The following is a 72,089-nucleotide window of genomic DNA, read 5'->3' as shown; positions in this document are numbered from 1 at the left end:
AAATTTTGGGGTAAAGTTAAAAACTAGGTTATCTTTCTTATCTTTCCCTGAACTAGGTGGCTTGAAACAGCAGGTTTTCATCTCTCACAGTTCTGCAGGGCAATGACAGTTGGAAATCAAGGGATCGGCAGGGCCAGGCTCCTTCTGAAAACTCTGGGCGAGAAGCCTTGTCTCTTCCAGCCTCAGGCGGCTGCGGCTTCCTTGGCTGGTGGCTGCGTCACTCCCGTCTCTGCCTCTGTCCCCACGTGGCTGTCTTCTCTGTGTCTTTCTCCTGGCCGTGATATGGTACTCCATCAGGCAAGATGCTCCCGTCCGGGACACTGGGTGGAAGGTATAGGAGATCTTTCTGTAGTATTTCTTACAGCTGTATTGGAACGTACAGTTACCTCAAAGTAAAAAGGTTGTTTTCTTTGTGAAGTCGGCGGAGGCAGAGAGCCTGAGGGAGGAGGAGTCCGTGGATCTTGGTGTTTGATTAGCTGCGGGCAGAATGACAGGCTGGAGGTGGCGTCACGGTTTCATGCAGGGATGATGCGAGATACTAGAACCAGAACAAAACCAAGGACAGGAAAAGGAGGAGCAAAACCCAGGGCCAAGCTAGGGGAAGCGAGGTCAGTAGGATGGGCTTCGGGGACTGGAAGCGCTTGTTTCTTCTGGATGCAAGGAACATCAGCCCGCTGGAACCTGCTGAAGCAGAAATGGGCCAGTGCATCTAAGGCTGGAAGGCAGACCCATTGAAGCCAAAGCAGAAATGCAGCTGGGCCCGAGGCAGAGCCAGGGCCAGGACGAGGGTAGACACACTCTGCATCTTGTACCTTTGTTTTAGTCTTTTCCCTTAACAGACTGGCTTTCTCTGTGCCTTTGTCTACACACTGTGTTCAAAATGGTTGTCCCCAGCTCCCAGTTCGTGTGTGATAATTCCAGCCTGTGGGAGAAACTGACCTCTTGCTATTGGCCTTGCTCCCAAATCCTCGGGCGGGGGTGGGGGGGAAGTTCTGACTGGGTCTCCTGGGGCCGGGTGCCCTCGCCACCGTGGCCAGCATGCAGGGTCACTTTTCACAGGCCTGGCCAGTGCCCCGCAGAATGCCGCAGTCTGAGGGGCTCCCTGTGAGCTGGGCGGGCATCTCCCAGTGTATCAGTCACAGAAGTCCTTAAAGCGCCTTATGCTCAGTCCGATGAACTTATGAGAGCCATAGAGTTAACCACGTTTTCTTTTTCTCTGTTTTCCAACATTATGTTTTAGAAAAACTATCGGCAGGGGCGCCTGGGTGGCTCAGTTGGTTAAGCAACTGCCTTCGGCTCAGGTCATGATCCTGGAGTCCCGGGATCGAGTCCCACATCGGGCTCCCTGCTCGGCAGGGAGTCTGCTTCTCCCTCTGACCCTCTCATGCTCTCTCTGTCTCATTCTCTCTCTCAAATAAATAAATAAAATCTTTAAAAAAAAAAAAGAAAAACTATCGGCAAAAGGAGCTGAAAGCAAACATTTAGATTGGCTTTGATGCAACCAGAAAATTAAATGAACCAGAGCATCCAATACCCACGTCCTCTGAGAATCAGAGTTTTATTTTAGTATGAAATTCTGATCTAGACAAATAAAAGTCATTCTTTTGTGGATTTATAGTGATTGCTCCCTTACAATCCCTTAAACTTTCTAAAACCATTGCCGATTATTCTGGTAAAACTTATCTGGCAGCAGTTTGCGGGAGAATAGCTTTTCAGTGCGAGGCCATTTTTCTTTAATGGAGAAATATGGCTTCCTCTCGGGGACGGACGCAGACATAAGCAGCCGGTGGTCATTCTCCGGAAGTCTGCTGGGACCAGTTGGGCTGTCAGCTGCAGGTCACGTGGCACCAGCACGTGGGGCTGGGGACCGGTGGTAAGCATCAAAGGAACGCCTACGAAGCCGGGGCAGGAAAGTAGACTTTTCTTTCCTTCTCTTGTTTGAAAGTACAAGCAAACCTTCTGGGAGAAGGATTTCCCCTCCCGTGTTGGTGTTTATGGAACCAAGTCCCAAACACCACACGTCTGAATAAATAAATAGGTCTGCTTCCTAGATTTGGGATTTGTTGGTTTAATCCCACAGTTCTGCCTCCTGGTGATTCTTCATTAATTACACACTCTAGAAACAAAAGACCTTTGTATTCTTTAATCATGGAATTTCCAAAACATCAAAGTGAACAAAGAAGTTTAGCACTGCTCTTTGATTCCATCCATCTTCCTCCCCCTCCGGGGTTCTACCAGTGAAGGGGGCTAAAGGTCAACCCCAGAGGAGGGGGCTCCCCGTGAGCAGGGAGGACAGTCTAGTGCTTTTGGGGACGTTGGCTCCGGCAAATGTGGTTGAAAGGGGTTTTTTGTTTTGTTTTGTTTTTTGTTTTTTTTAAATAAGAGCTTTGAGCAGCCCCGAGAGCTATCTCTGCCAGGGCTGGCAGCTGGGGATATGGATGATACAAAACGAAATCACATTCCAAACATGCCGTTTCTGGTGGGGAGTAAATACATTCAGTAAAACCAGCTTCAAAGAAGGGTCTGCTTAGTATCTGCATGAAATATTGTTAAAGAGCAGGGGACACTCTAAAAGTTGACTGGGAGGTCTTCACAAATATGTGAGCAGAAGTTTCTCTCAGAAATCATGTAAGAATTGAACTAAAAACAATCCCAATGCAATGCAACGGGAAAGAGTGTGTAGGACAGGTGTGTGGGAGCAGAATTCGAAGGTGGTCCCCAAGATTCCAGCCCCCTCCATGTGGGTGCTGTGTGTAGTCCCCTCCTGGGAAACGCAGGGGACTATGAACCGCAGGGGCTATTCGCTCTTAGGATGAGGTTACATCACGTGACCAGGGGATTGGCATAGTCCCTCCTGTGAGTACGGGACCTTATGCAGGACTCCATCACTCTGAGGGGCCTTGAAGAAGCAGACAGTTGTGGGGAGAGCTGCCATGTCTGTCTTATGAAGGCCACACCTCTAGCACCCCTAGGAGGCTAAGAGTGACCCCGGCAGGCAGCCAGCAACAGACGGGGGCCTCCAGGCTGCAGCACCTGCTTCTGCACACTGCCATCAACCCGGTGAAGTTGGAAGCGGACCCGGAGCCTTTGATGAGAACCACAGGTTTTTCAGCCGCACCTTGAGTTCAGCCCATGGAGACCGCAGGTGGAGAACCCCGTTAACCCATCCAGGGACTCTTGACGCACAGAAACTATGAGATAAAAGATGCGTGTTGCTTTAAGCTGCAGAGTTTGGGCCAATTTGTGACACCGCATGGAGAACTAATATAGATCATATCAGAAAGTCAGTCTAATTTATCTTAGGAAGAACTTTAAGCAAGAATTTTACCCATCTATCATAGAAGAGAGGATTACTGGCGCTTGATTAAAAACTTGATAAACCTCAGTGCATCCCTTAAAGCAAAGAGCACAGTGTTGAGCGTCAAAAAATGTGATTCTGGCCCTGTCTTTACTGGCAGGTTAACTTCATTACGGCAAGGGTTCTGTTTAGACCTTGTTAAATGATGAAATGTATCAAAAGTGCTCCCTAAGTTTCCTTTTGGCTTGAAGACACCATGCCAGTCATTCCCAAGTCTGTCTCTTTCAATTATTAAAATACGTATAGGAGCATTTATTTACCTGCTTAAACCCCCATAGCAGTTGGCCTCCCTGGTACATTGTAAAAGTCCACGTTGTGTGGCCTCATCAGTGTTTCCAGCTTGTATTTTGTCCCTCCCTTGCCCCCTAACATGCCAGCTCAGCCAACAGCCTTTGGAGGGTCCCCCTTCTAATACAGGTGTGTGCACCTATACACACCTGTGCATCCACCACCCGGCCCTGGCCAGGGCAAGCTACCTAACCTCTTTGGGTCCCACGTTTCTTSTCTATGAAATGCAGGTGATAATACTGTCTTGTCTTCCTTATAGGTTGTTCATTGATTCAACAATGATCGATTGAGGACCTACACTGTGCCCTTCCCTCGTTAGGTGCCCGGGTTATAACAATGAACAACCCATACAAAACCCCCTGCCCTTTGGAGCTTATGTTCTGTAAAGGATGGTCCACGAAGGCCTCTCTGATAAGACGAAATTGGGGCAAGTCCTGAATGAAGTGAGCTCACAGCTGTGCAAGTATCTGGGGTGAGGGCATCAGGCACAGGGAGCGGTGAGGATGGAGGCTGGGATGTGCGTGCTGGAGCAGTGGGAGGCTGGGCTGGGGTAGGTGAGAAGCCTCTGTGATTTGTAGGAACCAGGATGGCTCTGGCAGGCCTGAGCACTGGGGGGACTGTTCCTGGGGAGAGCGCCATCACCCGAAAGGAAAGAAGTAATGAATAGCTCATCCTGTTGAGAGAGGTAAAGAAGGTTTACTCTTCCAAGGGGGGGGGGGGGGTGGGGGGGTGTGGTAGATCACGGGGGGGGGGGGGTTGGGGGATGACAGTCCTAGCCTATTCTTGGTGAGCTGTGGCCATTACCACTGGCTTGCTGGGCAACCCTGAGGAAGCTACGTTGCGTCCTTCATGCGAGGAAGGAGTTGGATTCAGCCAGTGATTTCCAACCCGGGCACCTGGAGCTCTGAGGGCCACAAACCGAACAGGGCAGGAAAGAGAGCCACATCCTGAGGAGCTGTGTTGCTCCAAGCATTTGCCTGAGCCCCGGGTACAGCAAGGTCCTTTCAGAGTTTCACGGCACTTTGTGTAATTGAGGGGGGTGATCGGGGTGAGGCCAGCATTGACCCCTGGCGCACAGGTAGCTGCCCCGCGGCCCCTGCGGGGTCTGAGGCCTGAGGAAGAGAAAGGTCGATCAGTTCTGCATAATGACACGGAGCACTGCCTCTGTGGGGGGAGATACTCAGCATTCCTTCTGCCTTTAGAAGAGTATTCCTCTTCTTTTTTTTACTTTTTTTAACTTTTTTATTGTTATGTTAATCCCCATACATTACATCATTAGTTTTAGATGTAGTGTTCCATGATTCATTGTTTGTGCATAACACCCAGTGCTCCATGCAGAACATGCCCTCTTTAATACCCATCACCAGGCTAACCCATCCTCCCATCCCCCTCCCCTCTAGAACCCTCAGTTTGTTTTTCAGAGTCCATCACCTCTCATGCTTCGTCTCCCCCTCCGATTCCCCCCCTTCATTCTTCCCCTCCTGCTATCTTCTTTTTTTTTCTTAACATATAATGTATTATTTGTTTCAGAGGTACAGATCTGAGATTCAACAGTCTTGCACAATTCACAGCACTTACCAGAGCACATACCCTCCCCAGTGTCTATCACCCAGTCACCCCATCTCTCCCACCCCACCCCCCACTCCAGCAACCCTCAGTTTGTTTCCTGAGATTAAGAATTCTTCATATCAGTGAGGTCATATGATACATGTCTTTCTCTGTTTGACTTATTTCGCTCAGCATAATACCCTCCAGTTCCATCCATGTTGTTGCAAATGGCAAGATCTCATTCCTTTTGATGGCTGCATAATATTCCATTGTGTATATATACCACATCTTCTTTATCCATTCATCTGTCAATGGACATCTTGGCTCTTTCCACAGTTTGGCTATTGTGGACATTGCAAGAGCATTCCTCTTCTTAAATGGAACTGGAGACTGCCCTGTCTCTGAGAGTTAGGGCTCTTCTGAGATGTGTGTGTGCACACACGTCCATGAATGCACACGTGGGTATATGTGTGTAAGTATTGTATGCATGGATATGGACCTATGCATGTATGTGCATACATGTGTGAGTGCATGAGTGTGTGTGCTATATGTGCACATCTGTGTATGTAATTATATGTACATGCGTGTGCGTGGGTGTATGTGTGGCATTGTGGTGTGCGCAAGTGTGCAATTGTGGGTACATGTGTGGTGTGTATATGTGTGGTCTGTGTGCATGTGTTATATGTAATTGTGTGTACATGTGTGTGTTGTGTGTACATGTGTGGTATGTGTGCATGTGTGTGTGTACGTGTTTGAGTGTGTGTTCCTACAGTTGCCCACAGAAGACAAGGAAACCAGAGGAAGAGGAGGGGGCTTGGTAAAACTCACAGGACATAGGCATGGAGGGCCCGGCCCCTGGGAAGGTCTGCAGTAGGAAGATGCCTTATTAAAATGTTACATGTCACTAATGAACTGCTGAACTCTGCATCTGAAACTAGGGATGTACTATATGTTGGCTAATTGAATTTAAATAAAATTTTAAAAAGAAAAAAAGTTAAAAAAAAATAAAATGTTACATGTCAAATGTTAAAATGTCCACACTACCCAAGGCAATCTACAGATTTAATGCAATCCTTATCAAAATACAAACAACATTTTTCACAGAGCTAGAATAAACAATTCTAAAATTTGTATGGACCCATAGAAGACCCCGGATAGCCAAAACAATCTTGAAAAAGAAAAACAAAGCTGGAAAAAAAAAAAAATAAACAAAGCTGGAGGTATCAGAATTCCAGATATCAAGTTATACTGCAAAGCTGTAGTAATTAAAACAGTATGGTATTGGCACAAAAATAGGCACACAGGTCAATGGGATAAAATAGAAAGCCGAGAAATAAACCCACATTTATGTGGTCAATTAATCTTTGACAAAGGAGGCGAGAATATGCAATGGGAAAGACAGTCTCTTCAATAAATGGTGTTGGGAAAACTGAACAGCTACAAGCAAAAGAATGAAACTGGACCACTCTCTTACACCGTATACAAATATAAATTCAAAATAGATTAAGGACCTAAATGTGAGACCAGAAACTATAAAAATCTTAGAAGAGAGCACAGACAATAATTTCTCTGACATCAGCTGTAGCAACATTTTTCTAGAGATGTCTCCCGAGGCACGGGGAACAAAAGGAATAAACTATCGGGACTACATCAAAACAGAAAGCTTCTGCACAGCAAAGGAAACAATCAATACAACTAAAAGACAACCGACAGAATGGGAGAAGATGTTTGCAAATGACATCTCTGATAAAGGGTTAGTACTGAAAACATGTAAAGAATTTATACAACTCAATACCCAAAAAACAAATAATCCAATTTAAAAAAGGGGAGAAGACACGAACAGCTATTTCTCCAAAAAAGCAATACGGATAGCCAACAGACCCATGAAAAGATGCTCAACATCATTCTTCATCAGGGAAATGCAAATCAAAACCACAGGAGATTTCACCTCACACCTGTCAGAATGGCTAAAATCAACATCACAAGAAACAACAGGTGTTGGCGAGGATGTGGAGAAAGGGGAACCCTCTTAGACTGTTGGTGGGAATGCAAGCTGGTGTGGCCACCGTGGAAAACAGTATGGAGGTTCCTCAAAAAGTTAAAAATAGAGCTACCCTATGATCCAGCAATTGCACTACTAGGTATTTACCCAAAGAATACAAAATATTTACCCAAAGAATACAAAATATTAATTGGAAGGGGCATATGCACCCTGATGTTTATAGCAGCATTATTTACAATAGCCAAACTATGGACACAGCCCAAGTGTCCACTGACTGATGAACAGTTAAAGAAGATGTGGTATGTGTGTGTATGTGTGTGTGTATGTGTGTGTGTGTATGTGTGTATGTGTGTTTACAGTGGAATATTATTCATCCATAAAAAAGAATGATATCTTGCCATTTGCAACAACATGGATGGAACTAGAGAGTATTATGCTAAGTGAAATAAATCAGAGAAAGACAAATATACAATTTCATTCATATGTGGAATTTAAGAAACAAAACAAACAAACAAAGGAAACAAAAGAGAGAGACAAACCAAGAAACAGACTCTTCACTCTAGAGAGCACATTGATGGTTACTAGTAGGGAGGTGGGGGAGGGGGGGGAAACCAGTGATGGGGATTCAGGAGCACACCTGTGATCAGCACCAGTGCATGTAAGGAAGTGTTGAATCACTCGGAGCTGGAGGACCCACCTCTGTCCTTGGAGGCTCTGCTGCCTGAATTCATGCTCCCCAAGGACGCCCAGGACTCAGTCCTTCTGCGCCCTCCTGTGATGTTTCATGGGGCAATTTTCCGGCTGTCATTACTCTGGAACAGGCCTCACACCAGCCTGCTCTCTGGCTTTCTCTTGTCTTTATTTTGTCCTACTCTGACCGATAAACAGGAGAAGAAGATCTACTCAGGGCATTTGAAGTTACTTGAAATAGTCACCTAAATATGGGCCATGTATCATTCAGCTCTTTCCTTGGCCCTCAACAATGGGCGATCAGGTTTAAGCCAATATTCGCTGAAGTTTGGGCAAAGAAAAGTGTTTTCTATTTAAAGGACAGGGATGTAGATGATACCAACTCATACGGATGGGAAAGGAAAATTGTGTCCTGGGAGAACTCACTTCAGAGCGAGCAACCCATGTGCCTGGCTGCCCTGGGCCGCTGTGGGGAGGCCGGGCCATAGGATGCTGGCCCGCGGCCCGGAGGATGGCTCGCTACTGACCCACTGCCCCGGCCCTTCTGACGGGTCACCCAACACCGCGCCTGCTCCACGGAGCCTCTGGGCTCTTAGGATTTCTGTGGTTGAATGATCACCATCAACTATGGTCACTCTACTTTCTCCCTCTCTTCCCTTCTTACTAATTGTTTTTCCAAAGGCATTTTTCTTCAATGAACCCCTGGCTGATAATTCTACTACTGCAGCCTGTCTTGGGCACAGAAGTGAGCCAGGTCTGCAAGTCGGATTTATCCCTGGGCTGCAAGGTTGGTTCAACATCCGCAAATCAATCAACGCGATACAATACATTAACAAAAGAAAAAACAAGAATCACATGATCCTCTCAATAGATGCAGAAAAAGCATTTGACAAAGTACAGCATCCTTTCTTGATCAAAACTCTTCAGAGTATAGGGATAGAGGGTACATACCTCAATATCATAAAAGCCATCTATGAAAAACCTACAGCGAATATCATTCTCAATGGGGAAAAACTGAGAGCTTTCCCCCTAAGGTCAGGAACGCGGCAGGGATGTCCACTATCACCACTGCTATTCAACATAGTATTGGAAGTCCTAGCCACAGCAATCAGACAACAAAAAGAAATCAAAGGCATCCAAATTGGCAAAGAAGAAGTCAAACTCTCACTCTTTGCAGATGATATGATACTTTATGTGGAAAATCCCAAAGACTCCACCCCAAAACTGCTAGAACTCATACAGGAATTCAGTCAAGTGGCAGGATATAAAATCAATGCACACAAATCAGTGGCATTCCTATACACCAACAACAAGTCAGAAGAAAGAGAACTTAAGGAGTCGATCCCATTTACAATTGCACCCAAAACCATAAGATACCTAGGAATAAATCTAACCAAAGAGGCAAAGGATCTGTACTCAGAAAACTATAAAATACTCATGAAAGAAATTGAGGAAGACACAAAGAAATGGAAAAACGTTCCATGCTCATGGATTGGAAGAACAAATATTGTGAAGATGTCAATCCTACCTAGAGCAATCTACACATTCAATGCAATCCCCATCAAAATACCATCCACTTTCTTCAAAGAAATGGAACAAATAATCCTAAAATTTGTATGGAACCAGAAAAGACCCCGCATAGCCAGAGGAATGTTGAAAAAGAAAAGCAAAGCTGGCGGCATCACAATTCCAGACTTCCAGCTCTACTACAAAGCTGTCATCATCAAGACAGTATGGTACTGGCACAAAAACAGACACATAGATCAATGGAACAGAATAGAGAGCCCAGAAATGGACCCTCAACTCTATGGTCAACTAATCTTCGACAAAGCAGGAAAGAATGTCCAATGGAAAAAAGACAGTCTCTTCAACAAATGGTGTTGGGAAAATTGGACAGCCACATGCAGAAGAATGAAACTGGACCATTTCCTTACACCACACACAAAAATAGACTCCAAATGGTTGAAAGACCTCAATGTGAGACAGGAGTCCATCAAAATCCTAAAGGAGAACACAGGCAGCAACCTCTTCGACCTCAGCCGCAGCAACTTCTTCCTAGAAACATCGCCAAAGGCAAGGGAAGCAAGGGCAAAAATGAACTATTGGGACTTCATCAAGATAAAAAGCTTTTGCAAAGCAAAGGAAACAGTCAACAAAACCAAAAGACAACTGACAGAATGGGAGAAGATATTTGCAAATGACATATCAGATAAAGGGCTAGTATCCAAAATCTATAAAGAACTCATCAAACTCAACACCAAAAGAACAAAGAATCCAATCAAGAAATGGGCAGAAGACATGAACAGACATTTTTCCAAAGAAGACATCCAAATGGCCAACAGACACATGAAAAAGTGTTCAATATCGCTCGGCATCAGGGAAATCCAAATCAAAACCTCAATGAGATACCACCTCACACCAGTCAGAATGGCTAAAATTAACAAGTCAGGAAATGACAGATGTTGGCGGGGATGCGGAGAAAGGGGAACCCTCCTACACTGTTGGTGGGAATGCAAGCTGGTGCAGCCACTCTGGAAAACAGTATGGAGGTTCCTCAAAAAGTTGAAAATAGAACTACCATATGATCCAGCAATTGCACTACTGGGTATTTACCCCAAAGATACAAAAGTAGGGACCCGAAAGGCTACGTGCACCCCGATGTTTATAGCAGCAATGTCCACAATAGCCAAACTGTGGAAAGAGCCAAGATGTCCATCGACAGATGAATGGATAAAGAAGATGTGGTATATATATATACAATGGAATATTATGCAGCCATCAAAAGGAATAAGATCTTGCCATTTGCAACGACGTGGATGGAACTGGAGGGTATTATGCTGAGCGAAATAAGTCAAACAGAGAAAGACATGTATCATATGACCTCACTGATATGAGGAATTCTTAATCTCAGGAAACAAACTGAGGGTTGCTGGAGTGGGGGGTGGGGTGGGAGGGATGGGGTGACTGGGTGATGGACATGGGGAGGGTATGTGTTCTGGTAAGCGCTGTGAATTGTGCAAGACTGTTGAATCTCAGATCTGTACCTCTGAAACAAATAATGCAATATATGTTAAGAAAGAAAAAAAGAAGAAGAAGAATGTAGCAGGAGGGGAAGAATGAAGGGGGGGAAATCGGAGGGGGAGAAGAACCATGAGAGACGATGGACTCTGAAAAACAAACTGAGGGTTCTAGAGGGGAGGGGGTTGGGAGGATGGGTTAGCCTGGTGATGGGTATTGAGGAGGGCACGTTCTGCATGGAGCACTGGGTGTTATGCACAAACAATGAATCATGGAACACTATATCTAAAACTAATGATGTAATGTATGGGGATCAACATAACAATAAAAAAATTAAAAAAAAAAAAAAAAAAAGAAGTGAGCCAGGTCTGGTGTGGCCCCTCACAATATACTGCTGGGAATCTCACGAGTGTGGTGACAGCCTCTGGGAATCCAGCAAAGATTCACACTAGTCAATCATTTGGATGGTGCCCCCCTCCCCTTCCCATTAAGAAGGCTGCCCCTCTGTGCTCCTCGGTTCAGGGCGCAGAGCGGGCGCCACCTGCCGGCCCTGGAAACTCATTTTTTTTTTTTTTTCAGTCAGTCTCTGCTTAAGGACCCGAGTCCTAAGATCCCGCCCCTCTGGTTCTCTAGCAAAGTTCCTGATGGATTCTGCCTCTGATGGAGGTAAAGGGAGCGGGTCCTTGGACCCCCAGCTATAGAGGGCCGCAATTATTACAAACACTCCTCCCGACCCAGGAAATATAGTAAAGAACACACAGGCTCCCCTTTCGTTCAGACACTGGCGCTCGGCTCTGGCACAAAGAGACCCTAAGCCCTAAACATCTCTTCTTGTGAATAGTGCCATCCAGGTCCCAGGGAATTGCTTCTCTGTAGGTCTTTGGCCTCGAGACCAAAGATGACTTTATCCCAAAGTGATGAAGGTTTGTAGGTTGTGCAGATAAGCTGTCACAGACGGTGAGTGCAGGGAGCCCTGTGAGCAGTGAGGAGAGAAAATACAAGATAAATCCCCTGTCACGTTCTCCCCTGTAGAAGCAGGGATCCAAGCGCCTCTTGCATAACCAAGTATCATTTCCAACCGTACGAACATCCGTTTTCTTACTTCCCTGTGTTCCTGTTGGTGCTTCTGGGAATATTCCTGGATAAGCAGGTGCTCAGAGCGCTTAGAGATGGCAGCAGGGGAACAATTTTCAATACCAAACCATTTGTTTCACTTTTCATTTGCCCACACGAGTCCTTGATGGAACACATGCGAAGCTAAAACCACTTCTTTATCTTTCTCTATGAAGCTTGATAGTGCTTGAAGTGGTGGTGGAAATAATATGATTGACATGATAATTTATATGATCAGATTAAAACATTTTACAATGTTTTATGCTACCTGATGATCTATTTTATAAAGCCCTGTTACAATGTCTGAACAAAACATGTAAATTCCCGGTACATTCCTGAAGTGAAGTATTGTTTTAAGACTTTTATTGACATTCCAGTTGCTACACTTTAGCGATGGAAGTTTCCTAAAAATCAAACTAATAAAAAAAGATCTGAGAACCCCAGTGACTCAAGAACATTTGTCTACTTTGTCATTACTATCAATAAAATGCAGAATATATGAAAATATTGATTATAACGGCAAAATTAGTGTGTTTTGCTGAACTGAAAAGATAGAAATGTATGAACAATATATGACTCATGAATTGTGTATGTTGTTACTTAATTACTTATTCCAACAGCATAACCTAGCTACAGGACATTCAGACACACAATACTCAGATGTCCCATACTTCACCAGGTTTCAGTCATTTTTTTAAAAAATTTTATTTATTTGACAGATAGAGAGAGAGAGTGTGTGCACACAAGCAGAGGGAGAAGCAGGCAGAGGGAGAAGGAGAAGCAGGCTCCCCACTGAGCAAGGAGCCCAATGCAGGGCTCGATCCCAGGACCCCGGGATCATGACCTGAGCCGAAGGCAGACGCTTAACTGACTGAGCCACCCAGGCGCCCCAGCTTTCAGTCATTTCAAATCACAGCTTTACACATGTGCTCAGGAGGTCAGGGGAGACTGGCAAGACAGTGCAACCTGGCTAACAACTTCAAGAGAAAGGAGGCTGGCTCAGTCAGCGAGGAGTCCTTGAGAAGAGGCTCTGTTTGGGTGTGATGCAGAGATGACACGAGCTTTGCTGTGGAAGCTTGATTGACTCCAGGGATTCCCGAATGAGCTTCTGGAAAGCCTCCTCTTCTCCTAGCAGAAATGTGGAAACCATGGTTGACAATGACAACCGTCCTGCGTCACACTCCAAGGCTACAAGAGATGGGGGCTTTGTCCTCCCGGTGAAGGACTCTTAGGGTCCAGCTTTACAGAGGAACGCCCCTTCACGGGATAGTTTTAGTTCAAAGCCACCAGCCACAAACAGTATGGAGGTGCCTCAAAAAATTAAAAATAGAATTATCACATGACCCAGCCTCTCCACCTTTAGGCATATACCCAAACGAACTGAACGCAGGGCCTTGAAGAGATATTTGTACAATCGTGTTCACAGCAGCATTATTCACAGTAGCCAAAACGGGGGAAATAACTGAAGTATTCATCAGATGATGAGTGGATAAACCAAGTGTGGTATATACATACAACAGAATATTATCCAGTCTTTAAAAAAGAAGGAAATTCTAACACCCGCTATAACACAGAAACTTGGAGACATTACCTTAAGTGAAATAAGCCAGACATAAAAGAACAATACTCTGATGCCATTTCCATGAGGCGCCTAGAGAAATCAGATTTGCAGATGCGGATGTTGCAGGGCAAGGGGTGGTGGTGGGGGGCACTGTGATACAGAGTTTCAGTTTTGCAAGATGAAAAATTCTGGAGATGGATGGTGGTGACGGTTGCACAACAGTGTGAATGTACTTCGTGCTTGTGAATTGCACACTTAAAAATGGTGAAGTCGGTACGTTTTCTGGAAGGTCACATAGTTGGAATCATAGAGCATGTAGCCTTTTCGGACTGGCTTCTTTCACTCAGCAACATGCATGGAAGTTTCCTCCGGGTCTTTTCATGCCTTGATGCTCCATTTCTTTTGAGGGTTGAGTAATATCCATTCACCTCCTGAAGGACATCTTGGTTGCTTCCAAGTTTTTGTAGCTGTGAATAAGGCTCCTGGCTACTATAAACATCAGTGTGCATGTGTTTGTGTGGACGTAAGTTTTCAAGTCCTTTGAGTAAACACTAAGGAGTGCCATTGCTGAATCATACAGTAAAAGTATGTGTAGTAGTTTTGTAAGAAACCCTCAAACTGTCTTCCAAAGCAGCTGTGCCATTTTGCTTTCCCACCTAGTGTGGGGGTGTTCCCCCTTGCTCCACATCCTCGTCAACATTTGACGTTGTCACTGTTCTAGATTTTGGCTATTTTAAGAGGTACGTAGTAGTAGTTTTTATATTTTTCTGTAAAGCTTTCCTTCCTATGTTGTGGTCGATGTGCTTGTCGGTGGAGAAGTAAACATCATCCTGTGGAATGTCCAGTGAAATGAGGTCTCCCGATTTCTCGGGAAGAGCTCTAGCCGGCAGGAGGGGGAACGATGTGCAGTGATAACCCAGGGCTGGCCGACCCACTCGCTTCTTGGACACAAAGCCCTGCAGAGAGTGCTCAGATGCTGAAACTCTGTTAATTACACAGCAGCCTTTCTCTCGCGAGTCCCATTTCCAGCTCTGTAGCAGAAAGCCATTTCACGGTGAAGCTACCATTTTAGCCTAGACTGCCAGCATAGATTTGTGATCTTAATAAAACCAAGACTGGCCTTTTATTCTCTGGAGGTGGCGGAGCTTTTATGGTATGCAGGATAAAAATGCAAATGGATCCTTTATATCCTTTTGAACTAGAAATCTGGGAAACATACCAGCAGGCCATAGCTGGGGGCAGGCTCATCTTAAAGTGCCCTGACCTTCCTGGTCCTTTCCAAAATTCTTTACTCGTGTCCTCCCAAAGTGAAAGCTGTGAACATTCAGACAGGGAATATGTGACTCACTAGATTAAAAAGTACCCAAAAGTGACTGGCTTGGTGTGATGGTTAATTCCATGTGTCAACTTGGCTCGGTTATGGTACCCAGGTGTTTGGTCAAACACTAATCTGAATGTTGTTCTGAAGGTACTTCTTAGATTCGATTGATATTTAAATCAGCAGACTTTGAGTAAAGCAGATTCCTCTCCATAACGTGGGTGGGCCTCATCCAATCAGCTGAAGGCCTTAAGCAAAAACATGGAGATCCCCTGAAGACGAAGGAATTCTGCCTCCAGACGGCCTTTGGGCTTGAGCTGCAACGTCTACTCTTGCCAGAACTTCCAGCCTGCTGGCCCCTCCTGAGAATTTCAGACCTGCCAGCCCCCAGCATTGTGTGAGGCAATTCCTTAAAATAAATATCTGTTAATTTCAGTCAGTCTTAGAGCCGGGATATCTCTGGGCAGGGAGCTGTGGGAAGGCTGGCCCGGCACCCTCCTGGCCCATCCCCGGTCCCACTGCAGGCAGGGAATGATGGTGACAAGAGGTGAGGATTCTGCCTCAGGCACTCAGTTCTCCCTGCTGGCTGGCCCTTCTCTTGGTTCCCCAACCTGGGCAGAGCCCACACCTCCACCCAGCCCCCCGTGTTGTGGGTCATCGTTGGGATCAGATTCCAGATTTCTTTAGGCTTTGTCCAGCCCATCCTCACCTGTTTCCACCACCCCCTTCATGCTGCCAAGGCAAAGCCGTCTATGCAGTGCTCTTTTGGTATTCAAATTATGTGAAGCAAAAACAAAGGATATAGAAAGGAGGGATAAAATCCCGCTCTAAGTAAGAGCGATCCTCCCCAAATGTAAAAAAAATAAAATAAAATTTAAATTAAAAAAAAAATCACTGAGAATTGCACTCTGTAATTCCAAAGCTGGCAAGCAGAGTGAATTCTAGCTTGTCTTCAGGCTGTTGTCATACAGTAGGGACACTTTAACTGTCAACAGCAATCCTATCCCTCCTTTTAAAAAATTGCATGGACCGCATTGCTGTTCATTTGCATCTGGACCTCCGTGACTTTCATGTTGTTGTTATTTCCTGCTGGAATGCTGTCTGAGCCTTCCAGTGGTGACAGCAGTGCTGAAAGGTACAGGAGAAAATCCATGCCCTTAAAACAAGACACGGGGATACCGGCAATTAAGGAAGCTAAAACATTACTGTATGCCTTGCTACTATTTTAGGAGAGGCCACTGCAAAGATTAGGGATGGTGCTGGGAAAATAAAAGTAGTGTTGAGATAGGTGATGCTTTACATTTAAAATATATAATCCAGGAAGGGCAGTGAAAAATATGAATAGCGTCAGCTGCAGGGCAGATGCCGTGCTTGCCTTGAGCCAGATCCAAGGTCCCATCAGTGGTGAAGAAGCTGGTGATGCTCACAGAGGGAAGCTAAGAGAAAGCAGGAAGACCAAGCTGAGTCTTAAAGAGCTGAAGAATGCAGGAGAGAAGAGCAGAAAGGCGGATGGGGTGGGTGTTTGAGAAGTTTTGGGGTTTGTAGAGAGGGAGAGCACACAGAAAAGAAGAAAGGAAGTTCTGGAGTGGGTGAGATTTATGACCTCGCATGCTCTTTCCCTGACACACCGTGGTTGGAGTCCTTGGAGGACACCACAGGTGGCCGGACTGGGCCACGTGGGCGCTAAGACATACTGGGGTTTCACAAGGCAGAGAAAGTCAGCTGAACAAGCATTCATGACCTGTCCGTTGTTGAGACTTATATAAGTGAGGTCTTTTTGACTCAATCAGATGTGAGCATGAGAAATTGTTGACTGAGCCTGGCTCTCTGGGTGAGACTCAGAAACATTGTGCACAGTCCTAGCCCACCCACACCCCTGCAGAACCCTACTTTTTCCCAGCCACATCTGGCCACATCCTTCGTCCTTGGCCTAGCCTTCAAAGTCATCCATATCCGCACCCACCTCCCCAGCCCTGCTCCCTACAGTGAAACCGTGGTCCTGCCCGAGGCTTGCATCCTCCATTCTGGCTCACCACTCCCCCAGGCCTGCCCCTCACCGCCCCCCTGCTTGCAGCCGCTCCCGTTTCTGATTTCCCTGGTGATCGGCCCAGGCTCTGGAGCTTCCATGAATCTGTCTCCCACATTTGGGAGCTTTATTGTCTCATCCCTTAGATCCCCTGTACCACTAACTAGCTCAGCCTTCTGTGTGGTGCCTTATGGACCAGAGCTTGGTAAATTTTAAATTGTTTAAATTAGTTTGTAAAATCCACTATTATTATCATTCCACTCTTGTAACAGGTCAGTTAGCCTTGATCAAAGTTGTCATTGATGTTATTGGAAAGGATATATATAAGCGAATAATAGAATGGTGAGGTTTAGATCAATACATACATTTTTTTTCAAAATCATAGTATGTCTTTTTCTGAAGAAACAGGACAAATTTTATCAAATCTCTCCACAGGAGTTTCCCTAATCCTTATCATGTGGCACAAGAATGAAGCATGAAAGGCCCATCCACTTAGTCTTACAATTACTCTCTCCCTACATTCTCTTAGCAAAACCAGCAAACATGACATTCTGAGTCCTAGCTATTTCATGACCCTGCTTGGTAAATTATGTTACTTTATCTACAATACTATACTTCCCCCTGGTGGAAATAAGCCAGCCATAACAACTGTAATCTTCCTTTTCCTGGATCTGTGGGCATATTACAAAAGGACCAGGGAGCAAAATCTAGTCTATTTCTAGACTTTTCACCCCAATACTAATCATTTCATCTCCTTCAGTCCCATGTTTGAAATATGCTCTTGTGCTTTATTTTCCTCCCTACTTATGATGTTGTAGATAGTCTTGCAATTTATCTATTTAAATTAATTTATCTTCCTATTAGAGTAGATATACAATATTATATTAGCTTCGGGTGACAACACCGTGATTTAGCATTTATATACATTATAAAATGCTCACCAGCATAAGTCTGGTTACCGTCTTTCCCTTATACAACGTTATTACAATATGATTAACTAGATTTCCTCCACTGTACTTCACATACTCGTGTATGGTCTTGCAATTCTTTCACAGTGTTATACAAATGGAAAGGTATATATTTTGAAAGATATTTTTATCTCCCCAAATTTCATGTAATAATTAATCATGTTTTTACCTTTGGAGGCAAATATATATATTTTTTTATATGGCAAACATTAACCAAAAAAGTTAGTTGTTTATATTATATGAGACATAGAACATTTAAGGCAAGAAGTATTATTAGAGAAAAAGAGGAATATTTCATACTGATGAAAGGGTCCCTTGTCCAGGAAGACATAAGGATTTTAAATGTATAGACGTCTTACTAATTAATAAAGCCTCAGGTATATGAAGCAAAAGTAGACCAGATTAAAAGGAGAAATAAATAAATCCATGGTAATAGAGGTTTTCCCTGCCTCTTTTAATAAAAAATAGCAAAGGCAGACTAAAAATTTACAAAGGATATAGAGGAAGTGAACAATGCAATTAACAAATGAACCTAATTTATGTATGAAAATTAATAAATCGGGTTGTTTGTTAATACGTATATCACTCCAACCACGCTGCCGAATATTCATTTTCTCAAGTGCAAGGGAACATTTATCTAAACTGACCACATGCTGAGCCACAAAACATATCTCAACCCATTTCAATGGATTGGATTAGATAGGAATATTCTCTGGCTATAGTGGATTTCAGCCAAAAACTGCAAACAAAAGGATAACTAGAAAATCCCAATTTAAGAAAATTGAGCACTATTTTTCTTTTCTTTTCTTTTTTTTTTTTTTGAGAGAGATAGAGAAAGAGCACACACATGCACAGTGATGGGGACAGGGGTCAGGGGAAGGGTGGAGGAAGAGGGAAAGAGAGAATCTCAAACAGTCTCCATGTCCACTGAGGAGCCCAACTCGGGGCTTGATCCCTAGACCCTGAGATCATGACCTAAGCTGAAATCAAGAGTCAGACACTTAACCAACTGAGCCACCCAGGCGCTCCAAGCATTATTTTTCTATATAACACGGGTCAAGGAAGAAGTAGAAAATGTTTTTTAATTAAGATATAAGAAAAAATTACATATAAAACCTGTGATTGCTTTGTGTGACTGTGAGCCCAGGGAGACCCTTGCCCAGCCGAGGACTTCTGATCTCATCGGCTTCCCAGCCCTTCGACCCTCTCCCGAAACCCCTCATTAAAACTGTTTGATTCAAAAACAAAGACAACTTGTGGATTGCATATGAAACCGTGTTTCAAGGGAACTTTATAACCTGAAATACATATATTAGGAAAGAAGAAAGGTAAAAAAAATCAATGATGTCTATTTCTATCTCAGTAAGTTAGAAAAATAACTTGAAGACAGGAAATAATAAACATAAAACCAGAAAGAAATAAAATCGTAATCAGGTAATAAAAAGGCTCAAAAGTCAAAAGTTGGTTCTTTGAAAAAACTAACAAATTTGTTCAATGTGAAATATTAAAAATGATGCAACTTATAATAGCATCAAAATATAATACACACTGTACCAAAGAAACCACAGGCCCAAAATGGAGTCACTTGGGCCGAGATACCAAACAGGGTTTAACTAACTGTAGTTTCAATCTCCCCCAGAGATGTAGTCTTAACTGATCAGTTAGAAGTTTCTGACCAGTGCTAGTGAGATAAGTCACATGGGCCCTCTCCATTCTCCAAAAGAAGATGAGGTGATCCGCCTAATAACACCCCTTCCCCTTCCCCCGAAGGGATGGTGACCCTGTCCGAAGCAATCTTTTCTTTTCTTCATTAATTGTTCTGCTGCTTTTCTGCCTATAAAATCCTTCTATTTGATGTATCCCTTCCTTCCTACTTGCTAATGGGATGCTGCTTGATTCATAAATCACTGGATAAAGCTGATTAGATCTTTAAATTTACTCAGTTGAATTTTGTTTCTTTAACAACAAGGAACTATATCTACCAAAAGATTTGCAAGGTGTCTCCACATAAGACTATAAAAGTGTTTGTGGATGGGAAGATGCAACGTGTGAAGAGGTCAGGTCTACTGAAATTAATCTATAGATTCAATGCAATCCCAGGCAGCAGATCAGCAGGTCATTTTTGTGCACATCGACAAGGTCACTGTAAGTTTTATGGCAATGCAAATGGCCAAGAATAATTCAGATAATCTCGAAGGGGAATAATAAAGTTGAGAAATATACTCTACTGGTTATTAATACTTATTATGAAATCACAGGAATTAAGATTATGGAGAATAGGTATAAAATGAGACAACAGACCAAATTGCAACAAACAAACGGAGACCAAACTAACAAAGTGGAGAGCCCAGGAAGGGACCTGCACACATGTGGACACTTGACTTATGATAAAGTTGTCACGATACAGCAGTGGATGGATGGCACCGTTTTTGTCTTATTGGTGCGTGGTCAGTTGTAGATCTATACAACTGGACAGTGCACAGTGACCTCTCCCTTACACCAACACAAAAAATCAAGTCGCTTGTAGGTGGATTATAGACCTATATGAAAAAGGCAAACAATGAAGCTTCCAAACCAGCACAATCCAGAGAACTTCTGTGGTGATGGAAATGCTCAGCATCTGAGCTGTCTGATACGGTGGTCGGTGGCCACAGGTGACTAGGAAGCACTTGAAATGTGACTAGTGTGATTGAGGAATTGGATTTTTGTTCTATTTAAGTTCAACTGGGGTTTTTGCTGTTGTTGTTTTTTGGGTTTTTTTGTTTTTTAGAGGAGGCAGAGGGGAGGGGAGGGGATTTCCCCTTGTATGAATTTGTTTACACCCATTCTTCTATTGGGCTTTTTGTCTTCTTACTTATTCACAAAATAAACACGATTGTAATTTCATGATAGTGTTCCAGGATCAATTATACATGTTGCAAAGATCTTTAACCAATGTCTCCTCTGCCTGTTGACATTATCTATTTGGTACTTTAGTGAACATAAATCTCTAATTTTGACATAATCAAATCATTAAATTAAATTTAAATTTTGATATAATCAAATCCTAATTTTTCTCCTGATATTTGTACTATTTTGGCTTTCTTTGCCTAGGTCAAGTTTCTCTCTTGTCTCTTTGCCTTTTTAAAATAGGTTTATTGAGGGCGCCTGGGTGGCTCAGTCGTTAAGCATCTGCCTTCGGCTCAGGTCATGATCCCAGGATCCTGGGATCAAGCCCCACATTGGGATCCCTGCTCCGCGGGAGGCCTGCTTCTCTCTCTCCCACTCCCCTGCTTGTGTTCCTGCTCTCGCTATCTCTCTCTCTGTGTGTCAAATAAATAAATAAGATCTTTAAAAAAATAAAAAATAATACAATAGGTTTATTGAGGTATAATTGATGTATAATAGACTGTGCAAATTTAAATTGTACAATTTGATAAATTTAATATATACGCCTATTAAATAATCACATGAAGGTAATGAACCTATCTACCACTCCCCAAAATTTTCTTACAACCTTTTGTAATCCATCCCTTTGTATCCCACCCCCATTCTTAGAAATCACGGATTTGTTTTTTGTCACCACAGATAATTTTGAATTTTCTAGAATTTTCCATAAATGGAAGCAGAAGTATATACTCGGGTGTGCCTTTATGTAGGCTGTTATTTAAGATCCACTGTTGTTTTCCTCTACATAATGGGCCAGCTCTCCCAGCACTATCTGCTAAATCATCTGTCTTTCCCCATTGAAACCATCTTTGTAATACATCAGGTTCTCAATTTACAGGGCAAGAGATCTCTGTGTCCCCTCAGCCACTCTCTGCCCACAGCCAGGGCCACACCACACCTGCCACATTACTGTGTCTTTGTGCTAATTTGGTAGGACACGTCTGTCAAGGTTCCCTTCACTATTGTGAATCTCTATTCTTCCACATATCAGGAAATGTATTATTAAATGAGGAAGATGGTTGAAACTTGAAAAAAATCTATCTGAAAATTTGAATCTAATTTCTTGGAATTTACAGAAAAATTAGGGGGAGAATTGATGTGTTTATAAAGGGATGTCATCTTTTCCAAAGAACAGTTTCGCCTTTTTAGTTTCAATTTTCTTATGTATTCTTTAAAACTTTTTCTTTCATAGAGTTCTCATGTAGAAGGAAAGTCTTTGGTACAGTTGTAATAATATCATGAATTGTCTTTTCTTTCCAGTACAAAAATGTCATTGAGTTTTTATAATTTGTTTTGGTCTAGAAACCTTCCTAAAGTCATTATTTCTAAATAGTTAGTTTGTTTTAGAGAGAGAGAGAGAGAGTCAAAGAGAAATTATTCCCCAGACTCTCGTTAAAAATAACAAGATAGATTTTATTTAGACTACTGCTATAGAGGAGAGTTTTCAGTATAAACTGAGCTCATCTCCGATGTGTGCAGAGGTGACTCAGTATTCCAGAGGGAGGAGGAGGAGAAGAGGGAAGATGGGATGTAGACAAGTCCGAAAAGTGGGTAGGGAGTTGGTCAATGAGATTAGGCCATCTGTGTCTACTAACTGGCACTTATTAAGTTAGGCTCCCACCCTCCCCGGAGACTGGGAGGCAGACATGAGACCATTTGTGATGAGAGTTTGTAATTCTTATAGGCCAAGGTCCCAAAAAGGACTCAGAGGAGTCTCAGGAGTTTGGTCAAGGAGAGCATCTTTATCAATAGGATCATACTGATGTGAGAAACAAAGGCAAAAGAAAAGTTAAATTTCCTTAGTACTTACAGCCCATTGACAAGTCCTGGAAACAGGCAGAGTGACATTCCTCTAGGGACAGAACTGCCTCGATGTTGATACTTTGCTAAGGGCAAAAGGCCTGACCCCCGGGGATCCTGTAAGTCTACTTTAACATATAAAAATCCCTTTGGAAACTCCCTTTATCTCTACCCCCAAGATTCATGTTGGCAATCATCCTCCAAGCATATGACCTACTGATACACTTCTGAAGGGTCTCATGACTCAGGTTTTATTAGATGGTAATAAATGACCTTTTCCTAACAGCAGCTAGCTCCCTCAGGTCCTGGAAACCTTGCTTCCAGAATTCCCTAGAGACTTAACGCTGTCCTTAATCCCCTCCCAACTTGAAAGTTTATAATGGCCACTCCTCATGACCCCAGGGCAGCTCTTTCTACCCACAGGGTCCTGTCCCTGTGTTTTAATAAAATCACCTTTTTGCACCAAAGACGTCTCAAGAGTTCTTTCTTGGCTGTCCGCTCCAGACCCCAGCATCTTTCCTACATCAATATCATCTGCAAACAATGCAATTTTATATCAACCCTTCCAATTCAATGTTACTTATTTTTTATAGTTGTCTTACAGGTCAATACCACCAGTATTTCTTTGAGCCATACCAGACACCCTTACTCCAATCTGTATTGTTAAAGCCAGTGTGTCTAAAGTGTTTTCATTAAGTGGGACTTTGGCTGAAGGTTGTGGAGTTCTGCATTTCCTCGTTTGCTGAGAAGACTAATCATAAACAGGTGTTTTAAATGTTGCAATCACAAGTTTTATTTTATAAAAAGGAGTTTCTGACTCTGCAGAGATAAATAATTCTAAGGACTGTCTCATTGAACTAATAATGTGGTAAACTATATCCTTTGATCTTTTTTCTTAGATTTAATTTATTAATTTATTTGAGAGAGAGAGCGAGCATGTGCACATGTGAGGGGTGGGGGAAGCAGAGGGAGAGGGACAAGCAGACTCCAAGCTGAGCAAGGAGCCCAAAGTGGGGCTCGATCTCATGATCCCAAGATCATGACCTGAACCAAAGTCAAGAGTCAGACACTTAACTGACTGAGCCACCCAGGCGCCCCTGATTTTTCTGATATTAAACTATCCTTGCAGTGCTCAGGCAAACCTCGCTGGATCAGAATATAACTTTACAAATATCTTAGTTTATGTTGACGAATATATTATTTGAGACTTTTGCATGAGTATCCAGAAGTGAAACAGGACTATAAAATACTGTTTTCGGTACTACCTTATCTAATTTTGGAATAAAAGTTACACAGCATGATAAAATTAATTTAACAGATTTCCATTTTCTGGAATAATTTATATAAAATAGAAATTATCTGCTCCTTGAAAGCTTGGTTAACTGTCCAGCTGAACCTAGGGCCTATTTGGGGAGCGAATGGTCTTTAATGACCATTTCAAATGTTTACGTTTTTGTTCTTCCATTCAAGTTTTCTATTGCTTCTTGCGTCTAATTTCACATTCTACATTTTCCCAGAAATTTACCTCTTAAAGTTAATTTGAATGCAGTTGTTCATAATATTCTTTTATTTTAAAATCTGTGGTTTTCCATCTGTCCACTCTCTCTATATATAGTTTATTTGCACTTTTTAATCTTTTATCTTAATTACTCTTGCTAGAGGCTTCTCTCATTTTTCTCTTCATAAAATCAACTACTTGTTGCTAATTATCTGTTTTTATTCTCCTATTTCTGGCTTTGTCTTTGTTATAGACATCTGCATTATCTCTATTATTCCATTCCCTTTTGATTTGTGTTTGATGTGATGTTCTTTTTTAACTTTCCAGGTACAATGCTTAACCTGTTTGTTTGCAATCTTCCCTATTTTGTAATAAATACATTTATCCATTTTTCTGTAAGTACTGATTTCTCTGTTTTCCAAAACATGTTAACCCACAGGGTTTTCGTTATTATTGGGTTCTAAATATTTCATTATTTTAAGGACGCTTACTTTGAAATCTGATCTTTATTTTGAAAAATTTGTTTGGTTTGCAGTCACTTGGGATTTTTTAGGTTTTGTTAATTATTTCAAAATATATTCTATTATAGAATTTATGAAGACTTCTTTTTTAGACAAAAGAAGTCTTTTTGTCTAAAACATGTTTTTGTGGATATTTTATGGGCCTGAAAGCAATGTGTTTTCTCTAGTGTTGGGGGTAGATTTCAAGCTCAATAATTGTACTGTTCAGCTCTCATAATTAAACTTGACCAGTGCATGTTATTTTTTGCCAAATCTAGTCTTACTTATTGTACTTAAGCAATTTTATATATGCTCAGTTACAACAAACAGACAAAATACGATGACCAAAGTAAATAAATGAAATATGACCACCTAAACCATGTTCCTAGGAACATCGAAGACTCCTTTAGAAAGGAAAATAAAAGCAATTTGCATAAAAATGCACATGGAATTCAGTGACGAGGTGTTAGTGAGATCATTGTAAAGGTTGGGGAGAAAAGAGTAACATCTAGAAGGATTCTACACTTAGATTTTGTGTGGGTAGCCTTAAGGATATACTTGACTTCACAGAAAACAAAACCATCCATCCTAAAAAATGCATCCTGGGTACAGTTTATGTAGGAAAGATGACTTAAAACTCCAGTCAGAGCCAAGGCATCATATGAAAACATTGCCTATTTTTATTTATGATAGGTTTTAAATTAAAATAAAATAAAATTACATATGTATTTTTTATGACTTCTGACTTTTGGTTTTTTGATTAACCCACTGATGAATCATTTCACCTGTGTTAGATAAAAAGACACCTACTGCATGTTATTCATGTGAATATTAGAATATCTATAAAAAAAGATTGATGGCCAATATTCTAAAATGGTAACAGTAGTTCTAGTTCTGTGAAAGGATTATATCTTCCTGCAGCTTCCGTCTATTTGACACATGTTTAAGGCAAGTTTGTGTTGTTCTTGTAACCAGAGGGGAAATTTTTTTTAATGGAAAAAATAAGAAGTACTAATAAAATTAAAAGTAGAGAAAGGAAGAAGTGATAAACAAAAGCAGTAATAACTTATAGTACTATACAGATCTTAAAACATTTTTATTTGATCTTTACAAAAGTCTTAGGTATCAGCTACTCCAGAAGACCATCTTCTTTCTCTTTTAAACAGATGCAAAAACGGGATCCAAAAAGTTGAGGGGCTAGCCCATGGTCACTGTTCCCAGGATCTGTTTGCTCAAAACCTAGTGGCTCAGCTGGGTGGCTCTATTTTGGGAGTCTCTCCTGGGGTTGCTGCCTCTGGAGGCCGCGGGGCTGGAGGTCAAGATGGCACACTCCAGTGGCCACCACTGATGCTGCCCATGTGCTGGGAGCCTGGCTGGGCCCTGGCCCGAAGGCTCACAGGAGCCCCTCTGGCAGCATGGATGCCAGATTCTTAGAGAGAGAGACTACTAGAAGTGAGCCTTACAAGAGCCCTGGGCAGAAGGGGCACATCTTCGAGAAGAGCCTCAAAAATTCCAGAGCATCATTTCCACCACCTTCCATTGGCCAACCAGTCAGTAAGACCAGCCCAGACTCCAGAAGAGGGCACTTAGCTCTTTCTCTTGATGGAGCATGACGTGGTCACACCACGGAAGAACATGCGGAATGGGGCACACTGTCGGGGCCATCTTTGGGAAACAGAATCTGTCAGTCATGTAGCTAAAGGTCATTAGGACTAGGATGACACTGGTGTTCTTTCTACTACAAAACACCTCCTCTCAGTAAAATTCACAGGTGTGAACTGTTGTCCTACAGACGCTGAAGGGATGTGGGTCTGGTAAGTCTTTTATTTAAATGCATTTATTTTTTATAAAGACTATTTGAGGGCAGTTGCTTTGCTCATGTAGCATCAGGACTGGTATTTTAAAAGCTCTGAAGCCAGTTGGAGTTGACGGACTGCTTCGAACACGCCTGTGATTTCACAAGGGCTCGAGGGGGACCATGAATTCACACTTGGTGGATTCTCTTCGAGTAGAAGTCAGTGTGTTTGGGTTGCTGATTGGTTATCGTCATAAAGCGATTTCCCCAGGCATGGAAAGAAAACTTAGTAACTGCTTTCAATATTAAAGTCATGAATTTCTCCAAGCAGCTTCCTGCCCCGCCCCCCACCTCCCAGGAACCCAAAACAAAGCGCAGAGTGACTTTTATGGCCTCTCTTATTTCCCCCAGAGCCCACATGACTTGTGTTCTTCCTTTCTGTCTTTTCTCTTTCCACGTCCGAAATTTCCCTCTGAGGGAGTCTCTGGGGAGCCCAGGTCCCTGGAAGATTCCAGAGCGCAGCATGATGGGTGGTGCCTCAGGGTCAAAGGTCAGCAGGGGCCTGGGGAAGTCCAGGCCTCAGGGGACTGAGTATTTTATTCTTTAAAGAGATATGGTCTATTTGGTTTGGGTCTTAACAAGGTTAAAGCGCTTTTAGTGAGCAAAACCAGAATCTTTTGACTATCTAGTTATTTGTCATATTCATCAGGACTTTAAATTTCGCTCAGTATTTGTTTCCCTCATTACTGCTTAGGGTGATTACAGGACACTTGTTTTCCAATTACATTCATTAATTGTCATTTTTGCTATGGGTTACATTCAAAGCACACGTGACAAACTGTTGGGGGCCTTCCTTTTCTCCACGTGCAGCTTTGCAGGAGCCGCTGAAAGACCCCCGCGACTCACCTGCTGAGAGCACCTCCTTCCTCCCCTCGCCCCCATCAGCTCTGCCCCTCTGCTCCCTGAGTCCCCAGGATCGGAGACATCCAGGAGGGAGCCCAAGGGGCGGGAGCAGGGCCCCCCTCGCTGATGGGAGACCCCGTGAAGCCGTACAGTTTTTGTTTGGGGAGGGGTCACCGTGGGGAGGATAGGGACTGAGACCATAGCTGGGGCTGTGGGGAGCCAGAGGGATGATAGAGGGAGGGAGGGAGGGGACCATTTGCTGCACTGCTGGTGCCAGAGCAGACCGGCGCCCCCGGGGGGCTGGGGTGCAGCGGTGCCTCCTGCCCTGTCCTGGCAACGTGGGGTCCAGCCCAGGTTGTGCTTTTGGGGTGCATTTCAGCAGCTTCTTCCTCTTCTATTGTCCCGGAACTCTGCAACCAGGGTTCTATGTTTGCTTGTTGGATTTTCAGCGTGCACTTTCCCTGGGTTGGGTTTACCCTTTCTTTCCTCTTCTCCCCCTCCTACCTCCTCCGTTTCTGATCTCTTAAAACCTGTCACCAGGAAGCCCTCTTGCTTCCTCCTGCTCTTCTGGATGCAGTCTATATGGATCAAAAATGTTTGTGTCTCTTTTGAAAATCAAGCATGTTTACAGCTTAAATACAGCCCAGTGCTTATGTTAGGGATGAGTTGGACCGTTAGGGAGGCAAGGCCAGAGTCCCCAACAAGAAAATAAAAGAGTCAGGACAGCTAAGATAAAACAGCACTGACATTCTGCTTTGCAGCAATGACTTTGGCAAAACGTCCTAAAATAAGACAATTAACCACAAGCATTTGTCAATATCACGGGCAAGAGGCACTTAAGACCTAAGCCCCCAGATGTCAGCAAAAAAAGACCATCAGCACAGAGACATTAACCTAATAGGTAGACAGATACGTGACCAAAGCCCTGATTGGCACGACTCAGCACACCCTGGTTGCTTAAGGTAGTTCTGCAACAGATCTCATAAAACCCCCTAAGCTTAGAAACTCTGGGGGCAACCCACTCGGGCGCCCCTCCCTCTCCGGGAGCTTTATATTCATGCTCAATAAACTTAGCTTTGCTGCCCTCCACTCTTCGTCTGGCCTACCTCTTCATTCTTGGAAGTGGCGTGACCAAGAACCGTGGGCACTAAAGGGACAAAAGTCCTGTAACACTTGGACACAGCAGTTTCTCTAGAAGTGGCCTGCAAATGGCTAAATTAATCAGTTCCTCTAAGAGCTCAGTCCTGGGGAGGCTGACGTTACCCCATCTCTCCTGGGGTTTGGCTTCACAATTTGTGACCCACACTTTGCTGCAGGCTTCGCCAGCCTGGAATACAAATGAGGCCACAGTGACATTTATGCCCAGACCATAATGGCCCCCACTGGCACTTCTGAAATGTCTCCGAGCTTTCCTGAATATTTCCCTGCTCAAATACTACCAAATAATCCCAGAGTTGCACAAAGCCATGAATCAGCCCAGCGTCGGAGCTGTCCCATAGCTGCCTGCTCCCCTCAACAGTGGAGGAGATCTTCCCTCTGTGTCCAGATAGTGATGGTTCCTCAAGAGAAGGAGGATAGAGAGTCAGGGGTGTCCCACAGGAAGGACCGTGGGCTCATTTCCTTCAATCCGTCCCATTAGGGTCAGTCCAGCACCCCATACCCACCCCCCTGTTTTTTGAGCCTGAGGTCAAGGCTCAAGGTCAAGGGGAGTGGCCCTCAGTGCCCTTTTGGCTTCAGGTAATTCCACCCTTGTAAAGATAACAGCCCCCAATTCAAGTGTCAGTGGGAGCCAGGAGCCCTGAGTCTGCTAGGTAGTAGGAAAACCACACTGCGAGTTCCATCCCACACTCTGTTTCTTGAGAGGACACGTGATCAGGTGGGGTTTTTGGAGCAGTTTCTCCCTATAGCCAACATGCACCCATCCACCGCAGGGCGTAAGGGGTCGAGCCCCAAGGGTCACGGGCACCCTGGGGGACACTGACGTAGGGCAGTCCCAGGGAGTACCCAGCATGTTTGACCACCAGAGTGGTTTGCATCTCAACACCTCCCTTCTTAATACAACAAAATTATTTTTCATAATAATTATGAAATTGATGCTGGTAGGCGGGGTCCGAGGACCCAGAGAGAGGGTCCCACAGGACTAACCAAGAGGGTCCTTGGCTTCACGCAGGATGGAAATCAAACATGAGCCAGCAGGAAGTGAAAGCAGAGTTTATTGAAGATACAGAGAGAGAAAGACGCGGACAGAGCATCTGGGAGACTCAGAAAGGAGAGCATGAGTCTCATCTTTGCTTGGGGTCTGGGGTTTTTATTGGAGATTGTGCTCTGCTGCACGTGCCCTCTTAGGTATCTAGAAACTGGTGAGAACAAGGACAGGGTTCAGGTGTCCTTCAAAACTCAACTCATTCCTGGTCTTGGCCTCAAGGTGTTTGGAGCAAAGGTCTTGGAGAATGTTTATGACGACCCCACCTGGTTACTCCTTAGATGTTGGCTATTGTTCTGGAAGCCTCCAAAGATATCATTATCTCTTTGTCCCTTACAAGGAGGACATATGCTATTTGCATTACAAGGCATGTGCAGAGTTCGGTGGGGGTGCAGGTGCTAGCAAGAATAGAAGCCTGAAAAGGAGCAAAGGAAAAAAAAAGACTGGCTTTTTTTTTTTTTTAAGATTTTATTTATTTGACAGAGAGAGAGAGAGAGAGAGAGAGAGCGTGCACAAGCAGGTAGAGAGGCAGGCAGAGGGAGAAGGAGAAGCAGGCTCCCCGCTGAGCAGAGACCCTGATGCAGGGCTCGATCCCAAGACCCTGTGATCATGACCCAAGCCAGAGGCAGACGCCTAACCGACTGAGCCACCTAGGTGCCCCAAAATGGCTTTTTAAAAATGGAATCCCTTCAGTTTCCTTGTCTCAAAATGAACAAACAATAATAATGACCAGAAAAGAAACATAATTGGTGAAAATTAAATCATAAAAATAAAATAAATATTGTGGTACAAAAAAGGGAAAATAAGCACACTTCTTTTTTTTCAATGTTTCCAAAATCTACATAATGGTTTAGACTTCGATCCTTTGGTTATGGTCTGGTAGAATATTTATTTTGTTACCTTATTATTTTTTAACAGTTTTATTGAGGCTCAATTGACATATAACATGGTCTGAGTTTCAGCTGTACAATGTCACCATTTGGTATATGTGTATGTTGCAAAATGATTACCCAGTAAGTTACCATCCATCACCTCGCCTGGTTACAAAGTTTTTTCTTGTACTGAGAGCTTTTAAGAACTTTTAAGATCTACTCTCTTAGCCGTAGATGTCTGGGACAGTCTGATATAATAGTTTATGTCAATAATTGTCCAGTAACCAACAAGCAGGTTTTGATAAAACTGAAGCATCTGCAAAAGGCACCATTCAAGCAACTACTGAATCACACCACTTTTGTACATTTTATGTTCTTGATATACTCTTTAGTTTTAAAATAAGCAATGACAAGAGAATACGTTTCATTTTCAAGATATTCAAATTCAGCACACAGCTGCTGGTAGGAACTAAAATAAGCAGGAAAGAAGGGGCATAACCAGAGCCTGGTTCTTCCCGGGCACCTCTCCGTTTGCTTCGAGTCTCGGGGTGAAGGAGGACGCACAACACCAGAGTCGGCGAGCAAAACCACGGCTTCTCCGCGGTGACTTTCATGTGCAATACAGTGCTATTAATGTGCAGTTTGAAGCTTTATTATCTATTACTGAGACAGTGATAGTAGCAGATGTCTGCAATTTATACCAAAAATAGATTCCAGTTCATGTAGGAGTATTGTCATCACTGACCCTGTTTAGAACTGCCTGCACATCCAGACGATAAAAATCAGACTGGCTTTTAGTTGGTTTTATTATTCTTTTCAAAGTGCTTCAGACAATGCCATCCCCTCCCCTTATTGTCTGCTCCGGACAGACCCTCCCACTGCCTGGGGAATGTGGCTTCAGCTTAGGACAAATAAACAAATCAAGAAACGCGAACCCCACCCCCAGGATCTGGTAAGGAGAAGGAATGTGTGCAAGCGAGGCAGGCAGGCCAGGTGAGGACCCAGAGGGGGTCCTGCAGGACCAGCCAAGAGGGTCTTTGGCTTCATGCAGGATGGAAATCAAACATGAGCCAGCAGGAGGTGAAAGCAGAGTTTATTGAGGAGAGAGAGAGAGAGAGAGAGACAGACGGAGCATCAGGGAGACTCGGAGAGGAAAGGAGCATGAGTCTCGACTTTGGAGCCTGGGGGCTTTTACTGAGGATGGTGGTCCAGTGTACGTGGAACCTCAGCGTCCTGGAAGCGGTTAGAACACACACGAGGGCCCAGGTGTCATCTCCTGGAGCCGAGGGTCTTGGCATCGAGATGTCTAGTGCCGGTGGTCTGGGATACGCATAGGATGGCTTCCTACGGTCATTCTCACCTGGTCCCGCCTTAGATGTTACTGTTCTAGAGAAATCATCAACTCCTTGCCCCTTACAAGGAGTACCTGCTATTGGCCTTCTGAGGCATGTGAAGAGTGGGGTGCAGGTGCAGATCCTGGCAAGAACAGAATCAGGGAAAGGAGCAAAAAGCAGAATTTTATGGAGTCCTTCCGTTTCCCTGTCTCACGAGGAGTCCTGCTTTTTCCAAATACCGATCTTAAAAAAACTCTTCCCGAACCTCCCAGGCACAGAAACGTCCAAGGCCACAGCTCCACCATGGTTAATATATGCCCTGAGCTCCTGAAATCCCAGTAGTGTGGGCATGAGGCATTCCTTGAGCAGGGCTTCAGCAAAGGCTTGAGGTCTGCTCGGAGTGAGCTCTCTGCAGAGAAAGGCCTCCCGTGTCTGAAGAGGTCTGCTCCTCCCTCCCCGAACCCCCAGGCCTCGCGTCCTCACCTTCCTGCCAAAAGTGTGTTCACCCCTCCACGAAGTCTCCAATTCCCAAAAACCTCAAATGAAAAATTAGCCTAGTAACTGGTAATCATTAGTTGCATATTGGATTTCCTTGGGACTAAAGCTAAACATAAACTGGAATAAATTGTTCTAAAAGGGAAGACAGGGAAATAAACAGACCAGATAGAACATTTTTTAAAAGTGAATTAAAGTTATTTAAAACTGGCACTAGAGTCCTGTGGTAAACAGAGTAATAGCTCCCCAAAGATGCCTGCGTCCTAATCCCCGGAGCCTGCGAATCTGCGAAGGGTGGGCTGAGGCTCGACCCGACTCTGAGGACCTACATCACGAGTAGGTGTCCCAGAGCCCTGGGTCCCTCCAACCTCGCAGCTCTGGGAGAGAGCTGGACCTAAGGCCTTCCATGGAAGCCATCATCTCTTCACTAAGGCGGTGACCAGTCTCATATGGAATGTTCTCATACCTTGCAGTCTAGATAATACACCAGCTACTTGGGCTGGAGAGGAACCGTGGTTTACCTTAAGGCTGGGTTCAGGATCAGTTTTCAGGTTTAATATTTTAATACTAATGGTAATATGGGCTCAAAGCAGTTTCCTATTACTGCAGTAACAAATTACCACAGATTCAGTGGCTTAAAATAACGCAAATGTATTATCTTATAGTTCTGGAGGTCAGAAGTCTGCACATGGGTCTCACCAGGCTAAAATCAAGGTGTCAGCGGAACTGTGCTCCTTCTGGAGGCTCTAGGGCAGAATCTGTCCTTGCCTTTTCCTGCCAGAGAGGCTGCCTACTTCCCCGGGCTCCAGGGACCACCCTCCATCTTCAAGCACGTCTCTTCCTACATCTGACTCTGCCCTCCTGCCTCCCTCTTATAAAATCCCTTGTGATTGCCTTGGGCCCACCCAGATAATCCAGAAAGATTTTCCCATCTCAAGATCCTTTGCTTAATCATATCCTCAAAGTCCAAAGTGTCAAGTAAGGCCATTAGAGATAGGTTTCAGGGATTAGGATGTGGGCCTGGGATTGGTGGGGGGGGGGGGCCTGCTTGCCATTTTTGAAAAATAATCTTAAAAATTAGCTCTGGTCTGCTCATTTCTCTGTCTCTTAAATTAAAGCAATTTGCTCCAGTTTATGTTTAGCTTAAGTCCCAAAGAAATTCAATATGGAACAAGTAATTCCTAGTTATTAGGCTAATTTATGATTTGGGACTTGGGCTGTACTTGTTCACTGAAGTAAAAGGTGGTTGGTAAATTTGTTCGTTGTTTTGATTTAGGCTGTGTATCGGTCTTTAAAAACGATTGAGGTAGTTTACAAACTTAAAATAGAATGAATTAAATTAAAACCAAAATAAGGCTCAATTAGAGAGGTACGCAGGCTTCCCCAGGCACCTGGAGATAGTGACTAGGGACACAACTTCAGGGTGGTCTGGCTGGTGGTCTGTCACGGTTTGGGTTAAAAGATGAGTCCATTATGCTTCCTGGTCATGTGGTCAAGCACACACCTATGCCCAGGCCTGGGTTCTGGGAGGTGTCTCTGGATGTCCCGAGACCCAGGCTCCCCTCTGGTGTGTCCTCAGGCCTCCACACCTGGGCCTTGAAAGCCCATCTCCAGATAATCTCACCCTCTCCTCTCCCCTCTTCCTCTCTGCTGTCCCCAAAGCAAACCCCCTTTCCCCTGCTCAAGGCTCCCCCCAGGGCTGCTCCAGCTTCCTCCCCAGCAGTTTCCCTCTGCCCCCTGGAGCCCTCATCCAGAGATTAGTAAACATCCCTCACTGGGGTACCTCTTCACCTCCTCACCTAGACTGAACCTCCCCCGTGGGTCCCGCACCTGCCCTCCATGCTGCTTAGTGGAGGCTCTCTGTTCTTCTAAAGCCCACAGCTAGGGCTGGGGGTGAGGTGTGGGAGATCGACATTCTCAGGGCTACATGCAGATCCCAGACTCTTCCTCTTTGAGCCCCCACCTTGGCGCCACTCCCCAACGCCCACTTGCCTGGAAGCTTATCCTGAAGGTGCAAGTACAGAGTCCACTCCTACAGGGCCTATCCCCATGCCCCTCCCTTACCACTGACACACAGGCCCACCCTGCTCCTGCTCAGGCGATTCTCACCATCACCTTCCCGCGGGGACCTCCTGGGTATCCTCCCCATGCTCAGTCCACCCCGAGGGTCACATCCCAGCCCGGTGCTCACAGGCGCACCCCATTCCCATGCGGACACAGTGACTGCAGAGCGAGGCTGCAAGAATTCACCAACCCCATCTCAGCACCGGGGGCCTTGCAGCAATTCACACCCCACGGTGTCGTGCTGTTCCAAACCTTTCCTGCCCTCCCAGGAGCCACCTGCATTTCTCTCTGAAGTCCCTGCCTCCAACCTCATGGAGAAATGCCCAATGGAGTTTCCCCTCCCTCCGCCGTGGAGACTCGGGTTCTTGTACACACATCACGTGGCACTGCAAGTGTTTCTTTCCCTGACTGATTTTGCTCCAGCTCCACGAACACCTGGCAGGCAAGGAGAGTATACACCTGCTGTATTTTAGTTTATTCAATTATTTTTAAAGATTTTATTTATTTATTTGAGAGAGAGAGAGCGAGCACAAGCAGGGTGAGGGGAGAGGCAGAGGGAGCCCGAAGCGGGCGCAATCCCAGGACCCTGAGATCATGACCTGAGCCGAAGGCAGATGCTTCACCGACTGAGCCACCCGGGGTCCCCGCATATGCTGTATTTTAAAGGTTCTTCACCTCTCTGTTCCTAGTGTCTGGGGCATGGAGGGACTGAACACATCTGGGACTTCTGTCGTGCCAACTGGAAGTCCTATTTTTCTCAGATGTCACCTTCCTTGGAAGGAGATAATGAAAAATAACCTGCTTTGTGTTGTGCATGCTTTCATGCGAACACATTTCTAGACCACCTACTGTGTGTCGGGCACTGCGCCCGGTCCTGGGGACCCAGAAATGACTGGGATGCCATCAAATATGTAGTGTAGCCCCGCGATGGTGTCGGATCATATTGATGGCAATGTTTTAAACTCAACTCTAATAGAAGGTTTCCAGAAATAAAGGTTTCCATGATCTTTTATGGAACAAGGTTTCCAGGATCAATGGTCGGTCCTAGGGGGCCTTGCCATTGCTCACAGTGAATCCAGAGAAGACCCACTCTTGAATTCCTTCCAGGAAGTCACTGTCCTCCTGAGCCTCCATGGCCTGTCAGGCCCATGGGCACAGTGGCATCATCACAGGGACCTCGCTGTGATGCCTTCAACACCTGAATGGGGGATGCCTGGCCCCCACTGCTCACAGCTTGGGGAGAAAGAAGGAGAAATAAAAGGAGAAACCCATGGTGGGATGGCCCATCCCAGTGCAAGAACTCCTGCTCTTTCTCATCCGAGCGGGGCCTCCTGGAGAGACCCTGGGATAAACACGCACAGAAGCATGTCTAATAGGCCTTTTGCATCTGGCCGGAGGGTCAGCCTCCTCACCTTAGCAATTAGGAATTGCCAGGGGCATGGCTCCGAGGAGAGCAGATTAATGAACACTAGGATCTAGAGGAACTGGGGGCAAGACCGTGGTCATGGCTTACAGTTCATTTTTTTTTTTCACTTAGTCCTTATATAATCCAAGTCACATGCCCACAGCTTGAAAAGTCCTGCTCTTCTACAAGTCCTATTATAAATAGGCCCTTCCCTGCTTCCCCATGAACTAGTTCCCAGGAACAGCGACCCTCACCAATGGCAGTTGATTCTTTCGGTATCGGCCTCCATGTCTGAAATCACACTGTGCCCTTGGGATCTATTAACCCCAGTGGTCAGCTGGTGACTCTCCTCTGTGGTTGAGGACTTGGGTCTCTGTATGGCATGCATGTGCCATGTCCTGTCCTTCGGCCTTCCCAATGAGGTGATGCAGTAACTTCGGCGAGATCAACAGCAAGTATCTGCCTTAATATAGTAAGTTCGTAAATGCAGTTCCCAGCTGCGATGGTGAGTTTTGTGTCAACTCGGCCAGAACATGGCACCTAGTTATCCAAACAAACACTAATGTAGGTGTTGCTGTGAAGGTAAACATCATCTACAGTCACTTGCCTTTAAGTAAAGGAGATAATTCTCAAGGATGTGGGTGGGCCTCATCTAATCAGGTGAAAGGCCTTAAGAACAAGACAGAGGTTACCCTGAGGAGCAGATGCCTCCCTCCAGACTTAGCACCAGCTCCTGCCCGAGCTTCTAGCAGGGGCTCTGCAGGTTTTGGACTCACCAGCCCCACAACTGCACAAGCCCATTCCTTTAAGCGAATAAATAAATACGTTTGTTTATTGGCACATACAGGATAATACTGTCCTCCTAGCTGTTTTCTCCGGGGGGCCTTGACGCCTACCATGCTAAGCCTATAGCACACGATGCTAACACTTCCTTTTCTACATCATTCTGTTTTTCTTGGAGTTACTGATGGTTTGGTTTTGGTTTGCCTGGCTTGGGACCTAGTTAACACTCATTTACCCCCAACCCCCAAGGAGCACAGCTGTCCTCTCCTACCACTCCGCTGGTGCTGCCATACAAAACCTCAACTTACCCCCAAGGCAGTTCTCTGGGCCCCACAGGGCTGGCCTCCTGGGACCCTCCTGCTCCAAGACCAGGGGCGTCCGTGCAGCCTGCCTCTCCTGGGGACCCCCTTCCTGGATTCCCACCTTCTCGTGCCTTCTTTCCTCCCTCAGTTCAGCAGAGCACATCTTCATCGCACCCTGACAAAAGGTGACCAGAAGATAATTGTTCCGAAATCTTTCATATCTGAAAATGTCTCTTTCTCTCCTCAGACTGAAGGGTGGGGGAATTCGAGGCTGGAAATCACTTTTCCTCATGGGGTCGAGGACGTTGCTTCATGGTCCGCTAGCTCCCAGTGTGGCTCTTGGCAAGTCCTAAAGCCTTCTGATTCTGGATCCCTGTGAGAAAGCTGTCACCCGCTCTCTGAAAGAGGTTCTTTTTGTCCCCAGTGCTCTGGGATGTCCTGACGCTGTGGCTCAGGGGGGCTACCTGGATCCCCCCAGCTGGGCGCTGGCCGTCCTTCACATGGGAAGTCAGGTCCCTCAGTTCCAGAACGGGGTGGCCCTCCAGCCTCCCTTCCTGTCTCCCCTTTGGAATTCACATTATTTGGACCATGATTCCTTCCAGCCAGTTCTCTCGTGTTCTCATCTTTTTTCCTCTTGATTTCACCTCTTTTCTTTCTGCTTTGCTTTCTGGGGATTTTTTTTTAACTTTAGTTTCAAAATTTTTTATCAGGTATTAACTTTCTACCCTCTCTCTCTCTTTTTAATCCCAAAATCTTTGTTGTTACTCTCTTACATTCATTTTCTAAAATTACTTTTGAAGCATGATATTTATATTTCATGGGAAGAATAGCTCTTCAGTCCTGCTGGGGATTTTGATAGTTTCATGTATTTATTGTAACTTTCTGTCTCCATGCGTATTCTAGCAAGCCGACCAGACCCCCTGCGTAGGTGGATGGGGCCCGTATGGGGTGGTCTGGGCGAGCTGCTCTGTTTGGGGGATGCTTTCGGTGTTGTTTCAGATTCCCAGACTCTAACAACCTCTTTCCTGGAGGCCGAAAGCCTGAGGTTCTAGAAGCTTCCCCGCAGAAGCAGGATGGGTGTCCGCCGACTTCCCTGGGTGACTTCAGGATGGTGCCCCTGACCGGGGAGGTGCTGCTTTCCCCAGCCCAGCACCTGTGTCTTCCATCCTCAGGAGACTAACCTCCAGTCTTCTGCTGGAGGGGAGAGGGGTCGCCCGGCTGAGGGGGGCAGGGGGAGGAGGTTTAGGGGTCTCAATACTGTGACTGACTTCCATGCCATCCTCCTGTGTTTAACCCACCCTCAGCCCTCTTCGAGAGTCCTCGGTGCCCCCCTCCCTGAGCGTCTCAGCTCTGTGGCTCCAAACCAGCTGGCGCTTGAGTGCCTCTGCGGCCGGTTTAGGATTCCCCATACTTTTTGGCTGTATCAGTTATGACCCACACCTCCGCTCTTCGGTGTTCAACTCTCTCTGTTTGCTCTTATCTTCTGTTCCATTTGCTCTTAGAGACTCATGACCAAGGAACGGAACAAACAACCAAAGTGCAAACCTTCCTTGTTGTCCCAGTGGGGTTTCAGAAGGGAACTGGGGGTGAATGCCTATGTTCAAGTCTTGGACTCTTACAGGATGCTTCCTTCACATGCTTTCTGTAGCCTTAGCAGCATGTGTCCTGAAGCTTCCAAGGGAGGCTGGCTTCTGTAAGGACACTCTTCCTGGCCAGAGAGCCCTTCAGGTTAGGAAGTAAGTCTAGGCATAAAGAATTCTCCTTCCAAGGGGACGCCCGCGGTGCTCGGTTTCCACAGCTCACATCCAACACCTTTCCTGTACCCTCAGCTCCGAATGTGCCTCCCCAGGAGACTGGCACCTCAACCCCTTCCCTCAAAGGGAGCTTCCTCCTAGTAATGAAATAGGATGCTGGGGGATGTGAGCATTCACAGTAGAGCAGGTCACGCCCGGCCCTGGAGAAGCAAGAGGGTCTGGACACTGGCTTGGTCTCTGTGCTGTGGTCCAGCAGGCATGGCATGTCCCCCCAGGGTGCTAGTCTCTGCCTCTGGGCTGGGGTCGACACAGAGCAGGAAGCAGTCCAGTTCAGGGAGGGCAAAGGTGGCTCATGAAAGCATCATGTTTGGTGTTGGCTTGACTTCCCCGTCATGTCTATGGAAGCTCAATTACGAGCGTGTAAATTGTTCCTTAAAAAATCATGTATATGCTTTCACATCATGACTGGAGAGAGAGAGCTCAGCAGCCTGAAGTTCACCAGAGGGCTTATGGCAGCCACCACCGACGTGCCCCGGGCAGTTTTCTGCAATGACCTAAGTAGGTCGGTAGAGAAGCAAGGAATCTATGGGACATAAATTCCATAGTTTTCATTTGAAAAGCTGTAGAAAGTCTTTAAAAACCACCATGTAACTTACATAAAATAAAATAAAACTCACCTATCTTAAGTGTACAGCGCAGTGAGATTTGCAACAACTGTGTGTGGTCAGCTATGTTCAAGATACAGGATGTTTGCATCCCTGGAAAGCGCCCCTGTGCCTCTTGGGGGTCTCCCTGTGCTCTCTTCTCCTATCCTCCACCCTCAGGCAACCGCTGACTGTTCTCCATCACTGGAGCTTGCCTTTTCTAGATAAACAGATCATATAATTATACAGTCTGGCTTTTCTCATTTAGTGTAACATTACTGTGTATCAGAAATGTGTTCCTTTTTATCTCTGGCTAGTATTTCACTCTATGGATGTATCACAATTTGTTTTTCCTTGCATCAGTTGATAGACTTTAGAGTTGTTTCCAATTTCCGGAGATTATGAATAAAGCTGCCACAAACATTTGAATACGTTTCTCTGTGTGTTCATATGTTTCCTTTCTCTTGCGCAAATACCTGGGGGCAGACTTGCTGGGGTAAGTGTCCCTTACGCTTTATAAGAGAACTACATAATTATACAAGGTGTCTAGATGATACACGTGGCTATCCACATTTAAACTAATTAAAATTAAATAAAAGTGAAAGGTCAGTTCCTCAGTTGCAGTAACTAGGTGGCAAAGTGCCCAATAGCCACATGTGACTAGTGGTCACCATACGGGGTAGCGCAGACAGGGAATATTTCCACCATCCCGGAAAATACCGCTGGACAGCACGGGCATCGAACTTCAAACCTCGAGTTTCAGAATAGAAAGTTTCTCACTGACTTGGACAAAAGGATTTTTAAAGGCCAGGGGTAGTCTTTCTCACCGTTGTTTACATAAACAGTAACATCCTTGCCAAATCTACTGACAAGTGGCACATTCCCATCTTGTACTCATTTTGCAGAACTAATGTGTGGAGCAGTCCAAGGACCAAAGAGTCCAACAGCCTGAAGAAGTTATTGTTAATGCTGGAGCAGCCGCTGTCCTTGTGGGGCAGCCACCCACGAGGACCCACAGCCCTCCCAGCCTCGGCAAAGTCCTGTAAACAGCTGCGAGACCCAGGGACCCTATGGAATGGAGAGGGGGCTCTGCTCATAGCTGGGAGGATACTAGAGGCTCCGTGACAGGTAATGTCATAACGGATGGGAATCACGATCTGGCCTCTTCTTTCATCGCTCTTTAAAACAACGGCATGAATCCCAACTGATAGAACGTAGGTCACTGGTCAGCCTTGACACTCGAGGTTCCAAGTTCCAGCATCCTTAAAGAGCCTGGGATTTAACAAATAGAGCTGTTTTTTCTGACCACAGCCCCAATAGGTTTGTTTCACCTTGGCTTTTCCATATGAAGTTCTGATTTCCTGGCAGCTGGGGCTAATGGTGGGGAATCTAGACGCAGGACAATCAGGGGCATTGACTGTGGGCATGGCTCCGTCCCTTGTGTGTGGTCTTTCTCAGAGCAGGGAAGGCACATCACAGAAGAAGGGGGTTTTGTTACCTCTGGGGCAATGTTGCATTTTGTGAAAGAAAGTATTTTAACCACCAATTTGAACAAAGCTGGCAAAACAATAGTCCTTTTTGTGGTCTTAGCCATTAATCTCCTTTTATATAGGCAGGGAAATCAGATGCTTCGATGACGTCATCATTCAGCTAGGAACAGAACCAATGGAACCAAAGGACACCATTGTTTCCCTGACAGGGTGGTTCAAGAGGAAGCTGCGCTTGCGTTTTCTTTTCCAGAAAGAAGAGGGCACATCTGCAGCTGACCACCAATAAACATGGCTGGAATTTTAACATTGGGAGAATTTGCCGGAATGTCTGTCTTTGTGGAAGTGATTCAACATTTCCAAAGAGGCTCCCCCATCTGTCGTCTGCTTTCTTTTCATCCCCAGATAAAAAGAGCTCTTTTTTTTTTTTTTATGGTAAGTCTGGTGGAATGTTTTTTTTCCCCCCTTCCCTCTATTGTTCCTTTCTCTTTTCAACTTTGGCAGACAAAGTCATGTAGGGCAATAAAGCAATAAAGTTATCTTATGAAAGGTGGACAGCATTAGCAAGAGGAAAATGTGTTGTCTGCAGATACTTTGCGTGAAGAAGCCGAATGGCATAAAAGCCTGTTCTTGGGAGGAGCATGAAGGCTTGGCGCTGCCCTTCCAGAATGATTCTGAGAAATTGAAATCTCCATGGCCTTGTGAGGAAGGCTCTCTGGGGAGAAGGGAGGGAAAGAGAAGACAGATGGGATAGGAAAAGGGAAGGGTACTAGACCCGACAGAGAGAGGACTCCTGGACACCTGTCAAGATTTCACTTTGCGTACAATGCCGTTCACAAAATGGGCCACTAATGTGACTATTTATGGTCTGTTTCTACAAGCCCTTGCTGAGACTGAAGGGCACACCAGCAGGATAACAGCTGATTTCAGTAGATGGATTACAAAAATGACCCCAATTTTCCACTCCTTCTTATATTCATGCCTTTTGCAATGTAGCTTTACATTCTTTCCATCAAGAGTTGGAGTATGTTTCCTCATCCCTTGAATCCAGACTGGTGTTTGACTTGCTTTAGCCAACAAATGTGGTGCAAGTGTCTGAACCTAGGCTTCAAGATGTTTCATGCTCTTCTGCTCTTTCCCTCGGACCCCTGCCTCCACTGTGAGAACAAGCCCGGGCTAACCAGCTGGAGAATGAGCTCCGCATGGAACAGAGCTGAGTCTTCTTAGCTGACACCTTCCTAGACCAGCTAGCCTCCAGCCAGCTTGCAGACGTACATTCAAGCTGAGCCTGGCCAGGCAAACCACAGGTTTGTAAGAAGTAACACATGATTGGGGCACCTGAGTGGTGCACTCGGTTAAGTGTCCAACTCTTGATTTTAGCTCAGGTCATGATCTCAGGGTCGTGAGATCAAGTCCCATGTTGGGCTCCACGCTCAGTGTAGAGTCTGCTGGAGATTCTCTCTCCCTCTCCATCTGCCCTTCCTGCACTTTCTCTCTCTCTCATTCCCTAAAATAAAAAAATGAATCTGTAAAAAAAAAAAAAAAAGAAAAGAAAAGGAAGTAACACATGATTGCTTTTTTAAGCCACTAAGTTTTGGGGTGGTTTGCTACACAGCAATAACATAGAAACTCTTAGATAACTCTTTAGAAACTGAGAATCACAGAGGGCAAAGAGATGACAGATGACATAAAATCATAATAAAACCCAAACAACAGTTAGCACCGGCTTGTGCATGAGCTGTGGTTACTGATGAAGCAGAACCCTGCAATGAGCTCTCCTCCCAGCTGGTGCAAGGGACAGGAAGCATCCCAGTCAAACTTCCTCTGGGGCGCCTTCTCTAGATCCCTCGGCTCAGTCAGCTCCCAACCAAAAGCCTGCACTCAGCACTTATGGGCAAGCCCCACTGCGGAAGCGAGCCATCTCTGACCTCATGTTCCATAGCCAGTCATCTGCGAGCTGGAAACTTAGAGTTACTGTAAGAATGATATCCGTTCTGTCCCATTCCTGTGTTCAAGATATCAAAGCAAGGATGCGGCTGGGTCCTTCGGTGTGAAATTCCGGATTTCCCTGGGTCTTCAGGTAGGAACTGTGATCAACCGTGCTGACAACACAGGAGCCAAAAATCTGTATATCATCTCTGTGAAGGGGATCAAGGGACGACTGAACGGACTTCCTGTTGCTGGAATGGGTGACATGGTGATGGCCATGGAGCTCAGAAAGAAGGTACCTCCAGCAGTGGGAATTCAACCACGAAAGTCAGACTGGAGAAAAGATGGTGTGTTTCCCTATTTGAAGATAATGCAGGGGTCATGGTAAACAAAAAGGTGAAAGGTTCTGCTGTCTCAGGACCAGCTGCAAAGAAGTGTGCAGACTTGTAGCCCAGGATTGCATCCAGTGCTGGCAACATTGCTGGATAATTTGGTGCATTTGTTAAAAAAAAAAAATTAAAAATTATTTGTGGGGCGCCTGGGTTGCTCAGTCAGTTGGGCATCCGACTCTTGATTTCGGCTCTCGCCATGACCTCAGGGTCCTGAGATCCAGCTCCGCGTTGGGCTCTGTGCTCAGAGCAAAGTCTGCTTGAGATTCTCTCTCTCCCTCTGCCTCTGTCCCTTCCCCTGCTTGCACACACACACACTCTCTCTCTCTAAAATAAAGAAATAAATCTTTAAAAAAATTATTTGCTCCCCCCCAATAATGATACTTACTTATTGAAGCAGATGCAGACTAAAATCCCCTCACTTAGAGAAAAGAGCTGTTCACATATTGGTGGACATCCATTAAACACGGCAGTGTGCACACAAACACACTCATACGACTCTCACAAATGGGCTCCTATAATATAAATGTGGGCTTATTGCTTTTCTAAAATGACAAGCTATCCTATGCCCTTTGTAGATCATTCAAATAACAATTTAACAATTCTTTTTAAACTAATTTTAAAAATTAGGGAGCATCTAAATTGGGATAGGAAAGCCCTCCCTCCCCATAACTGCCCATGACAGGCTTGAGAATCTCTTTCCACTCCTCTATCATAACATTACCTCTTTGTAAGTTGGCTTCATGTCCTGTGTTCTAGAACACTGATTTGTTTTTCAGTGATGTCTGTTTCATTATCCAATCCTTCTGCTGTGGTTCTCATTTTGATATTAGCAGTTTGTGTTGTTTATTGTTTTTAATTTCCAAGAACTCTTTGTCGGATTGATTGTTTTCATAGCAGCCTGTCCTTGTTTAATGAACGTAGTATTGGTTCCCAAAACGCTCCAAGGATATTAATCTTTCTTTCTTTTCTTTCCCCCATCCAAAAATAACTGATCAGTTAGAAAAATCAGATAAGCAACCAATCTACATTTTACACCCTCTCACTCTGTAAATAATCATTGTTACTTTTTTTTTTTTTTTCCTGTTTCTCTCCTTGTGTTAACTGTGTTTCCTGTGCTTGCCACTTTCTGGCACGTGGCTTTTCTTCAATGCCTTAGGATCCTTGCATGTGGGTTTGTACTCATTAGTGAAGATCTAGATTCATCAGTATTGACGGCTGTTGTGAGCATCCTTCACAGATATGAAGGTCACTGTTTTAATTCTCTCGTCATGGCTATTCCCAGAGTGCAACGTTTGGCTGCGTGTTTTGGGGGTGGGCTTGTCTTTGCCTGCAAGGCGCATATGGCCAGTAGGGGGGTTCTCTGTAGTTCCAATGGATGAGGAAGGGGGCTGGTGGACTGAAGATTCTCTTTGGTGGAGAAAGAGAGAATTTACCCTGGGAGCAGAGTATGTGGGTGTATGTCGGAATTGCTTGGAGGGCGTGTTAAACGTCTCCCGGGCCCCATGGCTGTGTTTCTGATACAGAGGGCTTGGGGTGGGGCTTGAGAATTTGCCTTTCTAACGCATTCCCAGGGGCTGCTGCTGCTGGTCCAAGGTTGGCACTTTAAGAAACACTGAATTAGGGGATCTCACTGTCCTCCATCCCTCCCCCCTACTTAACTTTTAATGTGGCCATTTCTCAACATACACGAAAGTTGAGAAAATAAAGAAATAACCCCCTGCTAATAAGTAAATAAATAAACTCACCACTAAATTTTAAATGCTTCTGTTACTGGCTTATTTTTAAAGATTTTATTTATTTATTTGAGAGAGAGAGTGAGAGAGAGCACAAGAAGGCAGAGGGGCAGAGGGAGAGGGAGAAGCAGGCTTCCCACCAAGCAAGGAGCCCGACTCAGGGCTCGATCCCAGGACCCCGGGATCATGACCTGAGCCGAAGGCAGACGGTTAACCGACTGAGCCACCCAGGTGCCCAGATTCTCGCTACTTTTCTCGTGTCTGCATACTCTTCCATCTGCCCCACGATGGGAAGCCTACACCATGTTTGGATAAGTTTCTAGATGCAAGTGATTTACATAGGTGGAGATCAGCTATGTCGACTTAGTTAATACGCTTCTATATATTCGAGAAATGTGCGTGGAAGTGGAAAACAGGGATTTAGAATGCGAGAGTCTCCTCTAACGTCTCTGCCCCTCCCTGGCCAGCACCAGGATCTTCTGAGCATAGCAACAACATCACCATGCAGAGCTGCACACCTGCCCTGGGGAGCAAAATGTCCCTCCAACCACCTCCGGCCAGTTTCTCTTCAAGCTGGTAAGTTGTGCCAGCGCCCCATTTAAAAAAATTAGATTTAAAGTTTCTGGGGGGCAGAGACCAGGTTTTAAAAGAGAGAGAAAGCTCAGCTGGGGGTGGATGGGCCTTCACCTATGTCGTTTATCTGTGGGTTTGCCTGCTCTGGGCATCAGAGCCTGGAAATCTGTGCCAAGAGTCACAGAAGTGGAGCACCGGGTCCCGCCTGACCTTCCCTGGGCCAAGCGCACTGGACAACCTACCAAAGAGCGAATGGACACCAGCTACCATTTCTTGCTCTTTCATGTTTCTGTAGATAAGCAAAAACATTAATTTTTGTAAATTTTGTAAATAAACGAAAACACTGTATGCATTTTGTATACATACATTTTGTGTGTGTATGTATACAAAATGTATACAATAGACATGAAATGTATACAATAGGCAGGAAATGTATATAATAGACATGAAAGTCTGTCTCTCCAATCTTACATCCCAAAGGCAGGCACTGCTAACAGTTAGGTATTTTTCATTCCAGAACCTTCTATGCATATAAACCTGCTTAGTCACTCTTGTGCTTTCACTTTCTCTAGACTATTAAAAACATATTATAGACATTTAGAGTCGCAACTGTACAGCATTCTTCCCACAATTGCAGAGCTGTCCTAACTGAGGACCACATACGTCGTATCCGTCAGTGTCTATGTGAGTGTCTTCTGAAATCACCTGGCAGGCCCAGGGGCTCACCACTCCAAGAAGGCCTGGGGCTCTTCCACTTGGGCTCTGCTCTGGGTTTCTGCCCCCACGTGTTCTTTAAATGTCAGGATTTGAAGTTGGATGCCGACCGACCTCAAAGCTCCATCCCATTTCATTCTAGAGGATTGCCTCTGCCACTGCTTTCTTCCTAGGCTGGTGTGTCCCCATTAGCCACTAAAAATAGTCCTGGGCTCAGCACGCGGGCTTGCTGCTAGATCCAGGTCTCACTTGGCGACCCCTTCCCTGGGGCACGGACAGGCAGGGCACCGGTCACCTCTGTTTCTGCCATCCTCGGTCCCCACTGCCAGGTGGAGCGTCTATCAGACTGAGCTCGCTGCAGATGGAGGGCTTAGAATTCTGCGGAGGAAGAACCTGTGCTAACTGCTCCCCAGGATGCCATCCTGTGGGCCCGTCTCCGCACTCAGTAATGACTTCTCCACGGCAGCCAAGAAACAAGCCCAGTGCAAGCCATCTATCTCAAAGGGCTTCCTGCAGCTGGAGGAAGGAGTGTGTGCATGTGTATGCACGTGTGTGTGCACGGGTGTTCTCTCTTCTGCACCCTCCCCCTGCCTGGGCTGCAGAATTCATATCGTTCTGTCCATTTCTTCATTCCCCTTGTGAAGCAAGGACTCCGAGTGGTGGTGAGCTGGTCAGTGTTAACCAACCAGCTCCCCGGAGGAAAAAGCCCTGATGAGCATTTGCGGATTTCTAGGGTGTAAATAGTCCCACCGTGGCCAGTTGCAAGCTATCAACATGACATCACTAGCTTTGGAGTCGGGAAGAAAGGCACGGAAACCACCACCGTTATATAGGATTTCTGCCACACACACCATAGACGTAAATAGCCTCAAAAGCACTGAGGTTAGTAAAAGAAACAGGAAGTGATGAGTTTTGAATATTTATTACTTCTTTTTTAATCCAGCTCATTTCTAAGTTTATATGCTTTGATTTTTAATAACAGCTGTGTTTAACAACTGACTCAAAAAATTCCTGAAACTTTAGCAATTTGCTCCTATGCACCAGTCCAAGCCACTGAAGGCTCGGTACACCTCTGAGTGGCTCTCAGAGAGGAGCAAACTCATGAGTTTCAGCATTTTCTTAAACATTTCTGTGAAACAGTTCCCCACTTTTCTGCACAGTCCTTGGGGGCTGTGTGGCAAGTCTTCTCTCAGGCATGGCGCCCGACACCCACATCTCAATTCTTCACTCTTCCCAAGTGGACTTCTGATTCTTTCGTAGTCTTTTTTGGGGGGAAGGGGAGAACTTTCTAGAATGTTCTAGAAAGAATGATTCTGGGGAAATAGTTGTTCTGAGTACCTTTTGCAGAGGTCAAGTTGGGCCTTGATTCTAACATGCAGATCTGCACATATTCCTTGTTTCTGAATCTCTAGAGGATCTGAGTAGAGAGCTATTTGAGCCTCCAGAAAGGAAACCAAGAGCCTTGGTCACCCTGACTCCTGGGGACCTGCTTATCTGAGACGAGGATAGAGACCATGCAGCTGGAGAGCCGATGGAAAAGACTCCAGATGCATTTCCAAAAGCTTTCCTTACACAAACTCTCCATTTGAACTTCCAGTAAGAGAGCCAGAAGATCTCTTTCCACTAATTAGGAATCCAAATTCGGTTTTTGGATTAAATCCAATAAACGAGCTTAGGTCTTCGAATTGGCACGATGTATTATATAGATGTATATACATATATACATCTATACATATATATAATATGTCTATATTTATACATGTATATAGATATATATTTATACATGTATAAATATAGAAGTCAAGAGCTGTGTGTGCAGTGCTCCCCTCCTTGGGTTAGCCTGCTGGCAGTGGGGCGTGGGAGCTGAATTCTACCCAGACCTGCCTCTGTGTTATGCTCCAGGATGTGCGGCTGACTTGCCCGCACTTCTCACTCCGCACCCGCTGCACCCCTCTCCCTCCCCACTCCCTCTAATCTTGTTTTGGGATCCTTTCTCAGCACAGCACTCCAAGGGCCACCTATGTACCAGGGGAAGCACAAGGGAGGAAACAAATGTGTTACTCCCCCATCACCAAAACATACACAAATACACACACACATAAATACACAGACACATGCAAACACACACAAAGACACACACACACGTACAAACACATGCACATACACACAGACACAACCAAACACAGCTGTGCACACACACACACACTTACACACAGAGTTCATAATGGGTCTTTCGGGAAACCTTTCAGACACCGAATTTCTTGCCTTTAGCCCACCTACTCTTATTTGACTAGCGTTGGCCAGCTTAACCAGCAAGGGCTTCCTGCAGCGAGCTACCCGATTCCATGTGAAGACGTTTCCATGAATGGTTTGAATGGTTTCTGGCTTGGGCATCCATCAGTCCGAGGATTCTGCACCCAATCATGATGTGGCGGGAGGGAGCAGTTTCTGCACCAGCAATGCTCAGACACCACCTGGGTGTCCTACAATTCAACTCAGTTCTCACACTGTCTACCTGGGGATGGCATCAGGTCCCACAGGCTGAGGGCTCAGTCCCACAGGACTGCCGGGGACTCCGGATGCCAGTCATCAGACCAGGGTGTCCCCTGTGCTTCTCACTGACTGGCTACAGACCGGAGGTTCCAATAACCCCATCCTTGAGTTCCATTAATTTGCTAGAGCAGCTCTCAGAACTCAGAGAAACTTTTTAGTTACTAGATCACCAGTTTATTATAACACGTTATAATTCAGGAACAGTCAGATGGAGGAGATGCATAGGACACGGTATGATGAAGGGACACGGAAAGCCCCATTCTCGCCAATCTCCACGTGGTCACCAACCCAGCAGCTCTCCAAACTCTGTCTGTTTGGGGTTTTATAGAGGCTTTATTACATGGGTACGATTGATTAAACCACTGGCCATTGGTGATTTGGTCAACCTCTCCTCTTGTGGGAGTTGGTGGGATTGAAAGTTCCATCCCTGTAGTTCACATGGTGGTGGGTCCTCCGGGCAACCAGCCCCCATCCTTAGGTGCTTTCCAGAAGCCCCTCAGTAACATAACAAAGCACACACCTTTGTGACTCTCATCACTTAGGAAACCCCAAGGGTTTTAACAGCTCTGTGCCAGAACCAGGTGGAGACCAACTATATATTTCTTATTACAAATCACAATATCACAGCCCCAAGTGGGGCGTGGAGGGCGGCCTGGGGGCGCAAGGCCATGTGTGCATCGCGTGAAGTTCCCTCGTTCCTCATCTTCAGCGGTGTCTCCGATTCGCACCACACTGAGGTGACAGCGGGATCACGGACAGGGGAGGCGGATGGAGCTTCTTGTGAAAGGGGAGCGCACAACTGTAGGCTGGCTTTGAGTCTGAGTGTCCACGTGGAAGCAGCCACAGAGGGGAAGACGGGAGAGCCGTGGCAGGGACACGCGGCTCATCTGCCTCCTGGTCGCAGTCATTAAATCTGCTCGATGTCATGAGAACAAACAACTTCCCTAATAAAGAACCCGGCGGATATTTCCCAACTAATTATTTCAAAGTAAAATCTCCACGGAATGCTTCAAATTCCTGGAAAGGTTGCCTCTCATCCCCTCACATCGCATCCCCGATTGCCCGTCTTCCTTGTGCTGCATCGAGTTCCACACCTGTTCCGGTGATTTACGATTCAAGGCTCCAGGCTTTTTATTACTTAACTTTTTCTGAGCACCTACCTGCTATATGTGAGAGGCATTGCGCGTTGACCTATTTACCACACACCCCTTCCAAGGCTCAGACAGGCCAACAGACATCTCAGAGCCCCCTGGACTGCCCCCTCGCTGGTCAGGAGCTGGGGGGCTCTCTCCCCACACATCCACCCCACCTGGCTCCCTCTGCCCTGGGCCCCCCCCTGCTCTGGGCCCCGCAAGGCTACCGATACTCTTCATCTCCAGGCTGCAGTCAAGGTGTCTGCAGGGCCACTCTCCCTCTGGAGGCTCAGGGAAGAATCCATCCCTTGCCTCTTCCAGCTTCTGGCCTCGGCCGGCCCTCCTTGGCTCAGGGCTGTGCACCTCTGCTCTCTGCCTGGAGGACGGCATTGCCTTCTCCCGTCTCTGTCCGGTCTCCCTCCACCTCTCTCTTACAAGGACACTGGTGACTGCAGTGAGGACCCACCAGACCATCTAGGATAGTCTCCCCATTTCAAGACCCTTATTCACCTCTGCAAAGTCTTTGCCATAGAAGGTAACGTTTGCATGTTCCAGGGATTAGGACCCGATCTCTTTGGGGCTATTCAAACTGCCGCCTTGTTACACCTCCCACATTCTGAGCGTGCTCTCTGCCCCTGCTAGGGCTCGGCCCATACAGCCCGGCTCAATTTAGATGCAGGAGTGCGAAGTCAAGCCCTGTGAGTAAGGTACCATGATAACTTGCACAAGGCTTTCAAAACCATGTATATGCTAATGACTCCCAAATTGACATCTCTGGTCCATTCCTTCCCTCCGAGTTCCAAGATCATGTGTCCAGTTGACTATGTGATATTTCCATTTGAATATTTGCATTTCCATTTCGTTTCATAGGCCCCTCAAGCTCGTGGGGTAAAATCCATCTCTCCTCTTTTCCTGCCTCCCACCTGCTCTTTCCCCAGGCTTCCTGTCCAGCAAACAGCCCCACTACCCACAGGTTCACACAAGCTGGAAACCTGGAAGTCCACCGGTCACCGACATATCTGAACAACCTCCCCACACCAACCAAACAATTCAATGCACTGTCCCTGCGGATTCTACCTCCAATTCATTACCGTGTCCCTGTAGGTCCCACCTCCACGACAGATCTGGATTCTTGTCTGTTCTCCCCATCTCTGCGGACACCAGTCCAGTCCCAGGCACCTGAACCATGACGATGGCCTCCTGAATATCTCCTGCTTCCACTCCTCTCTAGTGCCGTCTCCAAGCATCCAGAGGGATATTTTATAAACCTGGGTCGGATCACATCACTGCCTCACAGAAAATTGGTCAATACCTGCCAATTGCATGCCCTCGCCCACCCCACTTTTTGCTGACCCCATTCCCAGCCTTCTCATTGATATCCCCATGCCTGGAAGGACCTTTCCCCCATGTCTTCACATGGTACCATTGTTGGGTCTGGGTTAGCCAGTGCTGAGTGCAGGTCTCAACACAGCGGAAAGCTAGTGAGCGCCCCTCTTGATGGGAGAGCCGCAGAGTCATCTCGCAAAGGGTGAGAATACCAGGAGGAATGAGGGACAGTGGCCCTTGGTGGACTCCCCCACGTGGTGGACAACATGGAAACCGCGCTGATCCAGGAAAGTAGGTCACCTGATCTCCCCGGGAACAGAAGGGCCTTCCAAGTCCTGAATTCATCTGGACTGGCCATCTGAGCCTCCTGGGTCCCCATGAGAGATAGTTGGGCTGTTCCTCCTGGGCAAGAGGTGTCTCGCCTGTGGGGAAGATTCTGTCTGCCTGGTGTCCCTGCTCAAGGTCACTGGAGAGGTCTGATTAGCAAAGGGTTGCATCACCATGGTTGGTACGTGGCATGTGACTATTTGTCCCTGCGGCCTTAGCTCGCCTGCCCGCATCCCCCCCTAGGGGCAGTGATTGGCAGCAGGAAGAGGAAGTCCAGATGCCTGGTGAGTGTCAGAGAAAGGCAACCTGAGATCCAGAATGAGTCACAAAATAAAAATATCTGCATGGACAACGCAAGGTTACCGTGCACAAGCTGAGGAAGCGCAGGAGCCCCTCTGGAAACGCTGCTGTGGCGGAAGCCATGTCCGCAAGCAGTTCCCCGCGGCGTGTGCGCGGCCTCAGCGCGCACCTTACACCCAGAGCACAGGCTCCCGGGCGCCCAGGGGCTGCAGGGGCCCCGCGGGGCGGCCCCAGGCTGCGCGGGGGGCGCGGGGGGCCGGCAGCCGCGGGGTCACCCGCACTTGCTTACTCTAAAATTACCCTCGAGGTCAGGCATAAATCATTGAGGTTTTTTCCCTGTGGTCACTAGATGTCACTGCAGGAAAAAATCTGACCAGAAAACAGATGCAAGGGAGAGAGAGATATTAATGTTTTGGATCCTACGGAAGTGGTCGCCTTGGCAACGGGGAGCATGTGAAAGAACTTCCTTCTTTGTGGACACCAGCGGCTTCCGAGTGGTATCACCGTCTGCGCCCCAAACACGAGATGCTGTCCGTCCGGAACCCAAGGGAAGGGAGCAGCGCGGGAGGGGCGGGGCGTGGGCGGAGAGGCGGGGCGGGGGGCGGCGCAGACAGACGGACACACAGACAGCATCTGGCATGAGCGCTCGGCAAACCTGTGTCGGTTCTTTTTTTTTTTTTTTAAGATTTTATTTATTTATTTGACAGAGAGAGACACAGTGAGAGAGGGAACACAAGCAGGGGGAGTGGGAGAGGGAGAAGCAGGCTTCCCGCTGAGGAGGGAGCCCGATGTGGGGCTCGATCCCAGGACCCTGGGATCATGACCTGAGCCGAAGGCAGACGCGTAACCACTGAGCCACCCAGGCGCCCCAAACCTGTGTCGATTCTAACTGAATTCCAAAGACCCCAACCAGAATGACGGTTTTTCCCTCCCCATGTTCACTATTGTGATAAAGACGCGCCCTTTGGCAAATTCGACCACAGCCGCGGAGACACCGAGACAGGCCGGAGCCCAGCCCCCGGGCGTGAGTCCGCACCTGAGTTCACCGGCAGGAAAACCCCGGGGACTGAACCGCGGCGGAGGGGCGGTCCGGGGGCAGAGGCTCAGCGCCCACCGCCTGGCGCTTCTCCTCTGCTTTTCCACTTTCTGTGCCACCTCTGCGGGAGGGAGGGGATTCTACTCCAGGCGGTGGAGGCGGGAGATGAGAGAGGGGAGGGAGGTGGGCAGCGTTGCCTTAATTCAGCCCCGACCAGCCAACTGACTGCTCCCGTGGCCGGGCAGGCGCAGGCGCAGATCCCGCCGCGCGTGGCCACCACAGCCCCGAGCAGGGTGGTTCCGGCGAACCCTGGCCATCGCCCGAGGTCCCAGTGCCCTTGAACTGCCCTCTGGCTTTTCACAGCCACTTCCTTCCCGCCTCCGTTGAAGCTGGCTCCCGAAGCCCCGCTGACCTTTGCATATTGGAATCAATCAGCTCACTAGAGCCCCCAGGCGTGACCCTTGGGAGATATTAGCATTTAAAGGGTAGCTTCTTCTCCAGATGCAGATCCAATTGCTAGAACGTATGCAAGTGCAAGTGCAAGCGCAGAGAATTCTAGAGCTGACTCCATCCAGAGCTAAGAAAACCAGGCATCTTCTCCTCGACAAGGCCTTGGGCAGGGTCTCCCACAAAGCCCCTGGGTGCAGCGGGGAGGGTCAGACCCCGGTCGGGGCCGGCAGGACCTCCATGTGGAGAGATGCTGGTGTATCGCGCAGGGCACTCAAGAAGTTGGCCAGAAGAAATTGTACCCGGAGTTGGGAAGGAATCACAAAAAAACAAGAAACATATGTTCTGAAGACCCAGATCCACACCAGCCTGCTCAAACCAAGGCCACGCTGGAGCCGTGAGCAGCGGTGCGTGAGAGGCGGGAGGGCTTGGAGGCCACTCGGGCTGCTCGCGTTGGGCCAGGGCCCAGACCTGGAGCCTCGTGGCCAGCCTCTGGGGACAGCCCTTCAGGACAAGCTGTAGTCTTGCTTTTTTGTATTGTCATTCTTCTACAAAAAATATTGGTATTCATATTATTTTTAAAAATACAAACTCATTATTTGGGCCTGCTGTGCCCAGAACAGCAAGCTGGTTTCTCGGCTACTTCAAGTGTTTGTTTTATCCCAGGCTTTCATTGTTACTGAATGTCTATTAAATATATCGAGCCAAATTATCCATATTGGCTGTTGTTGAGACAACCTGTTTTAGGCTTCATTGCCAACGCGCATGCGTGATGAGAGCTCAGAGCGCCCTCCCCCGGGAAGCCTCCCGTCCTGCCCCCACACTGCGTGGTGCAGCCTAGGCCTGGCTTGCCAGCGCCTCAGTTCAGGGAACCTTGCAAATCGTGATCGGAGAACGGGGTCTTGGTTCTACTGCCTCCCCAACCCTCAGCAGGAAACTTCTCTCTTCAGAGCTGCTGGTTGATGCTCCTCACTGCTCCCCAGCCTCCCAAGACATGTGGCACATCGTCCGCTGCATTTGTCATAAAGAGGGGAGGGCTCTTTGGATACTTAGCTCTGTGGGTTGCTAGACCCAGTTCCCGCGTGGGTGAGGTGGGGGGGCTTCCCCACACCCACAGGCAGTTGGGACACCAGCAGGTTGAGGGCTCAGTCTTACAAGCCTGCCTCCATCCCCCATGCCTGCCCACCCCAGAGGCCAGGTGCACGCTCAGATTGTGGCCTGTGTTTCTACCTGTGCAGATCAGAGGCTCCAACACCCCAGCCTTGGGTTTTGGACACCAGCTGCAAGTCTAGGTCGTCACCTGGGCCTCTGACTGACAGGATATGAATCAGCGGTTCCTGCAACCTGGTCCTCTGGCTGCATTAAATTTGCTAGAGTGGGTCACAGAACTTACTCGATAACTGGTTTATTATAAAAGGATATAACTTGGGGCACCTGGGTGGCTCAGTCAGCTGGTTTCAGCTCAGGTCATGATCTCATGGGTCATGAGATCGAGTCCCACGTCAGGGCTCCCTACTCAGCATGGAGTTTGCTTGAAGATTCTCAACCTCTGTCCCTCCACCCATGCAGTCTCACTCTCTCTCTCTCTCAAATAAATAAATCTTTAAAAAAATAAAAATAAATAAAAGGATCTAACTCAGGAACAGCCAGGATGGAGGAGATGCACAGGGCAAGACAGGGGCGGGGGAGGGGGGGGCGTGGAGCTTCCATGCTCCCAGCATGTCCATGTTCATCAACCCAGAAGCTCTCTGAAACCCATTCTTTTGTTTTGTTTTTATGGACACTTCATTACATAGGATTGATTAAATCATTGGCCATTGGCGATTGATCGGACCTCCAGCCCCTCTCCCCTCCCCAGAGGTCAGGGCATGGGATTGAAAGTTTCAACCTTCTAATTGCCCAGTTGGTTCTTCTGTCAACTAGCCCCCACCCTTAGGAGCTTTCCAAAAGTCACCTCACTAACATGACAAAAGATACCTTGATGCTCCTGTCACTTAGGAAATCCAAGGGTTTCAGGAGCTCTGTGCCAGAAATAGGGACGAAGACCAAATACATACTTGTCATAAATCACAATATCGCACAACCAAATGCATCCATGTTAAAGGCAACACGCGCAAGTCAGGAAAAGACGCCATGTTTTGGGTTTTGGCAAATGTTAATGCGTCTGGCAACGCTTGCCTGGAAATGTGCTCGTTGTGGAATATTGCACCTGTAGTCAAGGTGGGGCCGCCCCTCCCCAGCACAGGAAACCACAGTGCCCACCATCCCTCTGCAGGCCAGGCCCCTTCAGGGCCCGTGCACCTTGCCCAGATGCTCCTGCAGCACCTTCGGGCCTCGACCCAGGGGTTCTCGGGGGGAGGCAGGACACTGGCCGTGCCGGCTGCACCAGACGGCTTGTTAGAGGCCAAGAGTCTCAGGTCCCCCCTCAGCCCTACTGGCCAGTGTTTATAGCTTCACACTGAAACCTGAGAAACACAGCGGCTGCAGACTATGGCCAGTGGGCTAAATCTGGTGACCACCTGTTTCCTGTATGGTCCACAAGCAAAGAATGGGCTTTGTGTTTTTAAATGGTTGGTGCTCTAGACTGATGTTTGTATGCCACCCCCCCAAATTCATATGTGGAAACCTACTCTCCAGTGTGACGGCACTTGGAGGTGGGGCCTTTGGGAGGTGATTAGGTTATAAGGGTGGAGCCTCATGAATGGCATTAGTGCCCCTTATAAGAGAGACCCCACATGATGGAATATTATGCAGTCATAAAGAAGGCAATCCTGCCCTTAATGACAATATGGACGGGCCTGGAGGGCATCATGCTAAGTGAGATAAGTCAGACAGAGGAAGATAAATACCATACAATCTCATTTATATATAGAATCTAAAAAGAAAAACCCAAACTCATAACAACAGACTAGAATGGTGGTCACCAGTGGTGGTGGATGGGGGTCGGTGGGATGGGTGAAGGCAGTCAAAAGACACAAAATTCCAGTTATAAGATAAGTAAGTCCTGGGGATGTAATGTACAGCATGGTGACTCTAGTTCACAATTTTGTATTGTCTATTGGAAAGGTTGCTAAGAGAGTGGATCTTGAAAGTTCTCACAGCAAGAAAAAAACTGTAACTACCTGAAGTGATAGATGTTAAGTAGACTTATTGTGGTAACCACTTTGCAATATACACCTATGCCAATGTGTTACATTGTTTACCTGAAACTAGTACAAAGTTATATGTCAATTATAGTCTAACAAGACTGAGAGGAAGAAAAACAGAGAGCCCAGAGAACCATGTGAGGACACAATGAGAAGACAAGCTGTCTATGAACCAGGAAGTGGGGTCTCACCAGACATGGAATGTGCACAGGTGCCTGGTGAGACCCCAGGTGTCTGCACCGAATATGCGGTGTCTCAGAACAGTGAGACATACATTACTATTGTTTGTAAGCCACCCCAACCCAATGGTGCTCTGTTAAAGCAGCCCTGACAGACTATAACACCAGGAAAATAAAATAAAAGAAGAAAATATTCCATGATGTGAGAATTATGTAAAATCAAATTTCAACATCTCTAAATAAAGTTTTATTGGAACACAGCGATGCTCACTCCTTTATGTATTTCTATGGCTCTTTTCACACCACAAGAAGAGAGCTGAGTAGTTAGGACAGGGACCACAAGTGGCCCACAAAGCCCGAAATATTTACTATTTTGTCCTTTATGGGAAAGTTTTGTCCAGCCTTGATCTGTAGGATCAGATGCCACCAACTCATCTCCTATTTCCCATGATTTTCCAATACTTGTTCCCCGGAAGGTGCAAACATGGCCTCCTTCTTTGACCTTGTCACCCCATCCCACAACTTGTGTGATTCCCATCCTGTTTCCCGTGCCCCCACCCCACACCCCTCCTTGGACAAGTGCAGAACGCAGGGCTCTCCTTTCCTGAAGACTTGGTGGGTTTCAGTCGCAGCCTCAATTTCTCCTTTGCTGAACTCTGGTGCAGCCTGTTCACTGGGAACACACAGGTCAGCATGGCACCGAATGCCTCATTCCAGTTTTATTGGGGATTTTTTCAAGATGGCTAATCTAAGTGCCATCCACGGAGCTCTGGGCATAGAGAAAGCACTCAATAAATTGTTTACTGAGACAATGACTGAATTAATGGGCCATGTCATCTATTTCTGGGTGCTCTTCACAGCACCCAGCACAGCTATGGGTAGACAGTGTCTAATAGAATGATTAATTGATGAATTGATTTTCCTTCAAGAGGTCCGAAACACCTCGTCTCATCCGTTCACCCATTCATCCTCCACAAATATATTAAGCCTTGATGTTGTGCTGGTTTCTAGGATTACAAGGATGAATTAAGATAGAAAACACCTTTATTATCTTGCAAATCAGTAAGAAAGGGAGGCATGTGCTGTAAGTAGCCCGGTGGTTGGCTCCTTTCTGCTCATACAAAGATCTCTCCACCTGCTGGGCATCTCCAGGAGCCCCACATGCACACAAAACACTTCCGGCTTCTGGGATGAGAGATGTGGTGGGTGTGGTCCTGCTGCCACCCTGCTTTCCCTGCAGTTCCTGGCACCAAGTTCCCTGCATGGCTCAGGACCCATCAGAGCCACTTTGAGGACATGACAGGTGCTTCTTGCTCCATGCTGGCCTCCGAGTTTCACAGGGTACAGAGGTCTCTCTTGATGGTGTCCTGAACTCCTGGGATACTGGATGCTCTGCAGGCTGGAGCAGTGTGATATGCATCCTTTCCAAGTGAGGAGTGAGGCCACGCTATGTTGTACCAGAGTCCCAGTGTGTTACTGGGTACTTCTATTGAAGTCTTAACCTCTAGGACCTCAGAATGTGACCTGATTTGGAGACAGGGTCATTGCAAAGGTAATTAGTTAAGCTGAGGTCATACTGGAGTAGGGTAGGCTCCTAATCCAATATGTCCAGTGTCCTTATAAAAAAAGGAAATTTGGACCCAGAGACATACATGCAGGGGGATGTCGATGTGAAGACAGACACCTACAAGTCAAGGAGAGCGGCTTGGAACAGCTGCTCCCTCACAGCCTGTGGAAGAAACCAACCCCACCAACACCGTGATTCTGGACTTCTAGAATTGCAGACTGTGAAACATTCCATTTCTATTGTTTAAGCCAGGGATGTTGTCCTCAGAAACCCCACTCCTACTGACCAATAAGATTTGGTTACCTAGTCCAGCTCATCCTGCTTGGCTCCTTCCTCCTTGTGAGGAAGCCTCTTCCCCAGGCCCTTTGGGCCCCTTCCACCCATAGGTACCTGCAGGGAAGCCCACCCATCTGCCCTACCAGTGGAGGCTAGTCCGGTGCCTGGCAGAGGGCACCGTGTGAGCCTTTTCCCAGGATGGCCCTCAGCCCCCATGCAAACACCACCCCACACTGACCAGCTTGCTCCCATAGACCAGACCTGGGACTATCTTATACTGCCCTTGAGACCATAGCCAAAAGGAGACTGGTGGGTAAATGTGGAAAGCGCAGCTCCATTCCCTGGATATTTGTGTCCATCGGAGCATGGAGGCCCCACTGCTCACAGACCCTCTGTCTTTGATATGGGGGCTTGTACATGGCACTTGAAGGAAGAATGAGAACTACCTCGGGCCCATCCACCTACTTACCTCTTGTGCTTCTGAAGGAAGTCCTTGACCTGGCGGGCTCAAGGGATGAGCGCCATAGGCCCTTCTCCCTGGTGGTCGAGGCCACGTTAAGCTACTTCTTACCATCCTATGCAACTGTCCATGGCATGCTCCTGAGCAGGAAACCCCACTTAGCTGAGGGAAATGGAAAGTAAAAAGTGGTGAGCAGTCCCTTGACTTAGTCATATCCTTTTACCTCTGACCTAGAAATTGGAGCCTTATGACAAGAAAAAATACTGTCCCTTAATCCCCAAAGCCCTCTTAAGGCAAATTCTCAAGGCCTTGGGGCCTTACTCAGCAACTTTATTTTCCCAAGGGCACTGGATCTTTTAAAGGTCATACCTTGTAGCCTGAGTACTTTCTGTTTTTTGGAACAACAGTGAACTTCTGCAGTATTCCACATAATCTGATTTCTAAGACAGGTTCAGTCAAGGAAAATGAGAAAAAAAATGCCCCATGGCCTGGCATGAGCCATTAGGGCAAGCCAGCATCTTGCAGAGATGACAGGTGGGAAGAGAGGAAGATTTCTCTCCTTTTGAACTAGCTCTCTGCCCTGGGGCAGGAGACTCCAGCAATTGATAGAAACCCTCTCCTAGGACAAGCCCTCAGGGCTTCATGTCAGAAATCCCACTAATCACTTCCCACCCGTACAGAGTGAAGCCTGGTCAACAGCATTTACTGCTAAGAATGTTATTAAAAGTCAAACCAAGCAACGTCTGCCAGACCCCAAGGAGAGAGTTGCAGGGAATGAATAATTCTGAAAAGATCCTGGGCGTCTGTGCATGAACCACAAACAGCCCTTAAAATCGGAGCGGTGAGGGGAGGGACCCACATGAGAGGCCAGCTCCCTCCCATCAGCCCGCCTGGGGTGCCGACGCCTGGGCTCCCCGCCTACGGTCTCAGCCTGCGGGCTGCCCTGTCCCTCTTTGGGTCACTGTAAAGGAAGAAGCAGATTCCTTCTCAGCAGTTCAGGGGAGGCTGTTCTGTCCTTGTCTCAGGTTACCTGTAAGGCTCCTCTAGGGCGCCGCGGGGCTGAAGCATTGCCGTGGGGAGTGGAGGCAGCCAGGAAGGGGCTGCGGAAGAGCCAGCGAGGTGGTAGGGGAGCCAGGGTAGTGACCCGCTTTCTGCTTCCCGGCCTCAGGTGCCGAACACAATTCACCGAGAAAGCTCGGTAACCTCTTCCCTACTTTGCCTCTCCTTTTGCACGCCCCACCAAAGACCAACTTTGTTCCAGATGTTGCTGTCTGGATGATGCCGAGTTTGGGCGTCATCTACCTTTAGGATGCTGGGCCCATTGCTGAACCGATCTGAAGCTGGTTTTCTCATCTGTCAAATGGGAATGATTCCCTTCTGGTTGCAATACAGAGCTCCTTTTAGGTCACACCAGAAGAGGTAAGGACGAGAGCCTTGGAAGTAAGAATGACAGGGATCTGGAGCACGGGACCATCTTGCCAAGAGGCTGGATAGTGTTAGGCTTGAGCCATAGCTCTAAGGGAACTACAGCTGAATTGAATGCCGACCAAGAGCTCTGGGGGAGGTTTCCTCACAAGGGGGTAAACCCCCATCCCTACATCATCACCATGACTCAGTTCATTCCTCTGTGTGTGTCTTTATCCAGTTGGCATTCCTGGAAAAGCATTCTGTTGGATTGGGAACCCACCATTTCCTCTGTTTGGTCCTTTGTGCATGAAGCTACGTTGTAGGGTGGTGGCTGGATGATAGGTTACCTGACCTTGCCACGTGCCTGTCTCCGGTCTAATCAGACCGTAGAGGTCAGGGTCAGTACAAACAAGCAGAGAAGGTATTTCATGCCACACCCTCCACAGGGGAACAGGTGCGGGCACAGGGATACTGACAGGGTATCCCAAATACACACTGTCATGAAAATTCTGGAGATTCTGTTCAGGTCTGGGTGGTCAGACAAATCTGAACGTTTAGCAAGCATCTTCACGAGATTCTTACGGCCCCCCAGGCAGGATGGCTTCGTGGGCGTGTGATCAGCACATTCGGAAGGGCCCCACGCTTGGGTTTTCATACTCTGGGTTGTTGTCTCCCACTCCTTAATCATTTTCTCTCTGAATTTGTGTTTTGTAAGTAAAATCTGATGGGATAAGGGGGCATGGCCCCATCATTTCCCTGCTTCCCCAGAATGAGTGGTGGGCGCCCGGCTCACGGCTCCGGGTGCCCCAGGCCCTGCCTGTCCCCCTGCCCTGCCCCAAACCGTGGCAGCCTCCTGCCCGGGACGGAAACAACCGAGCTGCCGTTGCATTGCTGAGGGAAGTGCTTTGCTCTGCTGTCCCCCTCCGCCCGTGGTGGAGGCCTGGGCTCGACCCCCGTGGGGTCGGGGTCGGCACCTTTGTCTAGCATGATGGTGGTCACCTCTCTCCCAGAGCGGCAGTGCCACATCACGGCACACAGGTGACTTGGTGAAGGCCCCCGTTCCAGGTACCCAGAGCGCTCCAACACGGGGTCCAGCGCGGGCTGGGGCGGCGGCCCTGTGGGAAGGGAAGACGGAGTCCGGGCTCCTGGCTGGGGCTCGGGGCCTGTGTCGGCAGCTGGGAGACTCATGAGAACCACTCTTACCTTGGGGGTTGGGGAGGACTCAGGGTGCCCGTGGGAGTCTGCGCTCACCCTGCGGGTAGCCCTGTGCCCGAGGGAAATAACAACACCATGACAGGTCAGGAGAGAGAGATCACAGAAGAAAGGAAAATGATTCATACCTTGGTACCTTTAACACCACTTTTTGCCCTACTAACAAGGGGCCCCACAAATAATGTAGCTGGCCCTGCCCCAAGTGTGGGGAAAAGTGTCCTAGACCAGAGGTTCTCGAAAGTGTCTGCACATGAATAACACCTGGAGAACTTACCCACTAGGAATAGCAGCTCCCATCCTGCAGTCTGATTTAATTGTCTGGGAGGGCCCGGGCATCGGGCTGTGCTTTAAGCCCCCAGCGGATTCGAAAATGCAGCCAAGTTTTCCGAGCAGCATGCTGGTGACCCTCAACTTCCGTGTGCACACAAATCACCGGAAAGGGAGGTTCTCATTGGGTGGGGGTGGGGCTGTGACGGGGCCACAGAGCACATTTCTCACCAGTCCCCTCGCCTCCAGAGGCTGCGGGTCCAGGGCCAGGCTTTGCAAGAGCCAACTTCTGGACTTCAGGCTTCCAGACAGCGGTTGTTAACTCTGGAGGCACATCACAATCACTTGGGGTGGCTTTAAGCGTTCTGATGCCCAGACTGCTCCCAGACCAATTAAAAGAGAATGTGGAACCTATGTCCTCAGGATTTTTAGACTCCCCTGGAGATTCCACATGCACCCAAGACTGAGACACGTCATGGATGATGCATACCTCTCCCACACGGGGCAGCTGGAGGCCGAGGGCCCTGTACCCTGCCCACCACACTGGGCGTGCTCCGCTATGACCTCCCTTCCGGCTTCTAAATACTTGGGGTGCTCAGTGCATTTGCCCATCCCCACCCTAGTTTCTGGCAAGCTCTGGAGCCTGGCCCAGGCCACGAGGTCCATGTCAGAGACGATGGCCCATACCTCAAAAAAGAAAGAGTGAGAAACCAGAAAAATGACATGGAAATGAAGTCCCCGGTGAGCGCTGAACTCTGCTGGGCACCAGGGAGCATGGGAGTGCAGCAATGCTGCTGAAGGATTTCACATCTCATCGGGGCAAGACCGTGTGGCCCCCCAGCACATTCCCTCCCCCGAGAGCTCGTACAAGCACCAGTCTGAGGATGTGATGGCCTCCTGAGAATCCGCCAGGGGCTGGGGCAGAGCAGCAACTCTCACACTTTACAGTACATCAGAACCCCCGGAGGACTTGTTAATTAGAACAGGTCTCAGGGGCTCCTCCTGAGAGCGTCTGATGCAGTAGGTCTGGAGCAGGGCCTGAGAATTTGCGTTTCTATACTGTTCTACTCCACATTAGATGGACCTGGCTGGACTCTTGGCTCCCCTGCTCGCCAGCCATTTGCTAGTGGACCAAGCACCTATGGGTTAATCACATGCACCTCATGGCGTTGTCCAGGGGCCCGCAAGCCGATCTGTGAAATGCTTTGGGACACAGTTCCCAGTCCTGAACTGCCTGAAAGGGTCCCTAGCTGGGCCTCCCCGACTGCTCCCAGGAGGTCCTGACATTCTGCTCCTAGAATGTTTTCTGAACAAAGACACCTTGGACACCTGGTCTAGACTCCCTCCAAGTGGCAGGAGAAGGCAGCCTTTGTGGGGAAATTAGTAGGAGCCTCTGCAGACACCCGTAGAGCTCCTGAGAAGGTGCTTGATTTCACTGGGGTTTCGATGCCCTGCCTGCCCAGGGAGGGCCTGAAGTCACCCTCCGTGCTTCTGCATGGGGTAGCTGGGCCCCCCGCATTCTGACTGCTCTCTTTGGAAAGCTCTGGAAGCAGCTCCAAGAGGCATCGAGTGACTTTGCTCTAGTCCACCCCGGGTGGTACCTCCAAGTCCTCAAGATTCGGTCCCACCTGTAACTGCGGTGCTTTCTTCTGCACATTTCTGCCTCATATGAAGCAGATTATAGACAAGCTCCTGCACTGTCCTGCTGACCACCAGCTCCACGGGGCAGAGCTTCTCTGGCCGAGGTCCTCCTGGAGCACGTGGATAGGGCAGTGGTTGGCTCTCCCTGGAAGTACCATGAGGATCACCTGGACAGCTTGCCAACCTGTGGATGTCAGAGACCGAGCCCACATCCAAGAGACCAGGGCCCCATCCAGGCATCACTCTGAGAACCCAAAGTGGGGGTGAACTCTGACTACTTAGGTGCCCCCATATAATGGGATTATATAGCATTTGTCTTTCTGTGACTTAGCTTAATGTCCCCAAGCTTCATCCATGTGGTAGCATGTGTGACAGGCTTTCCTTCCTTTTTAAGGCTGAGTAATATTTCACTGTGCGCATGGAACATGTTTTGTGTATCCGTTCATCTGTCGACAAGTATTTGGGCTGCTTCCACCTCTTGGTTACTGTGAATACTGCTGTTGGGAATACTGGTGTGCAAATACCTCTTCGAGGCCCTTCTTTCCATCCTTTTGAATGCGTACCCGGAAGTGAGATTGCTGGGTCATACGGTAGTTTTATTTCTACCTTGGAGGCACCACCAGGTTATCTTCCATGGTGGCTGCACCACTTCGCATCCCCACCAGCCTTGCGTGAGGTTCCCATTCCTCCACATCCTCCCCAACACTGATTTCCTGCTGTTTTGATAGTCACCATCGTATGAGATGTGAGATGGCATCTCATTGTGGTTTGATTTGCATTTCTCTGATGATGAGTGATGTTGAGCATCTTTTCATGTACCTATGGCCATCTGTGTGTCATCTTCGGACAGGAACAGTTTCAAGCATGGGGATGCAGCACAAGCAAAATGAACTCCCATCTTCCCTGGGCATCCATCCTACGAGGCAAAACCAAACAAACCAAGAGTACAACCGCACGCACGCGTCCTGTGGTGACAGATGCTACAGCGAACTTCCAGTTAGGGCCAGAGGTGATTTTCTGCACAGGGGCCAGAGAAGACTCTGTAGTGAGTAGGCATCCCTGGGGAGGCCTGGAGGGGAAGCTCTGGGCATGGAGAGTGTGGGGAGGAGCCGTCCATGTAGAGCACGTGCAGGTGCACAGGCCCCAGGAGGAGCAGCGGCCAATGAGTCAGAGGACCCAAGAGATTAGGGGCTGGAGAGGAAGGCCAGGGGCCAGGACAGGAGAGGAGCACTGGGGGACCTGGGGGGGGCAGTCGTGTGAGGTCTTATGGCCATTGTATGGCCATTGTATGTCTCATCTCATTTATATCCCTTCTCTCAGAGGTTACTGCCCTTTCTGCCTATTGTTCAATGAAGAGAAACTCTCATGTCACTTACTTGGCTATTTTATAAGGCTGGGGAGATATTGTGATCCCATCTTGAGCAGCTTGGAAGACATGGAGGTTTCTCTGCCCATTGGCTCTTACTCTGAGCAAGATGGGGGCATAAACTTGTCTAACAATGTCTAGTATGTAAAGAGTGCTTAATAATCAGTGCACGTTATTAACATCAGCCTATTGTATTCATTTAAGAGAAAACACCTTGGCTGATTTAATTTCATGGTCAAATGAAGGAGGGAGTCTGAGAAGAAAACATATAATAAAACACCCTCTTCCCTCTGGGAGCTGGTCGTTCAGAGGTTCTGGGAGCGGCTCCCCAGTTTTTCTGAAGTTGCTGATCTAGAGTTTATCCTGCTTCTCAGTCATTTGGCTGCTTTCTGGAATTCTCGAAACTCTTTAGAAATTCTAGGGGCCTGGTAACTGTTATGCAAGAAAACATTCCAGGGAGGTGAGAGAAAGCGAGTGCACACAGCCTTCGAGATTCCACGAGACACTTCAGCTTCTGCTGACATCCGCAGCCCAGAAGGAAGAACCCAGGCTCAGCTTGTATCTTAAGCAGAAATCTTTGAATGTTTCCATGCCTTCAGAATAGCGTAGGTGGGTTGCTATTCCTCACAGCAGAGATGACCTTCAGACGTCAGGGCAATCCCATAGAGCGGGTTGGCCCCTGTGCAGACGAGAGGTCATTCCACGGGAGGGAGCATAGTTCTTTCTTCAGAGATGGGTCGCTCCACACAGCAGAGGCTCCAGCCAGTCTCCCTGACCACTGGGACAGCTGTTTCCATGGCATCCACTGGCACTGGACACATTGAAAGAAAGAGCCAGATTGGAATTGGAAAGATTCTTCACGCACCTCGGGGAAGGGAGGAGGAAGAGGAAGGGGGAGAATGTGTACACACACAGCAGAGACTTCTTAATTGTTCTTTTCTCTCTGGCCCTGCATTGACAGGGCACTCTCCTTTTGCTCAGAGCAGGGTCACTGTAATGGCATTGTGGCATCATGAAGAAGATTTTGCTTCGAGTAAAGTACAGGAACATGCATTTGAGGGCTCCTGAGGCTCTGAGGTCAGATGGGAATGCCGTCTGCCATCTCTACTGTGAGCAGGTAAAGCCACAGAGAAGGCCAGTGAAGGCAGACTGGTGCTTTATGTCATCAGCATCGTTAGTGTAGAGTGGGGCATGAAGTGCGGTGTACATTCTCAGGAGATAGAAAGATACGTGGAAAATGGTTTCATCTTCAGGAGTTAGAATCTGAAGGGGAGAAGGACCAAGCCCACCATGAGCATTGATGTGAATCAGTCAGCATTATAAAAAGAAAGCCCCAAGTCACCTCCTGGACCTCCTCACTCCGTCAAGCAGGGCAAAAAGAAGCACAAAGGAAACTACTAATCCACTGTATATTCAGAACCATTTAGAAATTTCTACTCAAAACATTACTAAAGGGAACATTTCAGCTTAGGAGAGAGAGGATGTCTTCCTACTTAAAAATTCTTCTTCTCCAAAATTATTATCTATTAGATATATTATATTCGATTCTATAACAGTGATAACGTTTAAAATATTGTTATTAACATAATACATGCAAATCAGAGAAATTGTAGAGCATACAAAATAGTATAAAAGACGCATTGAAATTGCCCATAATGTACCACCCAGAGACCATCATTGTTAAGATTTGGGGTTGTGCCCTTCATTTTTATATTTTGTGTTATAAAAATGTGTTTCCAACATAAAATATAATAGGCTAAACTGTATGTAGAGTAACTTGACTTTTATCATGTAGCATTATGCACATCCTTCCATGTCATTAAAATTCTGTAAACACCACTTTAAGTGACTACATAATGTTTCATCCTCTGGATACACTAGACCTTACTCAACTCATCTCCTAGTGTTGGGCATTTGTGTCATTTTAAATGTGCTACTATCATAAACAACACTGTGATGAATATCCCTGTACAGACACCTCTGCCCACTTTATTCATTTACCCATTTGCTGGACTTCTGTCAAGCATCCCTCACATTCTTAGATATGGACAGTCCAACAGGGAATACGACAAAATCCTCACCTTTGTGGAATTTACATGATAGTAAGGGGGTAAACAAATAATGTGATTTCAGATCATAGCACTTAAAAAACTTCAACAGAATAGTGGGGTAGAGAGTGATGGTGGGATACAGCCTGCGCTAGCTGAGACCTTCAGGGAAGGCCTTCGAGAAATGATGTTGGGTGGAGACCTGCATGGTGGTAAGGAGCCATCCATGGCATTCCAGGCAGGGAAAATAAAACGGACAAAGGCCCTGAGGAAGAAAGTAGCATGGTGGACCGGAAGAGCTTCAGGAAGACCTTTGTGGCTGCCGTTAAGGGAGCAAAGGGGCAGGTGGTAAGAGATAAAGGTCAAGGTGCAGGCAGGGTCTAGACACTGGAGGCCCAGTCAAGTGGTCTGGATGGTGAGTGTGATGGGCAGCCATTAGAGAGGAAGGTCAGAACATGATGTGACTTGATTTACACTGAAAACATTACTCTAGCTACTAATTTAAAATTGGCTGTGGGGGGCAAGAGGTGAAGCAGATCCCAACTCAGTCTGTAAGGACAATGTTCCTGTGGTACCAAAACCAGACGAAAACGTCACAAGAAAAAAAAAAAACTACATACCAATATTCATCATGGATATAGAAGCAAAACTCCTCAACAAACTACTAGCAACCAAATTCAGCAATATGCAGAAAGGATTATTCACCATGACCAAGTGAGCTGTATCTCAGGAATGCAAGGTTGGTTTAACATCTGAAAAATCAGTGTTCTGGAGCTCTAGACACATCCACTTCTCTGTGAAAATGAATCCCAAGAGGTAGTATCTCTGAGTGAAAAGACAGGGAAGTAGATTTGCTTGGTAAATCTTTTAGATGAGTGGTTCCTAACTCATTGGGGTCACATGGAAGTTGAAGTGATGAATCAACCCCAAGTTCTGTATTACTTGGGTTTCTCAGGACATGTGTATGGAAGGATGCAAATGGGAGAAAGGGTCCAGGTCTAATTTTAGGGACGTTGTCCACAAACCATCCACATGCCCCAAAAAATCAGAGCTAAACTGTCCACACTCTCTGGATCCAAGCTGTGACTCCCTCCCACCAAAGAATTGCAAGCTACTTTCTGGAAATGTGGCTTAAACATTTAGTTGGTGTTTGCAGGGACAGACATCAGCTCCTAGAGGAGATCTTGCAGTTTTAACAAGTTCAACTAACTGTAGCATGTGGGGACTTCAAGGAAAAAGAAGGATCAGAACAACCTTTAGGAGGAGGGGAGCTAAGATGAAGACACGAGCTCTTGGTGGAGGGCATGGGGAGAGGAGCAAGAGTCTAACGCAAAGCCTGTTCTTCCTTCCTGGGCCCCAGAGGGCTGGCCGTGGGAGCCTTCAGAGAGCCAGGGTCACAGGACTAGAGCCCCCTGGGAGAGGGCCAGGGGAGTCAGGAAAATCCTCCCGCTACACATCATGTAGGTGTGGGGAAAACCAGCCCACACGTAGAGTGAAAGACTGTGTTGTAGTCTTTCTGGAATTTCTGGACTCCCTGTGTGCTTGATGAGCTTAAAAAACAGCAACAACACTAAGCAAAGACCAACCTCTGCCCCCCTCAACTCTGTGGGTCAAGGGCCAGGTGTGGACACTTATCTGCTCTGGGGTGACTTTCAGTGCAAAGGCTGCTGCCGTTCATCTTGAAATTGTGAAATAGTCTTGGACCCATGGTGTCAACATTTGCTTTTGAGGCCAACGAGCTGAAATCTGTGAGCTTAAAAAGTATCTGTAAGCAACAGACTCGGAGCTTCTAGTTCACTTTGCTAGTTGAGGTTTGCATTCTGTCAAAGGTTTCCAGAATATTCCCAGGCTATGTGAGCTGAATCCATGTTGGGTCATTTCCTTTGTCCAGCAGGCAGCGAGGTCCCCTCTGACAAGCCTTGCATTGCTTCCTCGTATGCTGTGGCAAAGAAAGGATTATGCATCCACATCTCCACCTGACAGCCATCTGAGGAAAAAAAGCATCTAGAGTTTGGCAGGGCTTCTGGATTTCTCCTTGGAGCAGAGATGCGAGGTCTCGTCACCCTGACTGCAGCCCACCCACACTTACTCTAGGGCTGGAAAACCCATCCACTTCCAGGCTTTTCCTCCAGAGAAGCAGCCTGACCAGAACATCTTGCTCCTTCTAGTAGCTCTGTATCTGTTGTAGACTCTTTTTTAAAAAATATTTTATTTATTTATTTGAAAGAGAGTAGAACAAGAGAGAGAGAGAGTGCATGAGTTGGGGTGAGGGGCAGAGGGAGAGGGACAAGCAGACTCCCCACTGAGCAGGGATCCCATTTGCAGGGCTCGATCCCAGGACCCTGAGATCATGACCTGAGCCGAAGGCAGATGCTTAACTGACTGAGCCACCCATGTGCCCCTATTGCAGACTCTTGATATGAAAGATTTATCTTCCTCATATGCCCTAAAGTATTCCCCTAGGAATCCAAACTCTGAACGAATGCCATGCAATCAAATCGACTTTCCTGTTTTCTCTCAAGAAAAGATAAGCTGCATGGATTTGCGCTGTAGGTCAGTAACTGAGTCTTCCTTCACATCCCCCGGAAGATGTGAGCAGACAGGGGAGGGGCTCCAGGGGAAATTTTGATTGCCCAAGATGAGGCGGAATGCAGAGGAGGGAAGGGGCAAGAAAAACAGAACAAAATCCCAAAGAAACAAAAGCGGCTCGGCTGGGATATGGCTGGGAAGCAGGAAGATGATATAGAGCACTGGATGCCTTTGGCTATAAATAAATTGGGAAGTCTCCTTCAGATTTCACCATTCAAGATGTCTGGAAAAAGACAGAACACCAGCTTGAAGAATTTAAAATTGTACTGATGGACATGGCCTGGCGTGGAATTACGTGTAACCTCATGATGATCTGCCATCGGCGCTCTTCCTGGGATCCAATCACTGCCTTGCGGGGCTGCTACAGAGATTAAATGAGGGGAAGTGCGAGAAAGCCCCCATGACACTGTAGTGTCTTGTTCAATTTTAGGGATTGTTCTTTTCAGAGTATCAAAATCCTATTTGCATAAGAAGTTTTGATCGAGGTGCTACTAACATACTTTAAATGCATGATTTATTGTCATCTCTCCAGTGACACTGCAAGGCTGGTATTGGTCCCATTTTTTTTTAAGTGAAGACAACTTACAGCCAGTTCGTCTGCAAAAGATGTTTCTAAGGGTTTAGAGTTTGGGAGAAATTTCCCATGCATACAAAGTAGCTCTAGATGAAATTCCTGAATGCGAGGATGAAAGAAGATGGCACTTGGATTGTGCCAAATTTAACGGCAGTAAACTCAGAGTTGAGTCTTCAAGGCATCCACACTTGGTGTTCCCCGCAGTGGGGGCATGTCCACTAGACACCCATTCTCTGAGAAGAAAAATGCAAAGATAAGAGCGCATGGTGAAAAAGAGAAAGGGCAGGTTTCTCAGATTACCTCAGCTCCCAGGTCCCACCTTCCTAACTGGTATTAAGGAGAGGACACCAGCTAGGTCTTCCCACAGTTGTTCTCAAACCACTGGTCTGGGGGATGCAAGGATAGGCTCACAGTGGAGAGAGAGACAGGGGAGGTTGTGAACGAAGATGCCATAGGGACAAAAGACACAAAGTGACTCCAACTGCAAGGAAGTGCTTCTTCTAGCATCACGGGTTTAGAACATCTGAGGCTGAACAGTAGTTACATAGAGAAGAGAGAGAAAGTTGGCCTAGGGGGTGTTGTGGAATATAATCACAGGAATAAAGAAGCAAAAAATGGAGCTGCTGGGCCTATTGGTAGGCATGATCTTCCTTGAGGGGTTTACTCTCAGCATGGCCCTGTGGTTAAGGAGCCGAAGGACTGGAGCCACACTCAGGCTGACTTGTTTAAAAGTGGCTCCTGGCTATGTCTTGTAGACCAGGTGCTATTGCAGGTGCTAGAGATACGACATCAGGTGGGCCCATGGCTTCCTTCATGTTGGCTCCTGTCTAAAGCAGAAGTTGGCATGCTAAGCAGAGGTTGCAAAGCAGAAGGATGTCACTCCAACCAGGACCATCCAGATCCAAGGGCCTGGGGCAACCTAGACTAGGCCTGATGCCCAGCTGTCACAGGGAGATGGGACAGGGAGCTCCTAATGACCCTCCAGCTCCCACCAGCTCCTCATTTTAAAAGTGAGGGAGGTACAAGGAAGATAAGTGGCCAATAAGCACATGGAAAGATGAGCTCAACATCAGTAAGAGGGAAATGCAAATCAAAACCCCTGTGAGATGCCACCATATGCCCATCAGGTTGGCTACTGTCATAAAACAAGCAAACAACAAGTGCTAGCAAGCACGTGGGGACGTTGGAATCCCTGAGCACTGTTGGTGGGAATGCAAAATGGTGCAGACGCTGTGGAAAAAAGAGAGTTCTCTCTGAAAATGAAAAATAGAATTACTGTGCGATCTAGCAATTCTCCTTGTGGGTAGACACTCAAAATAATCAAAAGCAGGGACTTGAAGGGATATTTGTACACCTGTGTTCATAGTATTATTCACCATGGCCAAAAAGAGGAAGTGTCCATTAATGGATGAATAAGTCACAAAATGGGGCACACACATACACTGGGATATTTTTCAGCTTCCAAAGGAAGGAAATTCTGGCATGCCTAAACATGGATGAGTCTACTTAGAGGAGTCACATTCATAGAGACAGAAAGCAGAATAGTGGGTGCCAGGGGCAAGGGGAGGAAGGAATGGGGCTCCTGTTTAATGGGGACAGAGTTTCAGTTTTGCGAGATGAAGAGGTAATCGTTGCACAACAGTGTGAATGTACTTAGTGCCACTGAGCAGTACACTTAAAAATGGTTAAGATGAGGGGCACCTGGCTGGCTCAGTCGGAAGAGCGTGCAACTCTTGATCTCAGGGTCATGAGTTCAAGTTCCATGTTGGGTATAGAGATTACTAAAAACAAATAAATAGACTTTTTAAAAAAGATTTTACTTATTTGACAGAAAGAGAGAGAGCACACAAACACAGGGAGCAGCAGAGGGAGAAGACGCAGGCTCCCCTCTGAGCAGGGAACCCAACATAGGGCTCAATCCCAGGACCCTGAGATCATGACCTGAGCTGAAGGCAGACACCTAACCGACTGAGCCACCCAGGTGCCCCTAAATAAATAAACTTAAAAAAGAAATGGTTAGGATGGTAAAATTTTATGTTGTGTTTATTTTACCACAGTTCTTTTTTTTCTAAGTAGGCTCCACGCTGGGCGGAGCTTAAACTCACGACCCTGAGATCAAGACCTGAGCTGAGATCAACAGTCGGACGCCCGACCCACTGAGCCACCCAGGTGCCCCTATTTTACCACAATTTTTTAAAAGTGGGTGAGGAGGCAGATGGTGCTGGACGCTTCAGGAG

The 72,089-nt window shown here is 46.9% G+C and overlaps 1 pseudogene; it reads left to right on the top strand.

Moving 5' to 3' along the window:
- The first annotated feature begins 41,350 nt into the window (after positions 1–41,350).
- Positions 41,351–43,075, top strand: LOC116637692 (annotated as a pseudogene).
- Positions 43,076–72,089: the final 29,014 nt, after the last annotated feature.

This window comes from Phoca vitulina, unplaced genomic scaffold (genome assembly GCF_004348235.1).
Source record: "Phoca vitulina isolate PV1807 unplaced genomic scaffold, GSC_HSeal_1.0 scaffold1, whole genome shotgun sequence".
NCBI lineage: Eukaryota > Metazoa > Chordata > Mammalia > Carnivora > Phocidae > Phoca > Phoca vitulina.
This window is presented reverse-complemented; position numbering and strand designations above follow the sequence as displayed.